This window comes from Bidens hawaiensis, unplaced genomic scaffold (genome assembly GCF_021521415.1).
Source record: "Bidens hawaiensis isolate Kalapana, Puna unplaced genomic scaffold, B.hawaiensis_p1.1 tig00013115_1, whole genome shotgun sequence".
Lineage (NCBI taxonomy): Eukaryota > Viridiplantae > Streptophyta > Magnoliopsida > Asterales > Asteraceae > Bidens > Bidens hawaiensis.
In genome coordinates this window covers 66,495-125,639 of record NW_027492105.1, presented here as the reverse complement: position 1 = coordinate 125,639, position 59,145 = coordinate 66,495, and the positions used below count along the sequence as shown (strand labels likewise).

General features: G+C 34.4%; 4 protein-coding genes, 1 long non-coding RNA gene, 1 other non-coding gene and 2 pseudogenes across 6 annotated transcripts; 1 reads left to right on the top strand and 7 right to left on the bottom strand.

Annotated features, from left to right (window-relative positions):
- Positions 1 to 11,202: 11,202 nt before the first annotated feature.
- On the bottom strand, positions 11,203 to 15,715 carry LOC143543277 (uncharacterized). The gene is made up of 12 exons (XM_077035634.1): positions 15,438 to 15,715; positions 14,280 to 14,463; positions 14,145 to 14,213; positions 13,951 to 14,049; positions 13,774 to 13,853; positions 12,973 to 13,696; positions 12,263 to 12,876; positions 12,107 to 12,191; positions 11,966 to 12,017; positions 11,812 to 11,861; positions 11,683 to 11,730; positions 11,203 to 11,463 (listed from the first exon to the last, which is right to left on the bottom strand). Exons 1-12 carry the CDS (start codon positions 15,707 to 15,709, stop codon positions 11,287 to 11,289), a joined length of 2,454 nt encoding a protein of 817 aa, XP_076891749.1. The 5' UTR covers positions 15,710 to 15,715; the 3' UTR covers positions 11,203 to 11,286.
- Positions 15,716 to 27,622: 11,907 nt separating this feature from the next.
- LOC143543260 (UDP-glycosyltransferase 85C1-like) lies at positions 27,623 to 30,012 on the bottom strand (annotated as a pseudogene).
- Positions 30,013 to 31,377: 1,365 nt separating this feature from the next.
- Positions 31,378 to 33,753, bottom strand: LOC143543259 (UDP-glycosyltransferase 85C1-like; annotated as a pseudogene).
- A 7,681-nt stretch (positions 33,754 to 41,434) lies between these two features.
- Positions 41,435 to 44,788, bottom strand: LOC143543258 (UDP-glycosyltransferase 85C1-like). The gene is made up of 2 exons (XM_077035619.1): positions 44,290 to 44,788; positions 41,435 to 42,366 (listed from the first exon to the last, which is right to left on the bottom strand). Exons 1-2 carry the CDS (start codon positions 44,762 to 44,764, stop codon positions 41,435 to 41,437), a joined length of 1,407 nt encoding a protein of 468 aa, XP_076891734.1. The 5' UTR covers positions 44,765 to 44,788.
- A 3,964-nt stretch (positions 44,789 to 48,752) lies between these two features.
- On the top strand, positions 48,753 to 48,824 carry TRNAE-UUC (transfer RNA glutamic acid (anticodon UUC)). The gene has a single exon. It is a non-coding gene; the product is annotated as a tRNA-Glu (tRNA).
- Positions 48,825 to 51,301: 2,477 nt separating this feature from the next.
- LOC143543235 (pentatricopeptide repeat-containing protein At1g31790-like) lies at positions 51,302 to 52,566 on the bottom strand. Its single transcript, XM_077035602.1, has one exon. It carries the CDS (start codon positions 52,564 to 52,566, stop codon positions 51,370 to 51,372), a length of 1,197 nt encoding a protein of 398 aa, XP_076891717.1. The 3' UTR covers positions 51,302 to 51,369.
- An 809-nt stretch (positions 52,567 to 53,375) lies between these two features.
- On the bottom strand, positions 53,376 to 57,151 carry LOC143543256 (protein root UVB sensitive 1, chloroplastic-like). The gene is made up of 7 exons (XM_077035618.1): positions 56,441 to 57,151; positions 55,398 to 55,673; positions 55,247 to 55,303; positions 54,912 to 55,110; positions 54,705 to 54,820; positions 53,903 to 54,079; positions 53,376 to 53,821 (listed from the first exon to the last, which is right to left on the bottom strand). The coding sequence occupies exons 1-7, from the start codon at positions 57,116 to 57,118 to the stop codon at positions 53,558 to 53,560; spliced, it is 1,767 nt and encodes a 588-aa protein (XP_076891733.1). The 5' UTR covers positions 57,119 to 57,151; the 3' UTR covers positions 53,376 to 53,557.
- A 1,386-nt stretch (positions 57,152 to 58,537) lies between these two features.
- LOC143543255 (uncharacterized) lies at positions 58,538 to 59,117 on the bottom strand. The gene is made up of 2 exons (XR_013137038.1): positions 58,896 to 59,117; positions 58,538 to 58,798 (listed from the first exon to the last, which is right to left on the bottom strand). It is a non-coding gene; the product is annotated as an uncharacterized LOC143543255 (long non-coding RNA).
- Positions 59,118 to 59,145: the final 28 nt, after the last annotated feature.

Sequence of the window (59,145 nt, the reverse complement as noted above, 5' to 3'; positions counted from 1 at the left end):
TGTAGGACGAAAAACATACGTATGAAGATAATTGAAAATGAGTATGAAAAAAATTAAGACGTGTGTGAAAAATATTAAAGATATGTAGGAAACATTTGAAGGGGTGTAAGAAAAAATTATAGTTGTGTAAGATGAACTTAAGATATAGGGTAGAAAATTATAAAGATAAATTTATTGTTTTATGAATTTATTGATTTTTTTAATTATTTTAGTTATTTTGATTATATTAATTATATTAGTTCGAAATGTAACTCATATGGTTTAATAATATATATTAATTGGAGAAAGAATAAATTTATATTACTTTAATATTCTTTTCATATATTTTTAATCATGTAAGATTGAAAATTAAATGTGTGGCCCAGATTGACTTCTCGCACTTCTCGCTGTAACTTAACTTCTCTAATGATCCATCCCATATATATATATATATATATATATATATATATATATATATATATATATATATATATACTAGGTTAGGTACCCGTGTCTGCACGGGTTGAACAATTTAACAATTTAAAAGAAGTATAAATAAAGTTAAGTATTATATTAAATAAGTACAAAATTAAATTGCAACTATAAGTCACAAACTTAAAAATAAATCATAAATCTCTAAATATTTATTTCGATACATTAGATGATCCGCTAAATATATGGTAACTAAAGTAGGATGGTATTTTAGAACACAACTGGTACAATCATAACAAAACGAACCTGTCATAGGTGGAAGAAAGCTTTTGATTAGTCGAAAAATGTGCAGTAAAAGAGAATCAATATGGTTTTAATCAGCAATATATGGATAGAAAGAAAAAGATTACGGCTACAGAGAAAAAAAAAGACGGGTCTTGTTCAGTTAAAGATCCACGTGTTTTTAATAATGAACCTGAGTAAGTTTTAAGGGTGTAAGGCCCCGAACCCCGGGAAACCCCACAGTTGGTAATCATACAAAACACTTGAGAAATTAAATAAACTTAAAAACAATTCTTTGCATTAAAATAACATTACAGAGTATAATTTGGCGAAAAACGTAAATAGATGAATAAGTTCTCAAAATCAAAATTAATTATAACTTTTAAAAGTCTTTTGAAATAAAAGGTTTGTAAGTAATTCTTCATTTCAGTATGCCCTTCACCGTCCAAGTAGCTCCATGCACGTCCAAGCGATAAGGCATCCTCTTCCTAACCTGAAACTCACACTAACATGCACACAAAGTCAGCTTAAGCTGAGTAAGTTCAAGTTTTAAATAAGTAGCAACATTTTTAATAATCATTCCAACGGTTTTAAAACGGTAAACGGAAGTACATCGATTAGGTCACCACATTCAAATAAATAATCATCCTTACGTATGAGCATCTCTATACGTGCATTCCTATATATATCACTATATATATATATATATATATATATATAATTCAATAATAACATTCAGGGCCGAGAAAACGTACAACCCAAACATGTAACATTCAACGCATGCAAACACGAAGTAGGCATACGCAACATTCAGTAGTCAAGACGACTACAAACATTCAGGGTCGAGCAAACGTACAACCCAAACGCGTAACATTCGGCGCATGCAAACACAAGGTAGGCATACGTAACATTCAGTAGTCGAGACGACTACAACATTCGCCAAATAATGGTCATTCTAAATATATATAAATATATATATACATACACATTCCATAACATTCCAAGGCCTACCGATACTAGCAAGCCTATGTAAAACCATTCAAAACATTTCATCAAGTAAGAAAAACACTTAGTTGTGCATGCTAGCCCAAAACTTAAAAAAAGTTAAATGGGGCATCGAGAACTCACCTGAAATCAATCGAAGACTTGCAACGAGCTAGGAAAATCCCTAAGTGCACAATCACAAGCAAGGGCCTGTAAATTATACACAACACATTACAAAACTAGACCGTAAAAACATTCTTGACTAATGGGCCGTTCAAGCCCAACACTTTGGCCCAAGGCCCAACGACTTGGCCCAAGGCTCAAGGAAAATCAATTCGGGTCGAATGCGCGTGCAATAAACCTTAAAACCATTTGTTAAACGAATCAGCCCCGAATGGACCAAATTCCATTTTAAATCTTTTCATTCGTCAAGATTATGGCACCCGAGTTGATAGGGTTGACGGTTACTTTTTACAACTCTTACTTTACCGTTTAAACGAAAATTCGCGCACCGCCGACTCGATTGACGAAGCACTAACCACAACAGCCCCGAGCATCAAAACAATAATTTTCCCACAGCCCTTAGACTCCCCTAGGGCCATGCAAACTGATTCGGTTGGTCATCCAACCGATTAACGTATCAAACTCAACAATTCTAGACAACCGAACATAACAATCAAACTACAACTAGTTGATCAACTTAACGAACACCTAAGAACATGATCTTTGAGTATGATATACGGGACATACCTAGGAAGATTGTGGTGCAAAAACTCACTTCAAACAGCCCCGACAAGAACACAATTGAACATCCACCGGTTAAGCCTAAAACGAACTTATCGATCAATAACGAGTAAAACGTGAAGATTTTTGCATGCGAAGATGCATTTAATTATATAGGATAACCTTTGAAATAAATTATTAAATTTTTACCAGACTTTAATAAATGTCTTAGGTTTATAAAAATATTTTTATTATATTTTTCTATTGGACACAAAAATTATAAAAATTCCTCCAACACAACAAGGTACGTGCAGCTATTTCAGTGCGCAACAAAATGGTTTTATTTTTATAAAATTCATTACCGAACCAAATTAAACGATTCCAATTGGGTTTGGTTCCTAACTCAAAATAATAACTTCCAAAAGTGGAACCAACCAATTTGGACCTGTCGAAAAAAGGTTATGACGTCAGGAAGACAGACCAGAATCCGTCATCCAGCATCAGCTTTGACACTCGATTCTATAAAATCATAAAAACCATTCAAATCTCGTCCAAAAATTACGTATTATACCTTTCTGGAAACTAGACTCAAAGTAGAACATCATGGAATCAAGAATAGATCAAAAATAGTGGATTAACATCGTGTTACAGACCCTACAATAAAAGTATACGAATTTGTCAGCAAGCTGTTATCATCAAAGCTCAATCTTAACGACCAATAAACGCGTTAATATGATCAATTAAGGTGTAAAAGATTTTTAGACACTTAATACCGACCTTGAATTAGACTCGGGAGGGCTGGAACTCGGCTGGAGCTGCACAGAAAACGAGGTGGGAGGGCTGTAGCTGCTGCAATCGGTTGCTGGTAGGAGTTAGGGTTAGGGTTTGTTTTGTTTTATGATATAAAAACAAAAGTTACATCCAAGTCCCTCCAAATTGAAGTGTAAGGCAAAATGGAAGGAAAGTTAAATGGTTTAACGTACCGAGATGACGCAAAGGCTTCCGAAAAACGTCAGAGAAATCCCGAGAATTATACATACTCTACAAGCTTTAATTCTTGAAACCGGAATTAACGGGCGTTACAAAGGGCTAAAATAATTCATATATTCGTAAATGTTTTTTTATATATAAAAAACGATATAATTGACATTAGAGAAGTTAAATGATGAAAAATGTTCAATTATAAAAATGTTTAATAAACAAACCTAACTTTTTTTAAATAAAATATGTTTTGTAAAAGCAATTATAAAAATCAAAATGAATTAAAAAACATGTATGTTTAATGTATAATTAATAGGAGAGAGGAGCGGGAAAAAAGAGTACGAAGGAACCAGAGAATGACACGTGTCAAGAAAAAACCTTTATTTATTATATAGTATAGATATACCATGCCATTTACACATGCTGCTTCTTACTAATGATACATTTGGTGCTTATCGTTGGTTAGTCAGTGCTAGTTATATACAAAATAGTTGGCTCTTGTCGTTGCCTAGTGTTTCCACTTCCCTTGAATATCTAGTCTTGAAAATCTTGTCTAGCTATACCATGGTGACTTTACCTATTGTTTTGCCTTCTTGCGAAGCTGTCCACATCTATTGGACATTAGATATGAGGTTCAAACTTACGTTGATAATATAATAGGCGTTTGGTTTTTACCTGGAGAAATGTGGCATTCTCATGTTTAAACCATCTGTGTTTCACATCATTGCTTTCAAATTCGTTGAAATCATCCTTGTACAATTAAAAGCTAATGTCCAGTTCCTTAGATATGCAAGAAAAGTTGTTATTAAAACTAAAATTGAACTTACAGACAAATTATTAAAATAGAGACTATTGCAAGTAGACATTATGAACATACTTGTTTTCCTTTTATAAAATCAGTAATATGTCTTACCATCTGTTCTTGTAGCTGCAGATGCTCAGACTTTATAAATAACACCTGCATTTTTATTTATAAACACATCATGTTAATTTTAAACAATCAAAATCATTGAATTGATATATACATGATCAAATGCATTGTTTCAATGGGTTTAATCATCATATTGAATAATTCTAACCCATTAGATTCTATATTCATAATGGGCATCTTTAATTTAACTCTATAACATAAAACCCATACAACACCAAAATTAGTTTTACCTTGTTACCTATTTACCTTGTTCTATTAAAAACATGTTTTTCTCTTGATTTTCACCCATGCTTGATACCTCGCTACTGGAGACAAACATATGAAGTATATAAATTATAATGTAGATGAATATAATCTCATCATAACATACGCAAGTACGTATAGAAGTAATGGTACCTGATACACAGTCACAGTGTGTCGAACTTACAGTGATCTTACTAATGAAATTATGTTCAAATGCAACATCAGACAAAAATTCACAATTTTAGCTAAGTATCCAAATTCCTATCACAAACCCTACAAACTAAGTTACAGTTTCATTATGCTAATAAAGAATAAAAAAAAGTTACCAACCTGGAGCAATAGCAAATCAACATTAAATTATGTTTGCAATTTCATACTCACTTGTAAGAAAACGCCCAAATGTTGCATATCACAATAACCTACAACCCCCAATTTCAGTCAAACCCTATAAAAGAAAGCCACCATCTTTAGATTCAGTTAAAAACAGAAATAATAAATTTCGCGTCGACAATCAAATCTTATAGCTTATCAAACCAAGTAAAAGTAAAAAAATCAAACACTAAAGCAAGCTAATTCGATAAGATCAGAAAGTAAATTAAGAAATTTTGAATCATACCCTATTCAAAAACAGACTTCACGCAACTGTAGCATACATAAACAGATTAACTACCAAAAGAGAAAGGGACGAACGATTTAAGTTAACTTATACGAACGATTCACCTGCAAAAGAGAAAGGGCAATCCACTTATAAACAATTCGTTCAGTGGTATAATCGGACAACAGAAACGCACAAAACTACCATTGAAGTAACCACTACCTTCACCGGCCGACTAAATACGGAACCACAACAGCAGCATCGCCGTCCAGCGCCCCGACAACAACATCGTTGGTGATTCCGAGTTAGGGTTTGGTAGAGCAGACAGATGAATTGTGAAAGTGAAAACCATCGGTTGAAAACAAATACAACACAACACATCATAACCAAGTTGATCGAAAGGCTATGACGTGTAAGTCTTATGCACCACACATCTGATGAATAGCAAAGAATGTGAGATGATGAAAAAATGGTTTTTAATATATATAATAATAGTTAGTAAAACACTTTTTCCATTAAAAAAACTTCAAATTTGTTTGTGGCCACCAATCCATTTGCTCCACCAATTCATGTTTACAATCAATTGATATATATTTTATTATACAACTTTGGTACTTTTGTATATTATTCTTTTACATTATTTAAAGTATTATTGTTATTTTATTTAGTGAGTTTTGTATATAATAAAATAAATCATATTTATATTTAATAAATTGTTGGTTTATATTGGGTTGTGATAATGAGTGAAATATTAAATTTGATTGGGTTGTGTAAGTGGAAGAGAAAGAAATTAGTTTCTTAATAAAAGATCGGGTTCGGTTGGATTGGGACAGTGGGTATGCTTTCGAAGTCCGAGACCTCCTCAAGATCTACCTCACAATCGGAGCCCAAGAAAAAAAAAGACAAAATGGCAAAAGACGTCCTTTACGTATGACCTGATTTTCATTAGACGTTCTTTAATGAAAGAAATAGCAAAAGGGATAACTCATGTTTCAAATTCCTTTCACGTTACGTCCTTTGATACTAACCAAGTTAATTTTTTTCGTTAAATATTATCATGTGCAAGGCATGTGAGGGTAGTATTGTAATTTTACAATTTATTTAATACTTAAAAGTAAAATAATAAAAATATATATAACTCTTTCTCTCAAACTCTCTCTCACCGAACTCTCTTTCACCGACCACCCTTGTCTTTGGAAACTTCCACCGTCTTCGGCTAACCACCGGCGCCTCCGCCTATCACCATCGTCTCTGGCTAACCACCGGCGCCTCCGCCTATCACCACTGTCTCCGCAACAACACAGTGACCAACACTATCAGCTCCTACACAACCTCTCCCTATTTAAATCAATTCCAATAAATGGTGTCTCGAATCACCTCCAGATTTCATCCCTCGTCTGCAACACAAACCCAAACTTATCTCATTCAAAGCACTGTCCACTCTTCATATCACTCCTAATCCTTCACCTTCAATAGTACCATGGCTCGATTTTACTTAAACCCCCTAATTTTATCTCATAAATCATTTGTTTTGAGTCGTCATACAAAAAGAAGACAAACCCTAGATCTGATTGAGATGCAGGGGAGGCCGTGGTTGCCATCGTCGTCCTTAATATCTTATGAATGGTTACCATCGCAAAACAATAAACCTGCCAAGTCTCCGACACAAACAAACTGAATCTTCACGGATCTGGATCTATAGGGTGGTTGTAATAGGCGTAGTGGTGGTGATAGGCGTAGATGGTGGTGGTTGCTGGAGGTTGGTTGGTGGCAGAACGAGGTGGTGGCAGTGGTGGGATCTGTGTTGCCGGAAATCTAGTTTCATCCTCCAGTAAAACAGTTGGGTTTCGGGAACCACCGTCATAGGTGTTTGCATGTGTGGTGGTGCAGTGGTGGTGGTGGTCCGGTGGAATATGTGGTGTAGAGATGGAAAGGAAGTAGAGAGAGAGAGAGTTTGGGAGAATTATATTTTTATCGATAAATATACCATTTTACTTTAAGTATTAAATAAATTGTAAAATTACAATACTACCCTCACATGCCTTGCACATGTCTAGATTTAACGAGAAAAATTAACCAGGTTAGTGTCAAAGGACGTAACGTGAAAGGGATTTGAAACATGATGTATGTCTTTTGCTATTTCTTTCATTTAAAGGATGTCTAATGAAAATCAAGTCAAACATAAAGGAAGTCTTTTGTCATTTTATCAAAAAAAAAAAAAAAAAAAAGCAGCAAAACTGTTGGACGTTTCTCCAAAGGCCCAAAATTGACAAAAAGCCCAAAACCTTTTAAATTCCATGTTGAAAACTGAGAAGATTTACCACTGTTACTATTTGACCTAGCTTGGTTGGTTTTCACTTTTCACCATTTCATTTCATTTGTTGCCGTCTTCTCCGATTCTCTCTGTAAAATCAGCAGGTAAACAAACATTCTCCATTTCTATGTAAAGATTTTATGTGACTTAAGCATGCATTTTGTTTATTGTAGTTTACCAAGTCACAAAATCAAAGCCGGAACTAACTAATATTTAACGTTAAGGTAGTTAAGCATTCATAAAACAAATTTCTAACTAACTGACTAAACCAAATCCTAACCGGTTAACCGAACCGTACTGAAACCGGTTAGTACCAGTTTGTAACTGGTTAACTGAACGTAGGCTAGTGTTAATAAGGTTAATTTCAATAGCTTATTATCGGGTTAACCGGTTAATAACCGAACTGAACTGATTACATATCTTAGGGGTTTTTCACTCAAAAACCGGTTAGGAACCGTAACCGGTTATAATCGAAAACCGACAATAATCATACATAAAACAAGCTTAAGTGATTTGCAAACTTAGTTTTGCTATCAGAAGGGCTAGAAGCGTAACTTGTTGCCTGCTTGGCTTCTATTTTGATGTAATGTTTGATTAGCATACAGTTTATTAATATAACTTTATAAAATTTTGCAACTTTTTTATGTGAGGCAAACTTACAATTCAAATTTTATAAGTATTTCTTCTTTTTGTACAAACACTTATTGCATGTTTTTTATTTTACATAATAGCCCATCTCAAACTTACAATGTGTCTCTTTCCACTTTAATTAAATTTACCAAGTTAACAAGTATCCCCCTCATAAGGTTTTTTACCATCACGACTTGGTTATTCTTTTCTACGGTAGTGCGTTACGCTTTGGACTAAATTTTGTTATTTTAAGTTTGAACGTGCCGCAACGCCCGAGTTAACACGCTTATGCGCGTGTGTGGTTCAATGTTTTTACAGCTGTTTTTGTACCGTTAAATGGCTTTTCCGTAACGCGTGGTCCTATTACCTAGTTTTTATAATATCACCTATGATATGCACCAAAAAAATAAATAAAATACAAGATTATATTTATATTTAAAAAAAAAAGTTGTAGTCCTCATTTCTTTCTAAACCTGTATATGTCTTAATATTTACCAGACAATGAACACGAATGACAATGATTCATCAAAAAAGAAGAAACAGAAGCAGGGGACACTTGATGAGTTCGTTACGAAGACAAAGGGGGAAGATGCTTCATCCTCAACTCACTCTAACAATGATCTTGACAACCAAACTCAAGAAACTGAAATGGAAACACTGAGTGATTCAGATGACAGTACTGATTTGCAATATTTGGAAAATGCAGGCTCATTTGCTCGCATTTTTCATAGACAGTTTACTAGTTTATCGGTATTGACCTCTTACTTAAGTATCAAACAGTCCCGACATCCACTAGTCGCCCCTCTTCTTTGTATTAGGTTCCTGTTAGACGAAGGAGTGGAACCACAAGGTGAAGGGTTTCCCGGACCAACCGACAAAGGTGATGTTGTTGGGCTTCTAGAAATGTTATCCGCATATGATGAGAATATTAATGATGATGTAATCAAGAAAGTTCCATTAATCGAAAGAGATCTGATTCGCACATGTTCAAAAGAAACAACAAAATCCATTGTGAAAGACATTGGTGGCGACTATTTTGCCATATTGGTGGATACTTATTCTGGTTACGAAGAAAACTATCCGATCTTGATGTGTGTGAGGTATGTTGATAAAACAGGAGATGTGATAAGAGAGGTTTCTTGGTATCATGAATGTCATGGAGGATAGGACGGATTCATCTTTGAAAAACGCAGTTTATGCTTTGCTAGAGAAGCATTCGTTAAGCCGGTTTATTATTTGCGGGCAAGGTTATAATGGAGTTAGTAATCTGGTTGGTGACTTTAGTGGTCTTCGAACGTTAATCAAGAAAGACACGTGATCGGCTTATCACGTTCATTGTTTTGCTAATAATCTTGAACAAACACTTGCTGAGATTACCCAACAAAAAAATAAGCATGTTATTTGGTTATTTATCTATCTTGAAGATTTGTTAAATGTGGTTCTAGTTTCGTTTAAGGAAAATGGCATGCTGAAAGAAAGTCAGTTCCAGAAAGTTACACAAGCTTTTGACGATTTAAAAATCGAAAACAACTTTTCTTTACTTCATAAGGTTAAATGTTGGGAGCCTTATAAGTTGGTTTTGAATTTCATCGAGTTTTATCCTGTGATACTTGACATACTTGACGAGGTTGTGAACGAGACTCCGTTTTCACCTCTACATTATGATAGAATCGGATATAGTCATCTTAGGAGAGATACGCTTGACACTATCGAGAATTTTGACTTTGTGTTCTCGGCACATTTGATGAAGACAGTATTTGAGGTTACAAATGAATTGAGCATTGTTTTGCAGAAAAAAGATGAGAATATTGTTGGTGCAATGTCACTTGTGAAGTCGGTTAAGGAACGATTGCAAATAATAAGAGATGAAGGATGGGAAACTCTCTTAAGCTCGGTTGTTTTGTTTTGCAACAAAAACGACATCGAAGTTCTAAATATGGAAGACGTGCATACCCCTCGGTTTAAAGATAGACACAAAAAGCCAACCGAAACCAACCTTCATCATTATCAAGTTGATGTGTTTTTTGCAATAATTGACCTACACCTTCAAGAACTCAACAGTCGGTTTGATGAGGTAGTTATGGAGGTTCTTGTTTGTATGGGCGGTTTAAGCCCCGTTGATTCCTTTTGTTCCTTTGATAAGTTGAAGTTGGTTAGACTTGCAGGGTTATATCCTGATGAGTTTTCAAGTGCTGATTTGTGTCATCTCAATGATCAACTCGACAACTACATTAATGACGTGCGGAAAGATGAAATAATTATGGGATTAAAAGATGTTAAAGAGCTCTCTAAGAAGCTTGTGGAGGTGAAAAAACATGAAGTGTATCTGCTTATTAAATTGGTGTTGATCCTTCCGGTTGCGACTGCTAGTGTTGAGAGAGCTTTTTCGGGTTTGAGTTTTGTGAAGAAAGAACTGAAGAATAAGGTTAGTGACGAGTTGTTGAACGATCGTTTGGTCACTTATATAGAGAGTGAAGTTCATTGCAAGATTCACAATGATGACATCATAAATAGCTTTGAAAGTATGAAGACCCCTCAAGAGTGATGTTAGTTTAATTTCAATTTCAACCAGAACAATGTTATTTTGGAAAACCCTTTGTTATTTTGAGTTGCATGGTTATCTATTGTTCCTTTTATGGCATTGCAAAGTGTTTCTGTTTTTTTGGTTTTAATGACATTCTGCTCACTGATAATAAAATGGGTTTACTTTGTTCTATGCTAGGGATGTAAACGAGCCAAACCTAAGCTCAACTAGGCTTGAGCTTGGCTGAGAGCTGGAGTTTGGCTTGGGCCCATCACCTTGAGCCTGTGCTGCAGTACCATAAATGACTCAAAGCTTGAGTGTGCAGACTGAAATTAATACATAGAAGCACTTATAAATGCACTAGGCTCGTTAAGGCTCGACTAGCCTAATTGATCTCCCCATGTCAAGGCTCGAACTTGAATGAGCTTTATTTGAGGTTCAAGCTCTGTTGCATCCCTATTCTTATCTTCTATGTTTAAGATTGGTTTATCTAAGATTGATTTTGTTTTGTAATGATTGTTTAAATAACCTAGATATCAACAAAAAGATGTAAAAGGCCAATGCGAATAGACAATAACCATATAAGGTGTAAAATTATCAAGTTACATGTAACAGTTTCTTAATAACCAATGATTACATATTATAATACTAACAAGACTATAATAAATCTATATAAGTTGCACTACAGCAGCAATTCTCAAGGCCCCATTTTGTAAATGGGTTCCAAGCTCATCAAAATATAAAGCGGTACGCCAACCCCATCCTTTTGGAGCTTTTGGCAGCAAGGTTCCTGGTTGTTTGAAGTTCCCAAACACCATCACCTCTCTTTTTGACGGACAGATTAACTGCAAATATTTATAAAAACTGTCATTAGTCATTACAGCCTAAAAATACAATATAGGTTATGTTACCAAATGTTCTTTCTATTTTGACATTGTTCAGGGGTCAACATGACCCACCACACTTTGACCCATTAGCCAACCCACTCGACCAGCCCAATTTGCTACCTCTAATACTCATTGAGAAAAGGAACCCTTTTGGTATTATTTTACTTGAACTTTTACCTGATAACGAGCAGTAACCTTTTCGCGAGCATCCACATACATATGAACCTGAAAAGACACATAATAAGATTTATGTTAGCTTAGTCATAAGTTGATTAATGATTAACACATTATTTTATTATAACCAACCTTTCTAAGGTATTCAGGTATCTCTGCCTTCCTTCTGTGAAGAAACAGTCCTGAAAATTAAAATTGAAATTAAATTATAGAACTTGTTTAATATATATGGGCACTAAACACTGCAGTTATAAAAGTAAAATTATTGAACTAGACAGAAAATTACCAAGAGTTCGACGTCCTTGAGGATCTTCATCATTAAAAGCCTGAACACTTACCTATACACAACCAATTTGGTAACCAAAAAAGAAAAATGTCTAAAAACTTCTGCAATATTTTACACAAAGAATATATATAACAAACATACCTTCCACAAGGAACCAGCATAGAAATACTCTGGAGAGTGTTTAACTTGACCATCATTAAGTCGGTGAACCTCTTGAAATTCAACCCTATGCAACAAAAAAAAGGTATTTGAAAATAGTAAATAAAATATTTAAATGAAAAACAATTATTGACTTACGAAAAGCGGAAAGGAGGAAAATGACTTAAAGGGGTCTTCATATCCAACAAAATAGAACTACTTTCCTTATCCCATTCAACCGTGGTATCATTGTCAGATGAATCCATCATCTGCACGGGCACACCACTACTACTTGGGCCTGCAACTGAACACCCAGCTTCATCCGTGTTACTACCTTGACTAAGTCCAACCAAAGCAGTCAACCCATCACCACCATGCTCCCCGTTATGGTCAACTCTATTTTCAGAATCATCATTACCAAGAGACTGCTGACAATTTCTATTCCCCATATTAAGCGGGACACGAGAAAACACAAGACGGGTTGGAGGCCACGCAGTTGCAGGTACATAAGTGGACCCACGTCCAATACCCGCTAGCCCATCGATAGGTCCCCGCACATGTACGCGTACAGGGCGAAATAGTCCATTTACTTCACCTTGAGATGCATCAGTAACATACACATCTGTAGCTCCAGTATTTTGATCATGATCTTGCATGTAATAACCTGTGCGTGCAAATCCGTATTGTGGCCTACATTGACAAGCCATACTTACAAGACAACAACATTTGCACGTGTCAGCTGCAATCTCCTGCACTCGTTGACTCAAAAGTGTCTGCAAGCCACAAGATAACATAAAGTCATAAAAGCATGTAAATTTTTAGAACTACCGTAAATTTAATGACAAAAAATTAATAAGTTAGTTTGAAACCTGAAGCCAGAGAGCATCATTAACAGATTTGCAAGGGAAGCCTAATTCTTCTAACTGCTTCCGCACATTTAAAAGGGCCACAAAACTCATATTACAATATAAAAGAGAACCGCCTTCAAAGATATCAACAAATGTGTCATAGTCATCACCATTCAACTCACAAATCCCTTTAGCATATGTTTTATATTCCCTTCTGCCAACAATTCTTCCACCCCATGACATAGGCATGCCACATCTTCCCCATTCATTTGACATGCCATCATTACCAAATCTTTGGCCCCCACCGAGCCAGTTATTATTATTCAATTGATAGCATGGATCCTCTTCAGATGGCCCTTCCATTGCCGTCATGTCACCGCCAGTTGTCATGTCTTGATATGAAGAAGAGTAGTTATTATTCTCACTTGCACTAGTGGTTGTGGTCTGTGCACTGTTGCATTGACTCTTTAACTCGATGTTTGACTTATTGGTGGTTACGGAATCTTGTACTTGTGTTTGGGAATGAACTACCTGGTCTGCAAGCTCAACTAAGATGGTTTGAGCGGTGTCACGGCCTTCTTTATTGTCTTTCAAACTCAGACAGGCTAATTCAGATGATGTTGTTTGACCATTGACTCCACTGGCCAAACTCTTCCCTTTCGCTTTAGCAAAACCGACTTGTTCTAAAGGTTGTGTCTTGCTAAATGCACCTTTTGTGAGGAGGATGTACAATGCCAGTTCAAACCTTTATAAAATGATAATGTTCAAATACTCACATATTGCTTTGATAACAATCTACTTTTTGAATATAATGTCCCTTACCTGTTTTCTTCACTAGGGACCCATAGTTCATCAGAGGTCAGTAAAGCGTGCAATGCTTGTGAGGAAAGTTTTGGAAGCACCTATCAGTAAACACAATCAGAAATATTAACATATATAATACACAAATCAGACCATATACTTTAACTGGGCTGCAAAGTGAAGAGATATGTTTCTTACTTCTTTCAACTCCATGGCCCCGCTTTGACAAAGATATCCCCAACAAGCTTTTCTAACACGCTCTCCATGTTCGCCATAATCTTGGCCCTCAGCAAACATCTATAGTAAACATAAAATGCATTCAAATATAAACATTGAAAGATGTGAATCTTATGATAGCACATAAACAGTACTAACAAGCATTGTCCTCAAACCTGATATTCTAGGAAGTTTGTAGTCCAGAGTTCAGATATAATGAAGTCGGTGCAAATTTCACATAAATCCTGCAACAAAGGTGTACACGATTAAATCATACGCAGGAACAATGAGCAGTTTACAAATAGGGATACCTGAAGATCAAGGAAAGATGCAGCAGCAAGAACACGGAATGCATTATTGTTATCAAGTTTAGGGTAATATCCATAAAGGTATGCCAAGGCTATAGCAATGGCCTCTCTGTTAACATTGTTGTCGTCCACATGCAAGGTCAAAACCGGTGTATTTGCATCTTTCCATGGTCCATGAAGCATGTTCCTACAGAACACAATAAAGGCCACCTTGATTATATTTAGGTTTGCAAACAAACTGAACAAGGTCTTGTTCATGTTCCTTCTCTAAGCTTATATCAGACAAACGAACGGTTCACGAACACCTAACCGGACAAAATTTCTTGTTCATGCACTTTCATTTAAAAAAATATGAACCTGCTTGTGAACGCTTCATGAACACAAACGAAACGAACACAAACAATGTTTTATTGTATTTGGCTAACCGAGAACGGTCATTGTCAATGGTTCGCTCCGGCTACCATGTTTGTGTTTTTTTTTAACATTCATATTCACATGTTAACATTACGTATAAATTAATCACATAATACTCATATCTTTTTTTGTTTTATAATTAATAAACTTGCTTAAAACTATACAATAACATTAGAAAAGTCATTAAAAAGTATTAAAAACCTTTACTGAACAAACATATTATCGAACATTCAAGAACACAATTGAATGAGCATAGCCTCTCTTCATGTCCGTTCATTTAGTTAAGCGAACGGAATTCCTTGTTCATGTCCGTTCATTTATTAAATGAACGAACATAAAAAAACTTCCCGCAAGTAGTTTGTTTACAGCCCCAATTATATAAATATGTCATGTGAAACAAAAGTCAAAAGTCAAAACCTTTAATAAACAAACACATTATCAAACATTCACGAACACAACCGACCAAACACAGCCTCTGTTCATGTTCACTCATTCACAGATTCACTTAATCACATGAAATTCCTTTTTCAAGTACATTATTTATTAAACAAACAAACATAAACGAACTTCCCGCAAAACACTTCATAAACAAAATATAAACACTTGATGAAAAAACCCTAATTATCAAAACTTGCAAATTCCCCTAATTTCTGAAACTAGACCTATTCAGCATACAAAATTATTAAATACGCTAATTGAAACCTAGAACTAATGCAATTGTGCATAACAATAATAACTGAAATGAACCTAAAGTAAGAGCTTCGAGAGAGAATTAAACGGTGAAGATGATACGTAGCGCCCATGGCCTGTACGATTACATCCGAAAACGATCCATTATTAAATCCTTCCAATTGAATATGATCGCATAGAGAAGTCAGGTTGCAATCGAGTGCCGGCAGTTCGCCGGTGGTCCGGTGATGTTGTGGCTCCATTTCCGCCGTCGATGTGGCTGTGCCGTAGGATCGTCGCCGGTGATTATTAATATTGGTGTTAGGGTTTTGGTTTGATTGTGTTTCCATTAATACAGGTTTCAATTCATTGTTACAAGATTTTCAAGGATTATTAAGGAAAGTGATTTTATTCGAAGAACGGAAGGGGCCAAAGCTTATACAAAACCATCCGGATACGATACGAATTCGTTTGACATCGGTTAATTTTGTTACGGTTGTGATACTAAATTAAAAATTAAACTAGTAGAAGTTAAGAATACTGAGATAGCTTATAATATAACATATAATATATTTAAAACGATGTTTGTTGCGATACGAACTGGATCGGTTTTGTTTATGTTAATGCGAATTCGGTTGGTCCTAGAAACATAACATAAAATAATTTAAAATAAAAAAATAAACAAAAAGGAAATGATTTAAAATAAAATAAAAATGTGGTTTAGTTGTACACCGTCAAATGAACCAATAGCCTTCGTATGGCACCAAGATTCAATCAATGTTTATATGTAGTTATAAGGTAGCAATCTAAATTACTATATGCTTTGTATAAGGTGATTTAATAAGAGGAAGAAAAAGACTAAGATTACACTCATTTCGTAACACCCCAAATATTCAACACTCATACAAGTGTATTGTACCTTCAATGCTAATAACACCTTTAACACGAGCATTAACATTTACATATTAAACCCGAAAAATGGATGTTTATACTTGTGGGTGTGTTAATGCCAAATTTAGATGGTTGCCCGTCGCATGAACAGAAAAGGTGATGACACTGTTACCAATGGGAACAATAAGATTAATTTGTGAAAGTTAAGAGCAGAAGACTATTTGTGTAACCTATTATTTTTATTAATGTTATGACATATAGAAAACAAAATTTAGCTTCTTGATAACTTGATGATTTCATTGACAAGGTTCTCCATGCCCAAATGAGATGATTCGTTAGAACTAGCTGCATTTCGGCTAGTTTATTCCACTCCAAAGCTTTCCTCCTTATTCTTTCACCCTCTGACCCATCCATCAACGCCCTCTCACAAGTTTCCCCGCTTCATCCCTTTTCGTGTTCCTCCTGATCTCCATGCCAACCTCCCATTCCTTGCACATTTGTCTACGATTAGTCTAAATCGACGTGTATAATCCAAAGAAAAAAATGGTTATTGTTAACAAGCCCCCCCCCCCCCCCCCCCCCTCCCAAATTCTACCAGATCATGTACTGACATCACCGTCAAACTTCCAAAGTTTACATACACGACATACCTCGGTTCCTTGGAGTTTAGCCAGTGAACACACTCGGGTTCTTCCTTCCATAAGCTATAGCAAATCTTTGTTTTGTGTCAAGTACCAACTGATTAGGTAGATCCTTCAAAAAATTCCTTCCATTCCAGGAATCCAATCTATTTCCATATCAAGATACCCATTTGTCAAGTAAATCTCATCTACAAAAATAAATAAATAAATAAAATGCAAATTTGATTTAATTAAAGAGAAATTTGTTTACTAGTTACCGAACCTTGGGCCACAAATAATGATACCGAAACTTATTTAAAGTGATTTGAATAGGCAGTAGAGTTTGGATATAACAAGTTTGCTAATTATCCTAACCTAGTGATTTGAATATTATTTAAAGTGTTAGTAATTTAGCAATCGTAGTTGGAGTATAACGTGTGTAGGTTAATCTAGATATACCGAGTGAGCTATGGCAAGAGTTGTAATCAAGTTTTTGCGTTAGTTTTCTTTGGTTAATAAAATTTGGGATTTATTTAGTTAAGGTGCTATTATACCACGGTTCCTGGACTTGAAAATCAAGCAAGTCGCACCATCACAACATAGGGTAAAGTGTTTCTAGATGGTGCCATCACCGGTTCTTAATTTTAAAAATGGAAATCGGTTCACACTTCACTAGGTTACCACCACCATTTCTAGATCGTGATTTTCTAATAAAAACAGTTCAGATCTTCCTTAGTTTAGGGTTTCTGCAACTAAGAACGAGGTATCAAGTGCATTTCGTCGGATTCAATGGTGGTTACTGAGGTGATTATGAAAACATGGTTTTATAATTTGTTTCAAGAAAGTTATCTGGATAGTGGTTAGGCTATGTGTTGTGGAACCGCCCCTTCACGTCATCACCACGTAGGGAACGAGACTTTAAAACCCTCCTTCATTATACACACACATACGTATGGGAGAGAGAGAGAGAGAGAAGTAGCCATGGCCCACCTTTCACTCCTTGCCATCCCGTTAACCACATGTTGGATCCCCTAGCTCATACCACCCCCATTTTACCGTCCTAGCGTGGTGTTTGGGGAGGTAATGCCCCTCAAGCTGCCCCCAATGCTGCCCCACAACATGGAGTAAAAAAATGAGCATCCCACATTGATTATCTTGGTTCTAAATCTCATATAATTGTCCGCCATTTTGCCGTTGATACTTTAATTAATTTGTCCTTCCACAAGGATGATTAGCACGTATAGATGTATGATAACATTAACATTAACAAAAATCAATAAACAAACTCATTCATAAAATTATTTGGAGAAAATACTATAAATTATTATGGAAAGTTTCTCCTTTTTATGAATTCTAAGAACTAAAGAAGTGACACTTTGATAAGCTTAGAATTTCCGAAAGTGGCATTATTTTTATCCTTAAGTCATTTGGGCTTGCTGTTAGTATTTAGTGTCTTTCGTTATTTGTCAGTGCGATTAACTTTGTTTGTTTTCTAGTTCGTTTTGTGTCTTGGCCCGTTTGGGCAGAAACTATTTAGGCCCATTAGGGGCTGGTTTAAGTCCTTTAATGGGCTTGTTTAATGTTTGTTGGGCTGCATGCTAACAAACATTAATATCTATCAGTTGCTTGAATATAGGGATGACACTTACAAACGGTTATCTCATAACCGTTCTATGAAACGTTACGTTCTTTCAAGTAGTATATATATAGGAAGAACATTCACGAGGTTTTGTAATCATTATCATCAACATACGCTGTGTTTAATCAATCTAAATTCCTGTTTATTCAATATATATTGTCTCTATATTGTTATTATATTTGGTGATTGATTATGGTATCCAAGAAGTCAAAGTGTGATCAGAAGTCAGAAACCCTAGTGAAATTTGGTATGTTGATCCTCTTGCCAAAAATCACCTTACCGGTAATAAAAGTTTGTTTGTAAAGTTTAAACGAATTTTTGGAATCCAAGACCAAGAGAAATCAGGAAAGTTTGTGTTTTCTCATGGTCTTGGAGAAGTAAAAGTACCGGTTGATGCAAGGTCAAAGAAAAATCCCATGTGTAGTTATATCCCCGAAACATATAAGAACATCTTAAGTATGAATCATTTGTTGTCTCAAGAAATCGAGACGATGATTCTTGGTGATCGGTGTGTTATAAAAGATGCCCGGGGGGGGGGGGGGGGATAACAGGGTGGTAGAATCATTTGGTGAAAGAAGCGAATCTGAATTGGAAAAAGATTATATGTGTTGGGTTAATAGTCAAAAAGGGGTCGAATCAAGTGACGAGTCGCTGTCTAAAGCATATAATCAGAAGTTTGATGAGATTATGAAGGAACTTGGTTCATTTCATGAAAAGGAAATTAAGTTGGAACTGGAAGAAGAACTCGTAAAGAAGGAACAAGTTCGTTTTGTGAAAGCAAAGAAGGCTTTGGCAAGGTAATTGGAAGCCGTCAAAGGAAAACCCCATGTTACACATCATATCCTTAGAGATGATGTTTGGAAATATGTCTCAAGTGATCCTAATTTGTCTATTGAAGAGTTTGACGAAGATATCTCACGAGAAAGTAATATGGACTTTCTTGATTTGGTGAAAATACATGAAAGGCTCATCAAGAATAAAGAAGTATTTCAAGAAGAATTCGATAGATTAATAAGTTGGTTTGTGAAAGAATATTTGGAGATCGAGAAGCCCGAAGAATGTCTACCGGTATTGGCAAGCGGTAAGAAGGTTAATCTTTTGAATTTATATGTTTTGGTAAATGTTGAAGGTGGTTATGAACACGTGTGTGAAGATCATAAATGGGCTCTTATGGCTATTCGATTGGGATATGAGTTTGGTGATGGAAAGACCTTAAAGTTGGCCTATGTGAACTATCTTGATATGATAGATTGGTATTATCACGTTGGTAAAAGTGACGCAAAGTTTGGGGGAAACAAGCAAAGGGAAGAAAGATGCAAGCCAAGCATGGGGGAAAAATAGTACAAGTACAGTTGGAGATTTCCCACCAAGTTTCGGACCAAGCGGGTCGAAGAATGTTCAAGTTCAATTTAAAAGGGAGCCAGGTTTGGATAGCGAGGACCCGAATGAAGACGATCTCGTCTACACGCTCATTAATGAAGATCCAAACGAGTGAAGAACTTGAAGGACAAATGAATTAGGGGGGGAAATGTTATCCTTAATTCATTTGGGCTTGCTGCTAGTATTTAGTGTCTTTCATTATTTGTTAGTACGATTTACTTTGTTTGTTTTCTAGTTCGTTTTGTGTCTTGGCCCGTTTGGGCAGAAACTATTAGGCCCGTTAGGGGCTGGTTTAAGTCCTGTAATGGGCTTGTTTAATGTTTGTTGGGCTGCATGCTAACAAACATTAATATCTATCAGTCGCTTGAATATAGGGATGACACTTACAAACAGTTATCTCATAACCGTTCTATGAAACGTCACATCCTTTCAAGTTGTATATATACGAAGAACATTTAAGAGGTTTTAAAATCATTATCATCAACATACACTGTGTTTAATCAATCTAAATTTCTGTTTGTTCAATATATATTGTCTCTATATTGGTAATATATTTGGTGATTGATTATGGTATCCAAGAAGTCGAAGTGTGATCAGAAGTCAGAAAAGATCGAGGGGTCTAACATTATCAAGCAATGTGAATAGAATACTTTTGACTGTCAATGAAGTAACAACAAAGCTCTCTGATCAATCATGCTGAAAAGCTAGATTTTTTTTTAAAAAAAGGTGATCACCTTAAACTTTGTGAGGTTCTTGACATAATTTGCTCCACAACGTATGAAGAGAGACCGACGCTCAAGCTGTGATAATACTATCGTTTTCACTAAGACATGTACCTTAATTAATTGATTGTATCTAAGCAAAATGACCTTAATGCTCTTTTCTTTAATAGGAAAACAAATTAAGTTGGATATATACCTAGTTGGACTGAACTGATAAAAAGGATGTAGCCGCATAGTGTGTTTTAGATAAAGAAAAAAATAAATGGAAACCAGAAAAAATTGAATTGAAACCAGAAAAAGACTGAATTGAAAGTGATATTTTAACTAAACTGTGTAAGAATAAATATATGGATATATATATTTATGTGTGGCCATCATTATCATTTATATAATAATAGATCAAAATTAATTAAATCAAACCTTATTAATAATTAGCTAGGTAATTGTTGATGGACCATATTACCATTACTTCTAATTAAGGGTTTCCCCTTGGGTGTATATAAATATATGGAAGAGATTAATTAACATCATAATAAGAAAAACCTAACTCTCACATCAAGAAATTCGTGACCCCTATCTCTCCATAATTCGGTTTCTTAAGAACCCTAATCCCCATCACTAATATGCATCCTAAAGGGGAACTCGGTCAAGCTGACAATCATGTCGTCTACATCTTTCTCCGGGCGGTTACTACTTCCCCTACTGTAACAGGTATGTTTTACTTAAGGGTTTATCATAACATTCATGTTTTCTATTACATACGTGAAGAACTAATCAACATGTGGTATCAAAGCGATGTTGATTAATCAGTTCTTTATGTTTTCCCTTAATCTGGATCTAAACCAGAATACATGAACTAAAATCTGATAAACCCGAATTCTGTTTTTTTATTATCATTAAATTCTTATGAACTTATTGAACTCTGGTTATATATAAACTGTTTAAAAACAATGTTATAACCAATTTCACATTAAAAACCTATTAAAAACTTTATGGTTTTTCGTGGTGTTCTTCGTGTTCATCGTGACTTTTTTGAAAAATATTACATATTTTGGTTAAGATTCGGATTATGATTGTGTTTTTCCTAAAATAATTAAATAAACAAATCTTCAATGATTTTAAATTTTGAATAATTATGGAATCTATAAATTTCAAAATTAAAACAAATCTTGGAGATAAAATTAATCCCTAAAGAATTTGAACCAAAATATTATTACCCTAAATAATTTGGATTTGAGTGTTCAATGAAATCTTGGTTAAAACTGAAGATTTCATTATAACCGAAATCTTGGTTAAAACCGAGATCTCATTAAAACCAAAATCTTGGTTAAAACCGAGATCTCATTAAAAACCAAGATCTCATAATTTTTGAGATCTCATAAAACCGAAAACTCAAGGGATAACCGAGAACTCATAATTTTCGAGATCTCATAAAACCGAAAACTCAAGTGTTAACCGAGAACTCATAATTTTCGAGAAACTCAAGTGTTAACCGAGAACTCATAATTTTCGAGATCTCATAAAACCGAAAACACGATTTGCTATTAGTTAATTAATGTTTTGTAAGACACTTATAATATATATATATATATATATATATATATATATATAATGTTTTGTAAGACACTTATAATATATATATATATATATATATATATTGATTTTACAAAACATAGAAAGGCTTAAACTTGAATAAATTGTTGATGTAAACTTCTGCTCAAAGGTGATGCATTACATCTAGCATATCATTCAAGTCTTAATACAAGCCGTGTTAGTTTAGCATAACATAAGTTAAATGTATCGCTTCTGCCCAAAGGTGATGAGTTACATTTAATTCAAGCAAAACTAACTCGTGCATAATTAAAATGATTGTTTCACTTCTGCTCAAAGGGGATGTGTTACAATTGTTTTGCACATATACTTAAAATAAAATTTAATTCTGCCCAAAGGTGATTTATTTTTTATTTAAGTAGAACTTTTAATTTAAGTTGTCTATTAGTTTGATGTTAATAATAGACATATCACATCTTCAACAAAATATAATGATCCTCACAATTAATGATTCTTCATTAATCTAATGATCATTCTAATTAATCTATCTTACTTTGAATATCCCATTACATTACTCACTATAATTTTAGAAATTACTCTCATTCAAATCATCCACTCTAATTTCAAACCCAATATGTTTTGCCTCATAAAGAGTTTAATTAACTTTTAGCTCTTCTCATTTTTATTATTTCTCAAGACATGACCATCAAATTGCTCCTTCTAATAATAGTAATAAAGAAGAAACCTAGAGCATGATAAATGAGATGAGTCAAACACAATATCTCTTATGATAATTAATAAACTCATGCTATCAAATAGAGTTATTCTAGTTTTAGTTTTCCCTAAAACTAGAAAACTAAAACTAATCTAATATCTAGAAAATAATCAAAATAACTCCTAAGATGTATGCATTTCTTCTAAATTCTAACTATAAGGTTAAATGACATTATTGAATACATCATAATGTACAATATCATGACATGACCCATAAAATTCAGGGCTTACACATGAAAATAAGTATAATTTTTCTAGTACATTATACACTAAATTTTTTCAATTTGATGCCTTAAGAAACAACTATAACACTCAGAAGTACCAAAGAAAAATGAGTGTGTTGATTAGCAACATATGTACAAGAAAAAAAATATCTAGTACTGGAAAATAAGATGTTATTCAACTCACCACCACTAAAACCTAAAAGAGGACAATTCTAAGGTTCATAGACAAAATACAAGTATAACTTCTAGTTTTAAGTTCTCTAAAGAGAAGCCTCGCTACATATATATGCCATTTTACTAGGCATAAGCAACGAGATTTTCCATAATTTAAAAGAATTGTTAGCTAAAATCAGTAGTCACATATTCATGATATTTAAGTCGGCTAATTCTATATTCCAATTTACACATGATAGGTTGATTTTAGTTCTTTATATGTTTCCTTACCAAAAATCAACGAATAACTAACATGAGTGTTGGTGACAAAATTAAATGTTCAAGTTATCATAAACTGTTCTAGTTATGCTTTAGAATACCTTATAAATTATGATGTTTAATCAGAATTTAGTATCAATACTTAAGCTACGTTATGACAGTTGTGAGGTTTGCATAGTCAACATAAAGTTACTCTTACATTAAACTCTCATATTATTTGTTATCGATATTTGGATTGAAATTTTTTAGAACTAGCTGATACTATATACTTTCACAACTTTTGTTATCCTGAAAATTAAAATTTCAACAAAAGATAAATGAGATCAATAAAAGTCATCCATTGAAACCAAAATTTCATGAGAAATCATGACATGGTTGATGAGGATGATTTTTCATATAATCTCATTCTAAGTGATTTTAAATCATGTGTTAAATGCCATAACAATAATACTAGGCTTAAGGAATAAGCATGGGTCCACCCAAAGTTATATTTCACTGACATTCATAGAACTTATTCCAAATGGAATATTCAGACATAAGTTGTCATTTAACGACTATTTACTTGTATCTAATCTGACTTCTATGGTCCACGGTCTTAAAGAGATCCATTCATATATACTTAACATGCTTCCTTCTAAATATGTCCCTAAGTTTCTTATGACATATAGACGTTAAGGAAATCAAACCAAGTCTAGTATATGAATGAAATGTTCCTATGTCACGTACATCATTGAAACTTCTCATGTAGCTTTCAAAGAGATTCGAATATCAGTGGGAGCATTAAGTGTCTTAATCATAACTTGTAAGATTTGCAAGAGGTGGGGGTGAAAACTTGATATTAGCTAAATTACACCTCTTGTACATGACATTGCTCCAACACAAAATTGTTTCATCATAACTTATCTCCTTAGAATTTAACAATACTCTTACAAAAGTTTCATTGATACTTAAATATGAGCATAATCAGATTTCTTATCATAACTAAAGTAATCCTCAAAACAAGAGAAACTACAACGACTAGTTTTTCCATTAGAATCTATTGGTCTTTAAATATTGACCCTAAGCATGCTAATTTCCTAAAGGTTTCTAAGGTTAGTTGGAGCAGTAAAAGTCCTTAAAATGACTTATCAGAAGTACAAGAGGCGGGGGGGGGGGGGGGGGGGGGAAGAGTCATTAAATTTTACTCTAAATTTAATTCCGATTACACCTCTTGTACACTATACTGCACTAACTCTTATACACTTAGAATCCTGAAAATGATAGCAACCTAAACAAGAGCTAATCCATAAAAAACTGAAACTTCTAATAAACCCAATAATTAACTCATGAGGTCATCTTGTTTTTTAAAAACCTACTAACTTTGATGATTATATAACCTCCTTAACTAAAGTTGAAATGGATGATGAAAAGTTTACTGATCCTACATTTTCTAATTAAACCATTAATATCAATCAATCTTTTGAATGGAATAAAACTCTTATTAGATATATAAATTAAATTCTATAAGTCAGAATAACGTTTGGGATTTGGTTGAATCACCTAAGAGTGTTCATAACTAAACTAAATCCTAATACAAACGTTAAGACACTAAGAAGCACGATTGATTATTAAAGGTTATATTCAAGAGGGAATAAATCATCAAAGAATCTTTCCCATATTACAAAAGATTTCTTTGAGGATCATCATTGTTGTTCAAGTAGCTTACAATATTTAAGAGCTACATTACATGAACATTTAAACAACTTTTCCTAACAATTGGTTTGCATATTTACATGTTCATAAAGCAACTTGCAGTTCTAAACTGAAGGTCAAATAACACTTAGTCTGTAAGTCAATATATTCCATTTATGGGTTAATGCAAACATTAGAAATGTGATGAAACCTTTATACAATAATTTTCATCAACAACTAAATAGATCAATGTACCTACCTCAAGATGAGTGGGAGCAATTAAAAACAAACTTGTCCTTATATAGATGACATTCTTTTGACAAGCATATGTTACATAAGTCTAAGTATTGTTTGTACATACTTTGATACGATAAATCTCAAGAGATATCTCTTACGTGATAGATATCATAATATATTGAGATAGACCCGAAGGGACATTATTTTTGTTCTATAAGTATTAACTTAAAAGGGTCCTTGTGCATGAACACTCAATAATGCTCTCCTTTAGAGGATAATAGGATCACTGAGATTATTTCCTTATGCTTCATTAAGTAGAAGCCTTATATAGGTACAAGTCTATACTCGTTCAGATATTACTTAAATTGCAACACACTAGATATGTCTAGATTAATGTGAAGCATCTAAAAGAGTATTAAAATATATTTAAAAGGAAACGAGGGACTACAATTTAAAAGAATAAGTGAGAATTCAAACCGGTTAATTACTCTAAACTTTGTCATATTCAAAAATAAGAAAATGTAATTTTGGTATATATTTTCTATCTCATGGAGGAGTCATAATAAACTGATAACAACAATATAAATTTTAATGACATAATATGTTGATTAAATCTCAACACAATTGTCAATAAATGTTGTTGAAAATTTATCATTGGACTCATAAGTTTATTAACTCCATATAAATTATGTATTGAAGACTTATTGTGATAAAGTCAGCTACCATGTTTTCTCAAACAGTGACAGTTCGAGAGGCGCTGCATTAAATTTTGAAATGAAATAAATTATTCGTTTATGAACGAATTTGAGAAAACTAAATTCTCATATCGAATACATTCATGATATGCTAAAGGATCCTATAACTAAAGGTCTATTACCCATAAGTCTTATGAAAGCGCTTATAATAAAGACGGGATTATTTATGACCATGTATAATAGTATATCATTATATGAATGACTAATTATTATTGACTAATTATTAATTTTCCTCATTAATTTTGATTTTGTATGTTTCTTAAATATGTTCTGCATGCGTAATGACATATAGACAAATTAATATACAAATCAAATATTTGAAGGGCTTACTTATAAAATTTTGATCATAACTACTTAGGTTTTAAACAAGAACTGCAGTATGATTAATGGGGGTCTTGAGCTGATGTTCAATTCAATGACTGTATTTCTCTGCTTCAGTTTGAGTTTAAAACTAAAATGAGTGTTAAAATCTGCAGAGTAATCTAATACTCATAATAAATTATTATTCGGCCAAATGGGAGAATGTAAGAATAAATATATGGATATATATATTTATGTGTGGCCATCATTATCATTTATATAATAATAGATCAAAATTAATTAAATCATACCTTATTAATAATTAGCTAGGTAATTGTTGATGGACCATATTACCATTACTTGCTAATTAAGGGTTTTCCCTTAGGTGTATATAAATATATGGAAGAGATTAATTAACATCATAATAAGAAAAACCTAACTCTCACATCAAGAAATTCGTGACCCCTATCTCTCCATAATTCGGTTTCTTAAGAACCCTAATCCCCATCACTAATATACATCCTAAAGGGAAACTCGGTCAAGCTGACAATCATGTCGTCTACATCTTTCTCCGGGCGGTTACTACTTCCCCTACTGTAACAGGTATGTTTTACTTAAGGGTTTATCATAGCATTCATGTTTTCTATTACATACGTGAAGAACTGATCAACAAACTGCGCGCATTTATTAAAACGGCATTGAACTCCAAATTAAGTTGAGTAGTGAAATTGGTTTTATGCTACAGACATGCACCTACCTAGCTAACTCCAATTCTATTGGTTATTACGTACATGTAACCAATGCCAATATTCAATTCTTGGAAGCCGTTCAAGCTTTAAATGTTTTGAGTAAATAGTTGGAGTTTAATTCGTTTGCTAATTTAACAAAAGACTTGTTTTACATTAGACGTAATTGCATGTAAAATGAATAATAAACGAATCAATTAGTGCTGATTCTACCATGATTATTTTGTCTTACAAAACGAAAATATGAAGTTATTAAAGTTTCCAGAATAAGAGAATAATACAAATAATCAAACCTTAACCGAAATAATCATAATCAAACAAATAAACAATGTTCGAGAGTTTAGCTAACACAGAAAATAAATCTAGTTTTTCGCTAACTTGATGATTTCATTAGCAAGTTTCACAGTATCTAAATGAGATGATCCATTGGAACCAGCCGCTATTTCCGCCATTTTCTTCCACTCCAAACCTTTCTTCCTCATTCGTTCGCCCTCTGATCCCTCCATCAAAGCCTTCACAAGCTTCTCCACTTCATCCCTTTTAGGATTCTTCCCAATCTGCAAACCAACCTTCCACTCCTTGCACATTTGCCTACAATTAGTCCACTGGTCACCGAGATATGGCCAACATATCATTGGCACCCCAGCCAACAAGCTTTCAATAATCGAACCCCAACCACAGTGAGTCAAGAACCCACCAACTGCCGGGTGATTCAACACCTCTTCTTGTGAACACCAACTTCCTACAAACCCTCTCTCCTTCATCGCCTTCTCAAGTTCTTGGGGGTAAAATCGCAGCCTTCCCATCGACCAAATTCGCACGTATAATCCAAAGTAAATATTGGTTACTATTAACAAGGCCCCACCCAAATTCTAACAGATCTTGTGTAGACAATACCGCCAAACTCCCGAAGTTCACATACATGACTGAATTCGGTTCCTTGGAGTTTAACCACTGGACACACTCGGGTTCTTCCTCCCATAAGCTATAACGAATGTTAGTTTCTTTTTCTGAAATTTGGTTCAAGAGCAATTGAAGAGGTCCAACGGTGTAGACATTAGGAAATATGGATTTAATCTCACTTACGAGAGTAGCCTCTAGCGCCTCAAAAGTATGGAAGATCATATATGAGACCTTATCCGCTGCTCGAGCGGTTTCTAGGAGGCAGTTAAATACAAAATCATCATGTTTTGTAGCTAGTACTAACTCATGAGGTAGATCATTCAAACGAATTCCTTCCATTCCAGGAATCCAATCTATTTCCATATTAAGATACTCATTAGTCAAACAAATTTCATCTGAAAAAGAAATGCAAATTTAATTAATTAAGGAGAAATTAAGCAAATACAACTATTTCAATGATCAAGTGCGTATCACAATTTCAATGGACAAGATATAGCATATAGGATAAAGAAACATATATAACCAATTACACTACAAATAAAAGAGTATCTCGGTGTTACTCCCTCTTAAATAGTGTGAGCAAGTCATAACAAGGGTGATAACAACAATTATATTCATAACATATTTAGTTATTTTGTCATAGTGATACAAACAACAATATGTATTTTATTCTGTAATTATACATTTATTGTATAAGTGAAAGTTATTATATATTTATAAATATATAATAGGCTCGTTCAGGTCACTCAACCCTGTTTAAACTTGAATATAAAGATCGGGCTCAAGCTCGCTTACGAAATGGACTTAATTTAGACTCAACATTGTCGAGCTTTTAGCGAACCAGTGACAAGCAAACCACAAACGGTTTAGTTTGTTAATTTACACTAAACAAACCACATACGAATTTATGCCTCTCATCATCTGCCATGTCGTTCTTGGATGCTTCTAACGCATTTGTCCTTCCACAAGGATGAAGTATGGAGCTATGATAATTACTTAACAAAAATCAAAAACAAATTTATTTGCTCATATTAATTTTAAAGACACCAGAAAATACAATACTATAAAGTATAGATACTTAGAGAAAATATTCACATTTTTATGAATTAAAAGTAGTAAAGAAATGACCATTCTTGGGTTTGTTGTACGCATTCTTATATACCCTTCATTTTTAGAAGAGTTTGTATTCACGACTCAAACGCAGTCGACCTCCTGGTCACGCGGCAACAACCTTACCTTTGCTCTAAGGTATATAGAAATCAGACCAAATTTCCTTAAATCTATATGAAAATAAATGACTCCTAACCTTTAAGCGGGATGATTTGTTTCTCTATTAAAACTTTGGCCAGGTAGACTCCCATGAATCCACACGCAGCCACGGTCCAGAAAAGCATGATTGGAATCTTAAGCTTCTCGGCTGCATAAATCGCATTTGAGCACGTCATGAAGCCATCGCAAACTATACACGTAACTGAATTTTCGGCCCCGAGTACAATATCAAGAAAAGAATCATAGAACTTGGTTCGGATGTAGGTCCAGACTTCATCAATGGTGTCATGTGTAGCGGAAGGGAGACCATCCGGAACCGTTTTGAACCGAAAACCAGTAGCTTGTTCGAGCCATAGAGTCCCACCGGACTTCACGAGTCGCTCATGGTTGGTTTGGGTGTTGATGAAGGTTATGTAGAGGCCCTTTTGGTGCAGGAGCCTGGCAAGTTTTAGCATACATTTGATATGGCTTTGTGCGGGAAATGGTATGAACACAACATGAGGCTTCTTCTCATGATCAATAGGCGGTAATGAATCCATTAATCCGTATGTTTTAGTTTTATTTGTCTCTCACATATATATGTATAATGTATTTTGTTTTGTTGACGAGTAGCGTTATTTAGTCACTCAAAATCTTGATAAATACAAGACGTGTGGAGTGTGTATTAAGATTCTCCAAGCAAAACCTTTATAACTATAGTATGTTAGTGACGTTATTTTAATGGAATTAGAAAACAATATTTTGGGCAAATACCACCAATTGTGGAAAAATAGTTATTTTCCCCCCAAAATCTTGATAAATACTAGTCGTGTGGAGCGTGTATTAATAAGATACACAAAGCTGGAAAATCTTTATCTGTAGCTTGTTAGTGACATCTTTTTAATAGGATCCAAAAACAATTTTTTATGCAACGAATTCCACTAAACAACAAACCATGGACAAATAGATATTTACCACTCAAAATCTTGATAAATACAGATCTTCTAGAGCATGTATTAATTAAGAAACACCAAAGAAATGAGAGTTAAAGTGAAGATCACGAGTTCTGAATTCAACCTAATGAGAATCAAATCGTGTCATGCATTCTGATTTCAACAACATGAGAATCAAGTCCTCATGTTGCGTGAGAAAATAGATTTTCACTAATTAAAAGCTCACTAACAACATGAGAATCCATCGCCATCGGTGATCGTCACTACCGATGGATAAACATAATCAAACAAAGAGGAGCTATATTTTTAACGATCATAGATGATCAATGCCAAATAATCATCCGCCATCATTGATGGATTGCCCTGAGCATGCAACTTATTAAACTATAAGGTTTTTAAATATTCAGTGATGATATATCGACAATCATTGATAGATGTAGAATTATATAAGCCAATTATTCATAGGTAATTACCGATAAGATTTGCGGATAAGATTTAGAGCATGTTTATGTTTGGGATTGAGTTTGAAAATGCTTATTGGCTTATTGGCTTTTTTAAAAATCCATTTTGGAAAACCAAGATTTTGGGCTTTTGAAAAAGTGCTTTTTAATTCTTTTAAAAAGCTAAAATAAAAAACATATTTGTGATTGCCAAACATATTTTAACTTAGTGGCTTTTTGAAAACACCAATAAGCCAATAAACATTTTTCAAACTCAATCCCAAACTTGCTCTTAGACCATCTTTAGTTGATTATCTTCTGGTTATCACGCTATTTTGTAGTTGTTTGGTTTATGTTTCGCCACACTGAGGCGGTGAGGCCTTCATGTTACAAACCACATTAGGATGTATATAATAGAGGATCACTTATTTGTATTAGAAGTGTAATACAAATAATCAAACAGTAACTAAAATAACCATAATTATTATGCATATAACCAATGCTCAAGAGTTCAGCTAACACCAAAAAAAATCTAGTTTTTCGCTAACTTGATGATATCATTAACAAGTTTTTCAGTTTCCAAATGCGATGATCCACCTAAACCGGTCGACGTTTTTGCCATTTTCTTCCACTACAAAGCTTTTTGCCGCATTCTTTCACCATCTAATCCCTCCATCAACGCCCTTACAAGCTTCTCCACTTCATCCCTTTTAGCATTCTTCCCGTTCTCCATGCCAACCTCCCATTCCACGCACATTTGTCGGCAATTAGTCCACTGGTCACCTAGATATGGCGAGCATGGTACTCCGGCTGACAAGCTCTCAATGATTGAACCCCAACCGCAGTGAGTCAGGAACCCGCCAACTGCCGGATGATTCAACACCTCTTCCTGTGAACACCAGTTTCCTACAAACCCCTTCTCATTCATAGCATCCTTGAGTTCTTGGGGCAAAACCACAGGCTTCCCATCCACCAGCACGTATAATCCAAAGAAAATTTTGGTTACTGTTAACAAGGCCCCAACCAAATTCTAGCAAATCTTGTAGTGACATTACTACCACACTTCCAAAGTTGACATACAAAACAGAATTTGGTTCCTTGGAGTTTAGCCACTGGACACACTCGGGTTCTTCCTCCAATAAGCTATAGCAGATGCTAGTTTCTTTTCGTGAAATCTGGTTCAAAAGCAATTGAAGAGGTCCAACGGTGTAGACATTAGGAAATATGGATTTAATCTCACTTACGAGACTGGCCTCTAGTGCCTCAAAAGTATGGAAGATCATGTGTGAGACCTTATCCGCGGCTTGAACGGTTTCCAGAAGGCAGTTAAACAAAAAATTATCATGTTTAGTGACTAGTACCAACTCATGAGGTAGATCCTTCAAACGAATTCTTTCCATTCCAGGAATCCAATCTATTTCCATGTTCAGATACCCGTTAGTCAAACAAATTTCATCTACAAGAAAATGCAAATCTGATTAATGACGGAAAAAATTAAGTAAATACAACTATTATACCTAGGGGTGTGCAAATTAATCGCCATAACTGTAACCAAACCATAACCGACATAACCAAACCGACATAACCGGTGGGTCGGTTTAATGAATTTTTGAAAACCATCAAATACGGGTCAGGTTTGGCTAAAGATAATTTTAAACCGGCCATAACTGAACCGCCCCATTTAGAAAATTCTCAACTTTATGAAGTATAATTAGAGGACGTCGATATTTTGGAGAAAATTAAAGAAGGTAACAAACTAATAATGCTCTCAGTTTTTTTACTATATGATTTAATTTTACTATAAAGTTAATCCATTAATCATTTGTTTGAATATATATTATTAATATTATAGATTATATATTTTATGGAATTATGTCATGTCATTTTTAATTTTCTTTTTGGTAATATTTAGTACCAAAGTTTTAGGCTCAATTGCATTGTTTTGGTCACGGTTAACCGAACCATAACTGACTCGGTATAACCTTCAAAACCGATTAATCGAAACCGCCATAATGGATCGGTTAAGGTTATGATTATCTATTAACCTACATGCTGGTTATGGTTATGAGTTTGGCTTAAAACCGCCCCAAACCGACCCATGCAAACCTCTAATTTTACCGATCAAAGTGCATCTCGCAATCACAATGAACAAGATATAGCATATAGGATAAAGAAACATAACCAATTACACTACAAATTAAGTGAAGGAGTAAGTGCATGGTTCAGGAAATTTCTGGCCGAATTGGATCTGATGAACGCATTCTTACTCTTTTACGATAGATTGTTTCCACAACTCAAACCCAATCGACCTCCTGATCACTGGGAGCAACCTTACCTTTGCTCTAAGGTATACGAAAATCAGACCAAATTTCCTTAAATGTATATTGAAATTAAGTGAGTCCTGACCTTTAAGTGGGATGATTTGTTTCTCCATAAGAACTTTGGCCTGATAAACCCCCATGAATCCACATGCAGCCACGGTCCAGAAAAGCATGATCGGAATCTTAAGCTTCTCGGCAACATAAATTGCGTTCGTGCAAGTCATGAAACCATCACAAATGATACAAGTAACCGGAGTTTCAGCCCCAAGTACAATATCAAGAAAAGAATCATAGAACTTGGTTCGGACGTAGGTCCAGAGTTCATCAACGATGTTGTGTGTAGCGGAAGGGAGACAATCAGGAACCGTTTTGAACCAAAAACCCGGAGTGTGCTCGAGCCAGAGAGTCCCGCCGCACTTCACGAGTCGCTCATGGTTGGTTTGGGTGTTGATGAAGGTTATGTAGAGGCCCTTTTGGTGCAGGAGCCTGGCAAGTTTTAGCTTACATTTGATATGGCTTTGTGCGGGAAACGGTATGAACACAACATGAGGCTTCTTCTCGTGATCAATGCTCGGTAGGGGAGCCATTAATCCGTGAGTTTTATGGTGAATGCTGTGATATGGTTCGGTCTTGTTTTCTATATATATAATACTTTGAATTTGTTTATGTTTAAATAAAATGTATTAATGTTTTAGGGTGAGAGGGGCACCCTCGGCAAATGCAAACATGCATGCTGCATACCTCTAATTCTACTGGTTATTTCGTGCTGCATCATTTGTACATATTAGCCACTGCCAAAATTCAGTTTTTGGAAGCCATTCATGCTTTAAATGTAGTGACATAATTGGAGTGTGGGGAAGGGTTAAAATATAAAGGGAGACAAAAATTTTGAAGTGTGAGAAGTATTTGTAGCCGTATAAACACTACTAGAAAAGGGGAAAGTTTCCTACTAATTTTTCCGACAAAATACCGAAAAATACAATTTCCCACAATTTAGTGGGATTTTTCCGGCAAAAAAATGTAGAAAAATATCCGATGATATTTTCCGACAGTTTTCCGACCAAACAGCTTCAAATTAAAATTCCTCGCAATTCCATCGCTAGTTTTCAAAGGGTTCCGATACGCTACCGACAAATTTTCCATTTATTTATTGATAAATTTAATCTAATAAGTTAAATAAGAAAAATAATAAAATTTTATGTTTTTGTCGGAAACTTATTGAAAACTTTATGAATATTCCGACAATAGTAAACATATTATTATTTTTATTTATTAAGGTTACTAGTTTTAGAGCCCGTGTCACACACGAAATAATTCAAATTATAAAATTATAAGTAAAAAAAATAATTACATAGCGTATATGAAAAAAAAATGTATTACATCTATGCTTGTATCTATACAATGTGTACATAAATTGATTTTATTTATATCACAAAATGATTTTTTTTAAATGAACTTAATAAAAAAATGTCTGTGCAAAAACGTACCCGAGAATGCATCTTTCTATTGAAAAATTCATTCTCAGTGCCATATATGTATAATTGAAAGACTTTTGGTTATGAACCAATTTGGGAAATAAAGTTTCTCATACAATAATAGTTCTAACCACTCAGCCTAAATAAAAAAGGAGCGTTACCTTTATTGATATATTTTTCAATTTATCACTCATCAAAGGAAAGTACAACATTTGATAAAAGTTAGAAGCGTTGATAGGCATGGGGTGGCATGTCGAAAATATTCGCTATCTTTTCTTATATTTTAATAGTTGAGGGAAAAATAGTCAGTTTGCCAAATCTCGAACCTTTTGATTAGTTCAAAAAATGTCCTTAAAAGTAAATTTGAAACCCGAATCATGTTTAAACTTCTAACTTTCATACTTTTGACATTTTAAAGTAAACACTTTGAACCCATAACAAATTTGACGATAAATCTATTTTGCATTCTCAAACTTTTAAAAATACTCAAAATTTTCATTTTTGACCCGTTACAAATTTTAACCTAAATGCAGTTAACTTGTACTAAACAATCTATTTACCAACTTTTGACCCATAAAATCAAATTTAAGTTCCACAAAAAACCCGAAACAATTTTCATTTGAGAAACATGATTTGTTGTTGATTTTTGAAATTCACCAAGTATTTTGAAATATATAGTAAAATAACATGTTAATATTTATAAAAATATATAGATATTATATAAATATAGTTTAAAAGGAAAGTGAATCATTATTGATTTATTACATATATTATGGTATATTAGTTTTGGAGGGAAAAAAATTGTAAGAATTAACCAAAACATGACAAGTGTCCACATTTATTTTTCTTTATTAGAATATAGGTAGATTAGATAATCTAATACATCAATTTAATAAAGGAAAATTTAATACTTTCTTAATAATTGTCGGAAATATATAAACCTTCCGATAATTTTCCGAGGAATGTTGAAACAGTTATTGAAATTCTTTTTATTAAATCATTAATACATCTAGTTGACTAATATAATAAAGAAAAAAGGTATGATTCTGCAATAATAATTAAATAGTTTATCTATTAAACCTACTAATTATAAGTAATAATAATATAAATAATTTTTTGAAATATAGTTTATAATTTTAATAACATTAATGGTTAAATAATTTTAATAATATAAGAATATTATTGTTATGAACACAATATAATAAAAAGAAAAATTTATAATTAAGGATTATTTTTGTTACTTACATAATGTGTATACGTATTTGTATCTGCGTATGCGTCTTAGTTAGTGTGTACGTGTAGAGTGTGTACTCGTATGTGTTAGTGCATGCATGCTTGTGAGTGTGTGTGTGCATAATGTAGGGCTGGCAATTTATTCACGAGACACGAATGCACGACACGTAACTACACGACTTTAGTAGGTAACAGGTAAAGCTTTAACATGTTTCGTGTACTAAACAGACAGACACGAATTTACCTGTTAAGTACCTGGTTAGATATATATATATATATATATATAAGTTATCATAAACCCTAAATTCCTAAAACATTCTCACTTTCTATTTCTCACCCGTCACAACTCACGGCATTCCATCTCGGCCATTAGGCCCTCTCCGGCCATCAGCGCCGCCACAGGTGCTTCCTCCAGCCCCGCAGCCGCAAGTGCTTTCTCCCACAGCTTGCTACCTCATCGTTAACCCTACTTAGTAAGTTATTAATTTATCTACTTGGAATTCAATTTACTACCTACCTATTATTCATCTAGTTTTTAGATCTTTATAGTTTATCGTGTATACCAGGTGGTAACATGTTCGTGTTTGGGATACAGGTACACGATAAGTTTTCGTGTTCGTGTCTTATCGTGTACGGGTATACACGATATGCTAGCCCTACATACATGGTAGTAGTGTATGTGCATATGACATACATGTGCCAGCGTGTATGCTATTGCACGTATGTGTATAAGGTGTAAGAGTGTGCTCTGTAAGTAGGTGTTTGTGTAGCGCGCGCGTACGTGTGTTAGTGTATGTATATGCTTGAATATGTGTAAGTGTTAATGTATGTGTGTGCCTAAGTATGTGTATGCAGTAGTGTATGTGTGAGCATGTGCGTATGTGTTATACTGAACGTTGTGGGCGTAAAGCCAATCTAAGTTAAGCCCACTTCATCGTCAATGTGACATCACTTTTGCATGCGGAGGGGTGGCAAGGGGCGTTAGAACACGAGTTATGGTGGTATCCTCGACATTACTCCACAACGTTCAGTCATAGAGTATGTATTTGTATGAGTATAGCATATGCACGAGTGTGTGCGTTTTAGGTGTTGTATGTTAGTATGAATGCGTGTAAGTATTGGGGTTATATATAAATATTTTTGTATGTTTTATATAATTGTATTAGCTTGTTTGTTAAATTTATTTTGCTTTATATTTTATAATTAATAATATTATATATCTTTTTTCATTTTGTCGGAAGGTAATCGGAATATACAAAGACTTCTCACAAAATAGCGAGAATACATTGTTTGTTCAAAAAATTGAAAGCCGGGTTTGGAACCAGAGTAATTTCTGAACGAGTACATTAAGCTTACCACTCGCATTGTGTTATGGATTCCTTTCCTTTAATAATTCTTATAAAGTGATGCTAAGAAAACCCCAAAACCCAAAATAATAACCTGTTGGCGCTAAGTTTTCCGCCAACTTCAAACCCTTGGCGCCTTCCCTATCCCTAATTCCCACATATTCCTTGCCCTCGCAGAATCCATCAAGGTAATGCCCTAATTTTGTGTTCAGCAGATTTCTAAGTTTTTTGTGGATATTGAACAATTTAATTGATTATGCCATAGCAGTTTTATTTTATTACACAAAAAATATATTTGCTTCATCTATTCTTAAGACTAAATTGATGCGCAACTAGCTTTTACTTTAAAAACCATTGCTGTAATGAACTGTGCTATTTTACATTTAGGACAGAACTGCAGATGGTATACATTCTTTCATAGGTTGAATGGAGTGTATAAACAAAAAGCATTATCTCTAATGGTCTTATTTTTAATTTACAAAAGAGTTACTTGGAAATTATGTGATGACATAACAATATATTACCTTAGAACAACTCATAGTTTGGTCGGTATGTATATGTGTGTATTATTGTTAGGTTAGTATGTATATTAGTGTTCTTATTGTTAAGTTTTAACACTTGTGGAATTTTATTTTGGAGGTAAAGAAAAACGCCCTTGAATAGAGAATGGATGTACACAATGTGAACCAATACAGGCAGTTCTTTTAATCTGCGATTTTAACAAGTAGTCTCTTATTTCTTGGATTTTGCATACGAAAATGCAAAAAACAAAGAAAATGGGAAAATTAGGTACCCGTGTAGTAAATGGTACTTACACTTATATTATTTCCAATCATATGTTTTGTTAATATTTTATTATTTATCTAACTGTTGTATTTTAAATGCAGGCTGTATACATTATGGATGAGAATGGTGGTGGTCCTTGTACTTGTGGTGGAAAGGAAACTCCAGGAAAACGTGGTGGTAATGGTACTCGCGGTGGTAGCGGTACTCGCAGTATTCATATTCAAGAGTCTGTTTCTCATTGATACCCACGCCACCAAAGAGACTAAAAAGAGATTGCGCGATGGGGAAATCAATATTAATGACTTAGAGCTGTTAGAGTTCATCACAACACGATCAAAAGAATCATTTGTAAGTTATCATTTATATATGTGTATATATATATATAATTATTGTATTAACTATTATTATTACATAGTGACTTGCTTTGCATTTATTAAAATGCAGACATTGTTCCACGAAGAACTTGAGAAGGAATATGGGCCGGACAACGATCAGAATCATGATCGGGATGAGCTTGCTGTGTGGGAGCGTTTGCATACAAAAGTTTGGCCGGATGTTTGGGATAGGATCTTCTGATCCGCGTTTTGTGGTGACTGGGTCACAGTTATCATTTTGCAGGTCTATTACACATGGTGATGCTCGACAGTCACAGGAGGTATTGTTAGTATTAACATTATTAATATTGTTAAGTCACATATATTTCAGTTTAGGTATTTAGGTTTGTCTTCACATTTTTTAGGCACGTGTAATTCTTTTTGTTTACATGTATGGTCAAGCGAACATGATCTCAATTTGTAACTGGTATAGTGTAGGTTTGACTTGCACCTATTTTAGGCATTTGGTACTTGTTTTCTAGTATAAGGTAAGACATTTTTGGTAAATTATAGTGTAAATTAGGGACACCATTGTGATCTGCTGTATAAAATGGGCTTGGGGCACCATGTCAGTTTGTTGTTTAAATTGAGGACACCATTGTCATTTGCTTTTTTTTTTTTCCCACAATACCAAATTTGCACAGATTATTGTGTTTTCATCTAATAGTATTTGAACTCAGTGTCTATTCCAAATTGTTTGATTATGCTAACATCTAATTAACATGATAATTTGATCATGTCTTAAAATGGCCTGTTAGCATTTTGATTAGCATTACTATTTATAAACTGATATATATTAACTAATTATATATGTTTTAACAAATTATAGGTCAAAGATCTTCAAGCCCAGTTAGAACAAGAAACGAAGGCTCGACAAAACATGGAAAACTGCTTAACACAAATGGCAAGAGACGCGGAAATAAAGCGGGCCAAACGTGAAAGGCTACAAAGACAAATGGAAACAGATTTGGAAAAAGAGCGGGCTGAACGCGAAAAAGAGCGGTCAGAGCGTGAAATAGAGTGGGCTGAACGCAAAAAACTACAAAAACAGTTTGAAGAAATTATGAAAAAAATTTGCCGACAATTAGTTTGTCAACTATTTGGCATTTTGCAATAAAACATATGTTAGTTTATTTGGTATTTTGACATGGTAAAACACTAAAACGGGTAGTATTTTGTTTGGTCATTGTAAAAGATTCGCTTATTTTAAATTATGTTTTTGTTTTTCTAGAATTTTAGTTTTTTATATTAAATTTTTTAAAGAAATAATCAGGTTTTTTGGTTAATTTTTAATCTTTGATTGTCAGCATTGTCAGAATAAAAAAACTTAAAATTAACTTTGGTCGGAAGTTCACCGGTAAATATAAAACAAAAAAATACTAAAAAAAATAATGTTTTGTTGGAAATTCGTCGCTACGATTAAGATTGTTTAATATTTATATAAAATGATTTGTCGGAAGTTTATCGGAAATAAAATAAAACTAATTATTATTACTACATAATTTTTATGATTAATAAATCTAAAAAGATATTAATTAAATTATATTTTGTGATTAGTTTCTTGCTAAATTGTCGGAATATTATAAAAAACATCTCCTCGGTAATTTGTCGCATAGTTAGCGACAATAGATGATTGTCAGTATTTTGTGGGAAGATTTGTGAGAAATTAGTCGGAAAAATATTTCCTAGGAGCATTTTTCCGACATATGCCTTTCCTCGGTATTTTGTCGCTAATCAACGTTTCAGACAATTTACATACGATTTTCTTGGTCGGAAAAGGTCCAGTTTTTTAGTAGTGAAAAAAACTCCTAAAACATTCCAAAAATTAATTAAAAAAATCATAACTCAAAATATAAATAAAAAAACAAAAAAGTTAAAAAAACAAAAATGTTTCCCTCGTAATTCTCGTTTAAAAAAAAACGCTGAAAAGACACAATGCAGAGACAAAAGACACAATGACGAAAATGAATAAAAGACACAATTATAACTAAAAAAAGACACAATAAATTATAAAATATAACACAACGCCGAACAAAATATAACACAATTTTGAGTAATTTAACACAATATCAAGAAAAAAAGACATAATGTCTAGGAAAAAATACACAATCAATTATGAAAATAAACACAAAACACAATGAGAAACAAAAAGGCACAATGATCTTTTCTTTTCAGCATTGTTTGTTTTTTTAAAACGAGGAAGACGGTGGAAACATTTTTGTATTTTTACTTTTTTTGTTTTTTATTAAATTTTGAGTTATGATTTTTTATTTATTTATTTTTTTAATGGGTTTTTTTATATGGCTATAAATCCTTCTCATCCTTCTCATTTTGTCTCCATTTGTAGAATAACTTGACTCTTAGAGTTTAATCTATTTACTAATTTAAAGTATAAGTGGCGTGCTATTTACTTATTTGTTTCGTTTTTTGATCGGGCTTCATATTCGGATTTGGTTAATAGGATTTTTGTGTTTGAAATCCGATTGGCGGCCCGAATAACATTTGGATTAATCATGTTTTGTTTAATTGGTTTATCAAAATCTTGTGAAACTCATTAATATCGGAACAGGTAGCCCAATACCTGAATAAGCCACATCGGATCCTGTATTGCCCGGCCCAATCTACCCATATGTGATTTCGGTCGGTCGAATCTACCTATATTAATAAAGCAAAACTATTCTTTCACATGTCAATCAACTAAAATAGCTAACTTGGATGACAACTAATACTATTACCATTTATAGAATTATGAACAAAGTTACAAATGTAACTTTAAATGTTATATTAAATAAGATTTTTAGATATTTATGAATTATAAATTTTATATATCATTATTTATATCTTATGAATCCATAAGTTATGTTATTACATATATTATTAAATTTAACTTTTTTATTTTAATATTTTTAACCACCCTTGTTTTACACGAGCTATATCCTAGTTATTAATGTTTCAATAATAAGAAGCATAATACAAATAATCAAATTGCAACCAGAATAATCATAACAAACAAATAACCAATGTTCAAGAGTTCATCTACCATCAAAAACAATTCTAGTTTTTCGCTAACTTGATGATATCATTAGCAAGTTTCTCAATATCCAAATAGGACGATCCATCGGAACTAGTCGCTATTTCCGCCATTTTCTTCCACTCCAAAGCTTTTTTCCTCATTCTTTCGCCCTCTAATCCCTCCATCAACGCCCTCACAAGCTTCTCTACTTCATCCCTTTTCGTGTTCTTCCCGATCTTCATGCCAACCTCCCATTCCTTGCACATTTGTCTACAGTTAGTCAATTGGTCGCTTTTAAATGGCCAACATATCATTGGCACGCCTGCCGACAAGCTCTCAATGATCGAACCCCAACCACCATGAGTCAAAAACCCACCAACCGCCTGGTGATTCAACACCTCTTCCTGTGAACACCAGCTTCCTACAAACCCTTTCTCCTTCATTGCCTCCTTGAGTTCTTGGGGCAAAACCTCAACCTTCCCATCAAGTAAATCGGCGCGTATAATCCAAAGAAAATAATTTTTACTGTTAACAAGTCCCCACCCTAATTCTATCAAATCTTGTACAGACATCACTGCTAAACTTCCAAAGTTTACATACACGACCGAACTTGGTTCCTTGGAGTTTAGCCACCGGACACACTCGGGTTCTTCCTTCCATAAGCTATAGCAAATTTTTGATTCTTTTTCTGAAATTGGGTTCAAAAGCAACTGAAGAGGCCCAATGGTGTAGACATTAGAAAATTTGGTTTTAATATCACTTAGGAGACTGGCCTCTAGTGCTTCGAAAGTATGGAAGATGGTATGTGAGACCATATCAGAAGCTTGAGCTATTTCCAGAAAGCAGTTTAAAAGATAATCGTGTTTTGTATCTAGCATCAACTCATTAGGTAGATCCTTCAAACGAATTTCTTCCATTCCAGGAATCCAATCTATTTCCTTGTCAAGATATCCATTAGTCAAGTAAATTTCATCTGCAAAAGAAAAAAAAATTGCAAATTTGATTAGTTAAAGAGAAATTTGTTGACTAGATCGAAGGCCACAAGTAATGATACCAAAACTTGAGGAACTAGAAATAGGTGGTTGAGTTTGAATAATAACAGGTTGGTTAATTATCATAATCTAGTTATTCGAAAAATAGTTGTAGTCTAATGTGTTTGGGTTAATCTTTATATACTAAGGTTTGGTAAGGGTTGCAATCAACTTTTTGACGTGGTTTTCTTTGTTAATAAAGTTTTGGAGTAATCAAAATTAACGTGTTCTTAAACCACCGATTCTTGGACTTGAAAAATTAGTAAACATAACAATTTCACCAATCAAGGGCGTCACCTATTACAATGGACAAAATAGAGCCATATTATCTATATAGCCATATAGGATAAGAATGTTAGACTAATCTTAAGTAATTACTCGGGGTTTAATGTTAACTTACAAAACCTAAGGTTAGGGTTTTTAAGTTAGTTTTATCCTAGTTTAGTATAAGAAGAAAAGCTAACTAATATGCAACTGTAACACCATTAGGATTAGGATAGCATATAAAGCATGAGTAGAATATATCTAGGGTGACACCACAAAATAAAGGAGTGTCACCATGGCCAAATCCGATTATTTTCCATCAGTGATACTCTTTTTTCTAGTAGTGTGAGTAAGTTAACTAAATAACTAAACTGTAACTGAATTAACTGACAAAAAACCAAGCCAAGTTAACTGAAGTGAACCAAAAAGAGAATTAACACTTTCCAAATTATTCTAACTTGATTCATTCTATTTCGTATTCACTTCTTCATTTACCGGTGAACCAATATATGGTGCATTAAATTTATTAGTTTTTAACATTTATGCAGTAAAACACTGAAATCTTAAAATCATGTAAGAGTATAGTAGCGGTCATATATTTTCCCAAAAATGGAGGATACAAAGTCTTTGGCGTTCTTTTGGATAAAAAATAGGCCATCTTTTAAAATTTAACTTGGAAAGAGTGGTCTCATTTCTCCTTTTAATTCTCCTTGTTTGTTGGCGCTAGCGATTTGCTAGTTTTGCCTTTGTTTAATGAAAGTTGTCGTTCGGAAAAAAAATGTAAGGGTATAGTATGTCACAAAACGACATATCCTTCATGTCAATTATTCTTTTATGCCGATTTGATATTGTAATTTTGCCAAAATACTTCCAAATGCAAATATTGACACTCGTTTAAAGCAAATACTAGGCGAGTGATTAACCGAAACCGATCGTTTTTAAAAATCTCATAACCGAAAATCTCAGTGTTTGTTGGTAGGGGCTTAAACCCAAACCAAGCCGTCTATATATTTGTTACAAGGACGTTAATAACCACAATAACAATACTTATTAATATATATCTATCACATCATATAAAAGCTATTATATATTTATATAAATTGTAGGCTTGTTTAGGGCTAAGCCTTAAACTCGAATACAAATTAAGGTTGGGCTCAATCTCATTTACTAAATATATATTTAGGCTCAACTTGGGTTTGATTCGAGTTTTAGCGAACCAATATCAAACAACTAGAAGTTTAGTTTGTTTACGCATCTAAGCTAACAACATACATGTATATTTCTCTCAGTGTCTGCCATTTCCCCAATTAGGTGCTTTTAGTTGGTTTGTCCTTCCACAAGGATGGTTAAGAATGAAATCCATTGGATGTATGACAATTAACAAAATTCCATAAACAAATTTATTTATGTAATGATATAAATATTAAAGAAGGGAGAAAATATAAGTAAATTATTATTGACAGTTAGAGCAAGAGGCTCCGTCATGCCCCTGGTTCAAGGGATTTCGATTGGTCGATGTCATGGTCACATGACAAAAACTTTACCATTGGCTAAGGTTCTTCTCTTATAACCTAAAATCCATATGGTAAGTGAGTCCTGACCTTTAAGTGGGATGATTTGTTTCTCCATAAGAACTTTGGCCTGATAAAACCCCATGAATCCGCATGCAGCCATGGTCCAGCAAAGCATGATCGGAATGTTAAGTTTCTCAGCAGCATTAATTGTATTCATGCAAGTCATGAAACCATCACAAATAATACAAGTAACCGGATATTCGATCCCGAGTATAATATCAAGAAAAGAATCATAGAAATGGGTTCGAAGGAAATTCCATACTTCATAGGTTTGAGTGTGTTTTGAAGGATGCCCATCAGGAACGGTTTTGAACCAAAAACCAACAGCATTATCGAGCCAGAGAGTCCCACCGGACTCTACGAGCAGCTTATGGTTGGTTTGGGTGTTGATGAAGGTTATATAGAGGCCCTTTTGGTGCAGGAGCCTGGCTAGTTTGAGCATACACTTGATATGGCTTTGTGCGGGATATGGTACGATCACCACATGAGGCACTGGATCCATTAATTAAGTGGTTTGTGTGTTTTAGGGTGAATGAAGTGTGACAAATATTGTCATATATATATATGCCAAATTTCTGTTTTTGTATTATTTAATTAATAGCATGGTCATAAAAAAATTGACCCATGTTGATATTTGCTTAATTCTAAAAGCACGTGTTTGATATCATATGGCATGTAGGTAATAGAAAATAATCAAAGCTCTTTAATACTGCATGTCTGCATGGAATTAGTTGGGAGATTCGAGACAATTGCAACTATATAAACCTTTTGATGAAAAATTTTTGTTTTGCTAATTAAATGGAAATTTATTATTTAATAACTTTGAATACACACATAATTATATATAATTGTGGTTAATACAATTATTATGTATCGGGCTTGTGTTCTACTATGTGAAAGCTTCGCAAAGATTCAAGCCGTGTTCAAAACGTTGCTCAAAATTGTGTTACAGCAATTTTGGTTTCTTGTTCTGAAATTTGGTTAAAAAATAATTGAAGAGGTCAAATGGTGTAGACTATTCGCAGATAATATATTGTATTTATATATTTAATCTAGAAGTTGCTATGTTTAAATGGTTAGTTGTAGAAAGGAGTAAATCTCTCCTTTATATTATATATATTATCTACTAATATAGACATTAGGAAATATGGATTTAATCTCGCTTACGAGACTGGCCTCTAGTGCCTCGAAAGCATGGATATGTGAGACCTGATCGGCCGCTAGAGCAGTTCCGAGGAGGAAGAGAAACGCAGGATCGTTGTGTTTTGTGACTCAAGTGTACTCAGGCAGATCGTTCAAATGGACTCCCTTCATTCCAGGAATCCAATCTATGTCCATGTCAAGATATTCATTGATAAAATAAATTTTATGCACATTTAAATTTTATAGATCATACATTCATGTGGTTGATTTAGACTTTGTAAACGAATATGAACGAGGTGTGTTCGTTTAAGTACATTAGCTGAACAAACGATTGAACACGAACAATTAACGAAAGGGGTTTTCTTGTTGGGGTTCTTTAAAAAAGTGAGTGTGTTCGTGTTCATTTGTACGTGTTCCTTTGTTATGAGTATAAATGAGCAGTTCACGAACATAAATGAACACAAACGAACGAATGTAACTAAACATAGATGAACTACATAACCCAGCAAACACCAATTAAAAGATAACATGAACACCAAAAATATAATTGGTGACATAATAACTTTACAAAACTAGATTAAACTGAAACATTCCTTAAAGTTTAAAAATGAATATATTGGTCGGGTAAATGGACGAATTTAAACAAGCGTAAACTTACAAACATAAATGACCATAAATGAACAAACATGAGAATAAATAATAAAATAAACGCGCGTAAACGAACGTTCATGAACATATATAAGAAACTAAGAATGAACAGAATTTGATTTTATGATCATTCATTAAACACAAGGAGCAAAGAATTTTGTTCATGTTCGTTCGTTTATTAAATAAGAGCATAAACGAACTTTCCACCAAAAGGTTCACGAACAATACAGTGAGCATTCTGTTGATTTATATGCCTAAGATAGTTGTTGGACACCTAACCTTTAAGTAGGATTATTTGTTTTTGTCACCCCTAGCTCGGGGCCTGGACGTATGACCAATAGTTGGTCACAGTTTTTGTAAATATATCAAAGTTGCGTTCAAGAGCTTATGAACCGGTGTTCATAAAATGAGAGAACCATGGATACAAGATTAGAACAATAGATTCTTGGTTGAAACAAGGGTATTGGTGGAAACTGGTTCAGTGTCCAATGGAAGAAATATGAAAAGAACGGTATTATTATATCAAATAATAATTAACATGTTGTACGACGTAAAGCTTAGAAAATTGTTTTTGGGACTTAGTTGTGTGATTAAATGGATAAACGGGTAGGAAGACATTTAATGCTAAGGATCCCAATAAATGGTAGGTGGGGAGTGCAAACTTAGGGCAAGGGAGAACAGTGCATCTGTGCATGTTGCGAGCAACATGGGGCCCAACTGCGAGCAGCCTAGCCCTGATCTGCGACCCCAATTGTGGTTCCCAGGTGCGAGCAACAAGGCCCAACACTGCGAGCATGTGTGAGTCTAGAGGTGTACAAAACCGGTTTTTTTTACAAATCGAACCGGTTTGATTTTTAGATGTTTGAAACCGGTTTGACCCAAACCGGTTTCGGTTAGGTTTAAACCGATTTAAGAAAAAAAAACGGTTTTAAAACCGGTTTGATTGTAAAATACCCAAACCGTTATACGAACCGTGGCTTTGGTTCGGTTTAGGAACCGGTTTTTGAAACGAACCAGTTAACCGGTTCCGGACCACCTCTATGCGAGCTATGCAAGGCCAGCTGTGTGTATTCGCTGTTTGGGCCTGGATTAGTGGAGTTAAAAACCCAATTTAGTGTTGATACCCGATCCAAGATAAATTAACAACAAATAACTCCGTTAAGTCACGTTAAGTAAACTTCATTAAGTCTATGGAGTTAAAACAAAATAATTAATCTTGATTAATTCCGTTAATAAAATTTAGTTCATCATCTTGTTACCTTACTAAATAAAGTTAGAAACTAAACTAGATCTTAATTAACATGATCGGTTAATTTTATTAGTAAACTTCATTAAGAATTGGTTTTGCTATTCAAAAGGGGGTTGTGTCGCAGCTTGTTGCCCGTTTGCCTGCCACTTTATTGTAATCGTTTTGATTTTAATGAGTAATTACATGAACGGTTATTGTAAAAAAACTAACTTAGTTAACCCCGTTAACTTGGTTAAGCTAAGGTAACCAACCATGCTAGATAAGATGATTTTGGTAGATTGGTTAACTAATATCTATCTATCTATTCTAATAAAGTAAAATAATTGTGGAACCATGTTACTTGCAGATTAATTTTTAGCTAAAATTTCCCGCTCAAACTTTTCTTTTATTTTTAATGAAAACACATTTATGCCAGTGAAATCAAAACATATCAATCATTTTTTTTAATCAAATAACTACTTATTAAATTATATGGATTAGAAATATGCAAATATCTATGCCAATATAGTCAAAATATTTATATCTTTAATGAAATAAGATCTATATTTTTTTTATTAAATCAATTTAAATACACTTTTAAGTGTAAGAGATGAATGTTGTAAAAATTCAATAAATGATATTTATAAGTTTAAGATGATAAACACAAATATAAATTATGAATGAATACCAAATTTATTCCACATATTCATTCATCCATGGATCCATGGGGTTATCATCAATCTCTTTTGAAACTGTAATACAAAAAATGTTTTATTCATGTTAATTTTATTAATAGGGGTGTTCTTCGGGTTTGTTTTTCGGGTTTCGCGTTTTTCGGGTCTGGTTCTTCAGGTTTCAAAGTTTTAAATCTTGGCCCGAAAGTCAGCCTAAATCTCTCATATGTAATTTGAGTTTGGGTTTTTTGGGTTGGGTTAATCGGGTTTTGAGTATCCTAGAAAACAAAAATTATTTTAAACACTACGATGCTAAAATTGAAAACACATATTCTTCTTTGTTCGTAACGTAAATGACCAAATAATAAAGCAATATAACTTGATAAAAAAAATTCAAAAGAAGAGTAAATCAAACTCCAACCATAATCGTCTTTAGTCAATTGTGTTTTGGTTGTTCAAATTACGTTTACCATTAGTCATAAATGTAAATTATAAATTAATTATAAGCATCCGATATATAATAGGTTGAATAACAACAGTCGATTAAGGCCAGATTTTGATAACTTTAGTTGGCATAAAACTTAACGTTTATCCGGGTTTTTCGGGTTGACCGAAAACCCATAAATCAGACCCAAGAACCAACCTGAATTACTTCGGTTCGGGTTAATCTTTTCTCGGGTTCGGGTTTCGGGTAAAACTGAGAACCCTAATTTTATATATGTAATTTCGTATAGAAAGAAAACGAACCACTTCTATTCTCGGAGCCCACGGAGCGGTATATGAAGAATGGCTTTTTGGTCCCTTTCGTCCAGTGGTTAGGACATCGTCTTTTCATGTCGAAGACACGGGTTCGATTCCCGTAAGGGATAGGTACTCATTCCCGGCCGCTTTCAGTTAGTGTTCATTGCTGAGTGATCGCTCGCTATCTGGCTGGAAAAGGTGGTCCGGAAGCTTCCTCTCTCCCAGCAAGCAAGATGAGATCACCACTTCTCTCGGACTTCCTTTACTTCGTAACCTTAGCTTTAGATGTTTTTTATGTCATTTACAATGAAACATTTTATCATCTTTTATTAGAATTTATTATTTCATTAAAGAAATATTACAACTTATAAAATCACCAGATGCATCTTTTTTATTTTCGTGATTATGAAAAAATTGTGTAAGAATACACCACATATTCGTATGAATTGACCATTAAAAAATATAATTTCAACTTATAAAATCATTTAATTTGATAAATATAGGTTTAAAAAAACAATCAGTCATCATATTTTAATTGTATTTCTTTTAAGTATTCCGTGCATTACACGGGTTCTAAAGCTAGTTTGTATAATATAGCAGTTAGCTACGCTCGGTTAAGAAAGTGAATTACTATTAATTTGAAATGCCAAAGGATCCAGATGAGTTCTAGCCCCCTCTTATCTTTAAACGTTTTTGGGGTTTATGCATACTCGTATGTGAAATAAGTTATACACAACTTTAACTAATATTGTATATCTTGTAAGAATGTGTTTATATATTATTTGTTTAATATATATTCGTATAATGGTTGAGAGAACAAAAAGATTTAGGGAGAAAGCCCTACTAATACTTGTGTAAAATGGTTATATGAAGGTAAATGTGTATGATTGTTTTGTATAGAAGTATGAGTGCGTATTCGCGTAGAGCCTTTGGTCCTCATGCATGTACAACAAGTTAGGATGACAAATCCCTCTAACTTCAAATGGCTCGGTCATGAGCAAGGATAGATGGCTAGCTCGGTCATGAGTAGACATAGATGGCTCTGTTATGAGCAAGCATGTATGAATCTAGTTATGGATTGATTAATAGACCAACATAGAATAAGTAAAGAATAAACGAGTAATGATAGGTTATGTATGAGTGGTTGAAAGATGTGATTTTATTATGAATCATATTTTATGAAAAAGAATGATAAAGAAGAACCTATTGATTATGAAACTAGAAATCGTTCAGCATTTCAGCATGTAGCTAACTTTAAGTATGCATGCAGGCACTATAGATAACTTGACGAGCTTGGAGTGCACACCAGGCTATCCATATTAAAGATTAGAATACATAAAGAAATTTAATATAAAATGTTTGTTTCCGCTACAAATTCTATGTGCTTCCGCTGTAATAAATTGAATTCATTCATGTGTAATTCCAACGTTCAGTAAGGTGCTCGGGTCGGGGCCTTACACTTGTCAAATACAGCTTACTAAAAGAGCTAAGAGGGAATCTCGATCCATAGAAAAATTTGATTTGTTGAACCTTGGTTAAGGAAACTAACCGTGGACACCCGAAAATGAAACATGTTGATCCTCCAACTCTAGCTCCTTATGGACAACTATATAATTAAATGCGTCAACTTTAAGTGGATTAAAAACTGAAGACAAGAATCATGAACCATCAAGACATAGTTCATCCTTTATGGACTTATAAATGAATCAGAGCAAAGTTGTTATTCATTCTGCATGCATACACCAATGAAAAAGTTTTTGAAGATCTTCTCATCGTCCACCCTTCTTACATCACGCATATACAAGATGTTACGGGTGATGGAAGTTATGGATAACGGACAGTAGTTGTGTGTCTCGGTATGGTGAAAATCAGTGGCTCTATACTAGGGAACAACTATTAGACGAGTTATTGAATTGCACACAGTGCCTAGGAAACGGTTTTAACAAGTGCAATCCATGAAGTATATACTTCATTGTCGTTCTCAAATTGACTTGCACCACGGGAATATTAGATAGTTATGCATGGGACTGGTATCCTAATTTCGAACAGGTTTGGTGTCATACTAGATTTGAGCATTCTTGTAGCAATTGCTTTCCTGTTTGGAAGGGTTCCGAAAAGTTTCAACACCATTAGATGATTAAACTGCACACGTGTATGGTAACCATGATATGTGATGGTACAATTAAAAGAGAGTACCATATGCCTCGCATTTCGGCATATTGGATTTGTCATAGAGCCCATTTGCAGTTGGATGACAAACTATATATATGCAGCATCAATAACTGATAGGAACCGAACTATCAATAGAAACACTTAGATTTTATATTCAAATAAACCTGACAAATTCCATGGGTCGGTAGACCCCTTTGTTTCTGCCCTTGTATCTATCTTGGTATGCAGATCATTATACTAAATAACGAGCAAGAGAAATCTATCAATAGAAACATTTACATCTAAAAGTTCAAAAATGCGAACACCAAGTAATTTTACATACAATTTCATTATATGCATAATACATATATAAAAGTTTCATGGTGCATTAAACTAACTGTATTATATAGACAAGTGTTATATATACAACCCTGCATATATTCATATAAGCAAGCAGAGGTAAGGTAGGTAAACAGGAGTTGTGATAGCTAACCTTAAACCATTAACCGAGGCGATTTGATATCAAATTTCAAGAAACTCGCTCCCACACAAAGACCTCAATTTATTGAGCCATAATTCTTGGGGCTGCACCCCGGCTGCTTTCATCTGATAAAGAAACTTAATGGCTTCAATAACACACCCATTCTGTACATAACTAGTCAACATAGCATTCCAACAAGCATGATTTCTCATGTTCTCGTTCACATTAAAAACCCGTTTAGCATCATTAATCAACCCAAACTTCCCATACATGTTAACCAACCCACACTGCACATAACTCTTGGACTCTAACCCTAACTTAATCGCATTCGCATGAACCTGTTCCCCGCAGTTTCCGTCATCACTTATCTTCGCACACGCACGAAGAACACTAGAGAACGTAAAACTATTTTTCCTAATACCCTCTTTCCCCATTTGCTTAAAAACATCAATAACTTGACGAAAGTTTTCTTCTTTACAGTTATTATTAATCCTCGCCGTCCACACCACAACATTACGCCTTGACGAAATCCCATTAAACACCAAATCCCCATCTTTAAACGACCCCACCTTCCCGTAAAAACTTATCAACGAGCTACTCACAAACACGTCATCCGAATACCCTGACTTAATCAACCACCCATGGATCTGCTTCCCAAGTGCGAAATTCAACGTATTGGCACACGCCTTGAGAACGCAAACAAAAACCCACGAAACCGGGAAACTATTACAACTATAAATAATATACTGTAACTTAGGATTAATAAACAAGTTAACAACCTCCTCATAGTCACCAGTATCAGCATACCCAGCAATCATAATCGCCCACGAGTTGAAATCTCTTTTAGTCATTTCGTCGAACACTTGGCGGGCATTCGGAATACACCCACACGAAATAAGCATAATCAACACACGATTGAGCAAATCCAACCGAGGCTTGTTACGACGATTGTTGGTGAGATGGGTGTGTAGTAATATAGCTTCTTCGGCGTTGAGAAAGTGGGTGCATTCTTTAATAAGAGAGATGTATAATGCGTCTGGGACTGGGAAGCCCAGGCAGTCTAATAACCGGAGAATGTCGGAGGATGTGGTGGTGGTGATGGGTTTTGGTAGGGCGGTTTTGAGTGGGCGGAGGGTTTTCCGGTGGGGTAATTGGACGGTGGATGACTTCCGGTGAGGTTTGTGAAGGGGTAACTGAACGGTGGGTTTAATTTCTACAAGATTAGTTTGAAGGTTCATTGTTCTGTTCACTGGTTCGTGACGGAACAAGAGATTGTGTTATAGTTAATAATCAAATGACCGGAAACACGACACCAAAATAATCATATGTGACTCGTTTTAATAAAACAGCATGTTTTTCTGTTGACATGTTTAATTAAAAGGATGGCACGCAATGTTTCACATTTAACATATTTGTAACTTGCTTACTAGAACTAGTAACTACTAACTACCCATTGACTCGTCAACGAGTTTAGAGAAATGGATTTATCGGGCCGTGTTTGGGTTACATGATTTTAAATGTGTTGTTAGGTTGATGTTTTTAAAACAAGAATAGAAAAATGACTTGTGTTTAGGTTCAACAACTCAATCCACCAATGAAACAAGATGGACGCTCTTAATGGTATAGTCGATGGTCCGAGGTAATTTTGCAGTACATGTATTTTAAACAAGTTTGTGACTTTAATGTTTCAAAATGTGTTTTAATGTAACATTTCTCAAAAACATTGAGAAAATACTTGTTTTTTAATGATACTAAAGAGTATGATTTAAGATTATTAAAACTTTTTCACTAAATTCTATGTGATGAGATTAAAGAATATGAAATCAGATGAATATGATGAGTCAAGAGCGGCCGCTTGCTTTTCGATCATGAGAATTTATTAGATTTTTGTATATAAATATACGATTTTTCTTAGAAAACATATGATTAAAACCCTCTAGTTGTAGCCATAGAGAAAAGGGACTTCTGACGACCCCTAAAAAAAAGTCATGGTTCTGTCATTGTCTAAAGAACATGAACATGTGAACTAAAAATTTACGACCGGTTTTGTTGGGATTGGATATCACAGTAATAACATAATCAGTTTCAAAACGCAAATCCAAACACACCCTCAAGCGAATGGTGCATATTTCACAAGTTGCCAAAATAACACTAACAAAACAATTCCTATTTCCACTATTCCTGTAAACCAAAAACTATCTTTTCTATTAAGGCATTTTAGACATTTGATCAACAATCGGGTCGAATTCTATGAGATAATGGCCTAGCTACAAGACTATCAGCAACCCAACCTGCAAGTTCACCATCATGTTTAGCATGATTAAATTCTCTTTCTACATATTCTAAAGATATTTGCAACATTCCACCGAGCCCACAATCGTCACATATGCTTACAGACTTTAACCCGACGTTTTTCTCCAACCAATACAGGTAACTCACATGGAACATCGATTTGAGCATGTCTTGTGGTGAACATGTATTTTTCAATATCACCTGTGTTTAGTTTTTATAAATTTATTGTTAAAAGTGAAACAAAAAGTAAATAAAATGAGAGTGAAATTTGAATTTACTTACACAAAATTTGCCATTTTGCTCTGTTAAGATGTAGCCTTCATTTTTGTACAATTCAAGTAATGCATGTGCATCTGTTCTAGTTTTGACAATTTCTGAGAGCTTTGACCCAAGTTCAAGACGTTGACCGATGTTAGCAGCAGCTTCTTTAGCTTCAGGTGAGAGTAATTTATTCTCTACCTGGAGATAAAACAAAATAAAAAACAATCTAAGTTGTCTGAAACGGGCCGAATTGGGTTGGTTAACCCGCAAGCACTCAATTGTCCATTTTCTTTAGCTTTTTATTAATCATAAAAAACAATCTACATTGTCTGAAACGAGCCCAAGCCCGAGCTTTACTTATCGAGCTTGAGTAGCCTCGAAACTTGAGACTTAACGAGCCTAGTATGAATATAACTTTTATATAATTAAAAAGGCATATATTTACATAATAATGATTATTATATATACACATGTGATAAAAATAACTTAATAATACATGTTATGATATATATAAAGATTATAATTATGCATATATAAATGAAACAAACAAATAAAAGTATTAATAAATAAAAAATAAGCTGAGCTCGAGCTTGAAAAACTACGCAAGCCGAGCTCGTACTAGAATAGAGCTCAAAACAAACTAAGCTCGAGCACTCGTAAATTAAACGAGCCGAGCTCAGGCTTTGCTCGGCTCATTTACACCCCTTAATTGACAGTGTCTTGGAAGCAAGCTTCACTTTCTAAAGCTATGCATCCTATAAAATAGCACAATTTTATGTTTTAATTTTTGAAGCTATGTATCCTATACATAAAAATTACTTACTTTGCTTGCTGGTTTAAGACTGAGAAGTGGTAGAGCAGGGAAAAATGGTTCTTCATCATTGACCTCTTTAACCGAAGGAACAAGACCACTTAACAGATATTCGCCAAAAACCAAACCTGTTTACGCACCATGAAACACAAGTTCGGTTAACAGAATAACAAAAAGGTATGCTTTTCTTGAAACAACAAATATATAAAATATAATTACTTGCGCGATAAGGATTCAAAGTCCTTAATTGAATGGACTGATAAGATTTGACATTGCAGAACATGTGGATCCAAGTGATTACACCAAATGAAGCAAGAGCCAAAGGTGTAGAAGCTTGTATGTAATTAGCTAACGCGATCCCAACCATTATTCCAATTGACTTGCTCACCATTCCCTGAGCTTCACCTTTTGCTATTACCTGCCATTTTAAATCTTTTTATCAAGAATCACACAAAACGACCATACCCATATGAAAATACAATTAAATTATTTTCCTTTTTTACATTTTTATTCGTTAATAATATCTAGAAACAACTGTAAGCAGTAGTAATTACCTCAGCAAAGTTCCTTTGAGCAGCAAAACCAGCAAAAAAACAGCTTCTGGTTGCAGCCTGTAAATTGATGATTTATCAGCATGGTTATATAAGTTTTTGTTATGAAATCGACCTCTTTTCAACTGAAACTTTATATGCATTAATAAAGTACCTGGATAAGTGAGGCTGCAGATCGGCCTGCACCAGCAGCAGCACCAATCGGGACGAAAAGATGGGGAAAAGCAGGAGTCAAGATTTCCATACCAAAAGCAGCGTTTTCCAAAAAGTCAGCAAATAATCGCCATCCTTTTGGATTCACATCAAAATGCCGACCAAATTTCGACAAAAAGATTTTGCTTAAATATCCAATTCCATCTTTGAGTACCCAATTTACAGCTGCAGCAGTTGGAATTGCCCCTTTTCCCAACCCTACCGCATATAGCAAAGACTACGAACAAAGCACAAACTAGTCAAACCAACAAATAACTACAAATTCCAGTTATATTGTGAGCAATCACTTAAGAGTAAAACATTTGCATTTAGAAATTTGACAATAATATACACCAGATACAAAGTCACTCTAACAGAACGTGCTAACAAAATCAGACACGCATAGCACCATAATCCTACAAATGAAACTATGTGAACTACAATGCTTAAACCATTTGATCTTAAATTCTTTCATGAATTCAAACCCGATAAACTACAACTGATAGGGTCGTGATGTAAGTGTGCCACTAGAATCCTATAAAATATGATCCCTTAACATTCAAAGGGGCTTGCTATACAAAAACACCACCCCGATAGTACATACTATATACTACCGTGTCTATCACATCAAACGGGTCATATGATAGGGCAAGAAATGGTCATATCTTTGTTAGTCAAAAAACATCATATGGGCCATATGATTTGCACCTCATATGACCCATATGGCCAATTTCTCCCTGTAAGTGTTCACATCGGTTTTGTCAGTCAAAAACATCATGCGGGTCATATGATTTTCCCCTAATACGACCCATATGACCTTCATTACCACTTTCTCCATGACATAAGGTTGGTCCGTATGACCAGTATGACATATCAATGGTGTCTGGATAGTGTAAGCGGTGTTTGTTTCGCTCTTCCCTATTCAAACACTACTCCTACCTGATTCTCAAACTTTTAAGGCCAAAATAACAAGATTTACATAAATATTTAAAAAAAAACACTTACTTGAGTGGCAAGAACACTGCTAACTTGAGCAGCAATACCCTGAACCCCTCTCCAAAGAGAATACTCCATATAATCACTCGTAACACTCTCCGGATACCCTTCCGGTAGCATCAACCGCATAAACAACTCCCTACATTGCACCCACATACTCGGAACCACATTCCCAAACGACACCGTCGAAGTCGAAGTCTTCTTCGACGACAACAGCCACCAAGCCCAATTTACATGTGGAACCACAAACATATCTGCCAACTCATCAGCTATCAGTTTCGTTCGTTTACCCCCTTTCACTTCCCACACAACCACTTCCTCATTGGAATCAGTATCAGTTTCGGTTTCGGTATATATTGCGTGAGCTTGTGAAGCGAATTGGATGATTAATGCCAGAATTAAAAAATATAAAACACGTTTAGGGTTTGAATTATTATTATTATTGTCATTGTTACTGTCGTCGTTGTTGTCAAACCATCGGTCCCACCAATTGTTTGAACCACCACCGCCGTCACCGTTGCCACCGCCGGTGTTATCGACGGAAGTTTTGACTACGAGAGGGAGTAATTTGAGTTGGGGTTTATGTGAGGTGTGGAAATGGGAAGTGGAAGGTAAGGGTTTCCATAGGTGATGATGGTAGGGTGAGAGTCTGGTGGTAGTGGTGGGACGGAGTGAGAGGAGGAGCATCGGTGACGGTGACGGTGACGGTGAAGGTGGCGGCGAGAGTGGTGGGTCAAAATGACACTCCTGAGATGGGTACTTAAACAAGTATGTTTTGGCTTGGATGCTAGTAGGCTTTAGGCAGCGTCTAAAAACTAAAAACCGAACGGAGATGAACACGAACGCTTGACCGGACAATTGCTTGTGTTTATGTGGGTTCGTTTAGAAAATGAATATGTCTGTGTTTGTTCATTAAAATCTAATGGACATTTCACGAAAATAAACGAAATAAATGAATGTGATAGAAATGAGCACAAGTTGCGTGTTTATGTTCGTTCGTTTATTAAATGAACAAACATAAACGAATTTCCCGAACGCTGATCATTCAGTTCATTTCGAGGTCTAAATGTGGGACTTTACTTTTACTTTCTACAATATATATTTCTACAAGTATTAATTTTTTTAATAAAATCTCATGTATCAAACTGTTACTCGCGTAAGAAGTACGGTATAACTTTTAGTGGCGGATGAGTTGGCATTCAAACAGTTATAGTCACTTGACTTTCAATGAAAAATCAAGCATGCACCATGGAAGAAATTGAGACGATTGACTATTACGATTGATAATTCAAACTTATGAGAATACAAAATGCTAGAGTCATCTTTCCAAACTATCCAAATAAGATAATTGACATTCATTTCATGTGGAATGAAATCTTAATTCCAACGATAGCTAGTTTGGTTAATAAAACGAAAGGAATTCGTATGAAATTCAACCAAGGGAAAGGAATTGGAACCTTCAGCTCCCACGTCGCCATCACTATGCCCCAACAATGCAACCATCGTCGTTAGGACCTCCACATCCTCCATCCTTAGTTGTTGTCACCCGCTACCGTCACACCACCCCTTGCTCCCCCCCCCCCCTTCCTATCGATCGTCACTTCAACCCCTACCACCTCACACAGCCACCACCTATCAGTCCTTCCTACCATCAACACCTCCACTATCACAATAACACTGAGTATGGCGGGCACGAAGGAGCCTAGTAGGTTGTTGTGATGACGATTTGTAGATGGCGACAACATTGGAGGCGATGGAGCGTGGACCAAAATTTAAAATAGGTGGAGGTGTAACACCCTCGAAACAAGTAGCATCGACATTGACAAAAACATCAAGTGGTCATAAAGGCGACCTAACGTCATTGTAGATGCAATTTTACATGCAACTAAAAAAAAAGACGTATGTGTTATGTGTATATACATGTTGTAAATCTGTAATAGAATTCATCCATGACGTTAATGGAAAAACGTAAATTGTGTTTTCACTCTCATTTATTTACTTTCGTCGCCATTATCATACTCATATAGTCACATCTCACTTGTATTATCCGATAACGTGCATATCGCTGGTATACTATTCAGGGGCAATAATCATGGTTCAAGCCAGGTAATAACCCCAAATAGTACAAGGTTAAACAACCTCCGAGCTACAATATCAACTTGTAAAACAACACAAGTTAAAATAGGAAGAGACAATCAAACATGTTTTCAAGTAACCGTCAAATGACCTTTATGCCCCAATGATTTCCATGATGATTCAATTCTCAGCAAGTGCAGTTTCTCCACAAATGGTTCCAAGATTTCAGCCTCTTCTTCAGGTGCAAAAGCCATGCATATGCTTAGTTCTTGAACTGCCTCTCCATATTCCCTGCCATTTACACCAAAAAAAAAAGATAAATTAAAAAATAAAAATAAAAACTTGACCAATAATCAGGTTCCTATTATGTATTTGAAAATATATATACCTGCTGAAATACAACATCATGCCATGATCTCTCCTTAAAGCCCAGTTATGAGGCTGTAATATCAATAGTTTCTCGGATGCCATGATCGCCAGCCTAGTGCATAAGAAAATAAAATGACATGCCAAAAACAAGAATTGACCAGTATAGAACTCAAGTTCTTGTTATGCATTTGATGTACAGTATAAAAAAGGTCAACTTTTGACTTCTGGTCAATAAGTTTCAAACAATGATAAGTAATTTCATGGTCTTA

Coding starts and splice junctions, on each gene's coding strand:
- LOC143543235 (XM_077035602.1), bottom strand. CDS start 52,566: ATGAACCTTCAAACTAATCTTGTAGAAATTAAACCCACCGTTCAGTTA.
- LOC143543258 (XM_077035619.1), bottom strand. CDS start 44,764: ATGGATCCAGTGCCTCATGTGGTGATCGTACCATATCCCGCACAAAGC. Junction 42,367..44,289: donor ACAAATCATCCCACTTAAAG/GTCAGGACTCAC, acceptor TTTCTTTTGCAG/ATGAAATTTACTTGACTAAT.
- LOC143543277 (XM_077035634.1), bottom strand. CDS start 15,709: ATGGAAACACAATCAAACCAAAACCCTAACACCAATATTAATAATCAC. Junction 14,214..14,279: donor CATCTTTCCTTGATCTTCAG/GTATCCCTATTT, acceptor CCTTTGTTGCAG/GATTTATGTGAAATTTGCAC. Junction 11,464..11,682: donor AGGTTACTGCTCGTTATCAG/GTAAAAGTTCAA, acceptor AAATATTTGCAG/TTAATCTGTCCGTCAAAAAG.
- LOC143543256 (XM_077035618.1), bottom strand. CDS start 57,118: ATGCTCCTCCTCTCACTCCGTCCCACCACTACCACCAGACTCTCACCC. Junction 55,674..56,440: donor GCAGTGTTCTTGCCACTCAA/GTAAGTGTTTTT, acceptor CTTTGTTCGTAG/TCTTTGCTATATGCGGTAGG. Junction 55,111..55,246: donor CTCAAAGGAACTTTGCTGAG/GTAATTACTACT, acceptor TTAAAATGGCAG/GTAATAGCAAAAGGTGAAGC.